The sequence below is a fragment of the Prionailurus bengalensis genome, chromosome C2, assembly GCF_016509475.1.
Source record: "Prionailurus bengalensis isolate Pbe53 chromosome C2, Fcat_Pben_1.1_paternal_pri, whole genome shotgun sequence".
In the NCBI taxonomy this organism is placed as follows: Eukaryota; Metazoa; Chordata; class Mammalia; order Carnivora; family Felidae; genus Prionailurus; species Prionailurus bengalensis.
Window position 1 is genome coordinate 28,604,423 of NC_057350.1, and position 72,089 is coordinate 28,676,511.

The following is a 72,089-nucleotide window of genomic DNA, read 5'->3' on the forward strand; positions in this document are numbered from 1 at the left end:
TTTGAGTTATGATCCATTTCAAGTTCTGATTTTTGTATGTTGTGAAAGATTTACACTTATTTGTCTTTTTATTGTTGTGTATGATTTTTCACCCGTTCCAGCATCATATATTAAAAAGACTATTCTTTCCTCATTGAAACACTATGGCACATTTGTTAAATTCAAATGACTATGAATGTGAGAGTTTATTCTGGGTTCTATCCTATTTCATTATCTGTATGTCTATCTTTATGCCAATATCACACTGTGTTGGTTATTACAGCTTTATAGTAAGTTTTAAAGTTAGGTAGTATAAGTCCTAAAGCTTTAGTCTTCTTTTTCAAAATTGTTTTGGATATTCTCAATCCTTTATACTTTCATATGTGTATCAGAATCAATTTCTACAAAAAAGAAAGCATGGTAGAAATTGATAGACTTATTTTTTTATTTTAATTCCAGTATAGTTAACATACAGTGTTATATTCGTTTTAAGTGTACAATGTAGTGATTCAACAATTCTGTATATAACCCCATGTTTATCACAAGTGTGCTCCTTCATCCCCATCACCTATTTTCACACCCCTCCCCCCCATTGACCTCCGCTCTGGTAACCATCAATTTGTTCTCAATAGTTAAGAGTTTGTTTCTTCGTTTGTTTCTCTCTCTTTCTCTCTCACTCTCTCTCCCTCCCTTCCCCTCTTTCTTTTTATCCCCTTGCTCATTTGTTTTGTTTCTTAAATTCCACATGAGTGAAATCATATGATATTTGTCTTTCTCTGACCAGCTGATCTTACTTAGCATTATACTCTCTGGCTCCATCCATGTCATTGCAAATGGCAAGATTTCACTCTTTTTTTTTTTTACAGTCAAATAATATTCCATTGTATATAGACAACACATCTTTTTTAATCCATTCATCTATTGATGGACATTGGGCTGCTTCCATAATTTGATGATTTTAAACAATGCTGCTGTAAACATAGGGGTGCATGTATCCCTTTAATTAGTACTTTTGTATTTTGGAGGTAAAACCCAGTAGCATGATTATTGGGTTGTAGGATAGTTCTATTTTTAACTTTTTGAGGAACATCCATACTGTATTCCAGCGTGGCTGCACCAGTTTGATTCTCACCAGCAGTGAAAGAGGGTTCCTTTTTCTCCATATCCTCCCCAACACTTGTTGTTTTCTTGTTTTTTGGGGTTTTTTTTTATGTTTTTTATTTACTTACTGAGAGAAAGAGAGAGAGCATGAGGAGAGAGGGGGCAGTGAGAGAGAGGGGGACAGATGATCTAAAGTGGGCTCTGAGCTGATAGCAGCAAGCCCAGTGTGGGGCTTGAACCCACAAACACGAGGTCGTGACCTAAGCCAAAGTCGGCCACTTAACCAACTGAATCACACAGGCACCCATCTTGTGTTTTTGATTTTAGCCATTCTTAGAGGTGTGAGGGGATATCTTATTGTGGTTTTGACTCGCATTTCCCTGATGATGAGTGATGTTGAGCATCTTTTCATGTGTCTGTTGGCCAGCTGCATGTCTTGTTTGGGAAAATGTCTGTTCATTTCTTCTGCCTATTTTTTAATTGGATTATTCATTTTGGGGGGGGGTTGATTTGTAGAATTGCTATCTTAACAACATTGTCTTCTAATCCATGAACATAGAATGTATCTTTGTTTATTTAGATCTTTAATTTCTCTTAACGTTTTCTAGTTTTTCAGTGCACAGGTGTTGCACTTCTTTTGTTAAATTTCTCCTAAGTCTCTTTTTGCACTTTTTGCTGCTATTGTGAGTGGAACTTTAAAAATTTAATTTTTGGATTTATTTTTAGTATATAGAAATGTGATTAATTCTTACATTTGGATCTCATACCCTACAACCTTTCTACATATTCTTAGTAGTTTTTTTTTTTTTTTTTGTAGATTTCTTATCTACATACAAGGTAATGTTGCCTGCAAATAGAGAGTTTTAACTTTTTCTTTTCCTGTCTATGTGTCTTTAAATTTCTGGCCTGATTGCAATGAGTAAAGTCTCAGAGTGGTATCTAGAGCAAATGTCTTACCTCTTTACCAGCGTGATAGGGCAAAGCATTCAGTCTTTCACCATTAATTATGGTGTTAGTTGTAGATATTTGTCTCAAAAAGGAAGGGTTGTTTTCACACTGAAACAATCAATTAATTGTTTGTTTCACACTGAAACAATCAATTAATATAGCTTAATATAACGTAGTAATCCATTAATGATAGAATAAAGGATAAGAACCCCATTAAGCATCTCAGTAGATGCAGATAAAAGAAAACAAGGAAACAGAAAACAAAATAAAGAGTTTAAACAAAGTAAGAGGTAGAGAGGAAGCTACTTTCCATAAAGTGATAAGGAGAAGCTTCTCTGAGGAAATGACATTTAAACTGATATCTAAACAACCTGAAGGTCCTAATCATGCAAATAACACAGTGAAGAGTAGTTTCGCACTTGGAATCTTGTTCCCTTTGTAATTCCAACACCTAGCACAGTCCCTAGCCCCTAGAATTTGTTCAACTTGACAGATAGTTTAGAACCTTGCTTTCTTAGCATCACATACATTCCTTTTACCATCTTTATCATTAAATATTATTTGAAATAATATATTTTGATGATTGCATAATATTCTACAGAAATACTTCTTTTCTACAATTCTAACGAAGTTATTTAAATGTTTTCTTATTCATAGAAATGCTTCCTATCTTCATAGTTCAAAACACCTGGCACATTCAGTTTCACTGACTTGGACTTAAGACTGAATTACTCATCTATTGATATAAGACAGTTTTAATCTGTGAGAGGTGTTTCTTTTATATTTTGCTAATTTTTATTTAAATACTTAATAATCTTTCACGTGATCCTGTTAGCTCAAAGGGGTTAAAACAATGCTTTAATAGAGACCAGCCATTAAACATTAATACAAACTATTCTAGAATGTGGCACCGTATCAGACACAGATTGTGAGCTCTGGACATTTTTTAGTCTTTACATGGAAAATGTAGTCATGAACTTCATATACCATTCTCCAGTGTTTTTGCCCTACTTTAATTGAAACCATTGTAGGTGGGTTACACCAGAGAAGAGTCAGATTTATGTTCCAGAGAACTGCCAAGGCCCCATCTTGGTTCCAAGTAAAATATACCAGAGTTTGAATTCCACTTTAAGCTTTTACTGGTTTTATGATTTGGGGTAACTTAAACTTAGTTTCCTCATCTATAAAGTGGGGTTGATAACAGTTCTCTCATAAGGTTGTTTTAAAGATGGTGTATAGAGAGAGGTTAGTGGAGTCCTGATACACAATAAGTGTCCAGAAAACAAGAGCTTTTTAGTCTTTCGTAGTCATGGGGTGATGGTTGGAGTAGTAACTACAAGGGTTTCTTATGCTTCAAGACCTCATCAGCAGATGCTGACCAGCTTCTTCATAATGTGCCTCTGAAGATGTTTACTGATACTTTTGTGAGGAGTTGGTCATTTTCTTCACTGAATATAATATACTTGTGGTTGTTCGGAGACTATTTCTTGTCTGCACATGTACCAAAAGAGATTTGGCCCAAAAGGTAGTATTTTAAAGTACCGTTAAGTTAGATCTTTTGACATCAAACTTGTAAGTCACTATTTGCAGCATTCATAAATGTAGTTATGGGTTCTACTTTTTTTTTTTTTTTCCCAAGAAGGAAAGAAATGCAACTGAAAACTGAGTAATCAAATTCTTGAATTTCAGTGCTTTAGTAGGTAATGTTGACCAGGGACAAGATGAGGTTGCCTGGGTATAGCTTCTGAGGTTGGGCCTGGGAATTTAGGACGTCCCTAAGGCCCCTAGCATATTCAAATGAGAATACTAATATAGTAGCAAATATGGGTATTTTTAAATTCACGTGTAAATCACTGCCTTCTAGTTATACATAATCAGAAGTGATTGTCCCCTATTCCTCTTAGAATTCGTACCAGAATTGATAGTTAAGACTCCATTTAAATCCAAGATCTGTCATATTGGGACATGACATTTACCTAGTCTTGCTCATTGTCTGTTTCCCCTTCTATAAAATGGGATAATGCCTTCTCTGCTTGTTTCACTGAGTTATGAAGATCAAATGAGGTCATGCCCATAAAAGTGCTTTATAACTGGTAAATCACTTGGCTACTAATTATTACTCCAGTTCATCCTGTCAGACCTGCCCTTTTCTCACTACTGTTGGCTAGGTCACTGGTGGAGGTGACGTGATAGCTCAAAACTCTGTAATGTACACCCCCTCTGAGGAGTATTTTACTTGTACAAGTTTTACTTGTACTAGGGAGTGGACACTTGTAGACTGCTGCTGTTTTCATCCTTGAATTTGTTTTATTGATTACCAAAGTAATACATATTTATTATAAAGAAACTAGGAAATATAAATCAGCAAAAAAGGAAGAATAAAGATTATCTCTAAATGAAATAATTGCTGCATTTATTTTCATATACTTTTGAAGCACATTCAGTTTACTGAACATAATGCTGTGTTTCCCATTTTTATCACTTACTATGTAATGAGTTATATATGATGATATACTATAATTTTTTATGTAGTATTTTAGTGTATACATAGTATCTCACCATGTAATATACGAAAATTTCCCAGACTTTTTATTTGGAGATTCAATGGCTGTTTTCAATGGTTTCTACTATTATAAATAACGTATATTATGACATCCTTATGGCTAAATACTTGTATATATCCTCATTAGGATAAATCCTTGACTTGGAATTGCTACATCAAGGAGCATACAACATTTTAAGAAATTTAATTTTTTATAGCTTTATTGAGTTATAATTGACATCCAATAAACTGCATGTATTTAAGGTTTACAGTTTGATCAATTTTGACATATGTACATACGCATGATACCGTCTCTCCACAATTAAGGTAGTGTCCTTTTGTAATCCCTCCTTCGTGTACCTTCCCACCCGTGTATCCCCAGGCAACCACTGAAATGTTTTCTCTCCCTCTTGATTGCTTTGCATTTTCTACAGTTTTATGCAAATGAAATTATACCCTATGTTTTCCTTTTTGTCTGACTTCTTGCACTCAACATGATTATTTTGAAACTCATCCATGCTGTTGCTTATATCAACAGTGCATCCTTTTTTGTTGCTGAGTAGTAAATGTTTCATTGTATAGGCATACCGTAATTTATTTACCTACTGATAGGCATTTGAGTTGTTTCCAACAACTTTATTTAAAATAAAGTTGCTTTGAAGATTGGGGCACAAGTCTGTCTATGAACATAAGTCATTTGATATCTATTACAAATTTTGTGCTAGGAAGGTTACATAAATAGTATTTTGTAACAGAAAAAGCTTAATATGAGAAAAAACTATATATATTTTTTCTTTTTATTTTTCTGTTTTGAAAATACACCTTTGGAAGGATTTAGAATTTTTAGTTGTAACTTAATTGAATTGATTTGACTGAAATTTAAAATTAACAGAGGTTATAAGTATATCCGAAACAATTATAAACCTTTTCACAGTTTGTTTTCTTGAAGCATCTACTTTTATCAAATGTATTGTCTAGAAAGCAAAGATCTGTTGCTCTCCTTTAATGAATGATTCATATTTCATAAAACCATATTTCTCTCTTAAATGCCTATTTCTACATGGAACTTGAACAAGAAAAGATACTGGGAAAAGTTTACAGAACTTCACACAAGATATTCCAGAATCTGGTTTGGAATAGATGCAAAACTATCTTTTTCCTTTTCCTCAGATGCACATGAGACTGAAGGAGGAACAGGGAATCTGAAGACTCCAGATGACAGGAGAGCTACTTTTCAACAGCCTTCTCGATTTCCTTTCTCAGAAAGTAGATACAAACCTTGTTGGAGACAGATGGTGAGAATATTTTTCCTGCATTCTTAAGGCTTAATCAATGTAATTTTAATATATTTTGGACCATAATTTCTTAGTTATAAATTAGCTCGTAGTCACCAGATTTATATTTTGTGTTATATCTGTGCAAATTATTTCATTAAGCACAGTGTGGTTTAAAACAAAACAGTGAGTAAGATATAGTCTAAGGAGCTTACAGCGAAAGGAGATAAATAAATTTTATCAAGCAGTAGAAAGAAGTTAAATACCCTAAGAAAGACACGAGAGATTCTTCAGAATTCAAAGGTATAGATTACTTCTGGAGAGGGACTGAGAAGCTTGAAATCAGAAATATTAGTTGTGCTGATGATAATTTGTTTTTACCAAAAACCAGAGAAAATGGACAGTTAATATAAAACCCGAAATAGCAATCTGATTTCAGATAAAAAGTTAATTATTGTTTTGAGGAAAAATAGAAGCATGTTTGGTTATTGTGGTTTTATCACAATCTGAGTCAATGATTACTTTTTGAATTATATAAAATGGTTACCTCTTACAAGGCAGATAGTATATTAGCATTTCTGAGATGTGATAAAATAATCTGATTAAGTTACCACAAGTAGGTGGGCAGTATGACAGAAAGAGATGGGCAAGTGGTTAATTCTACTTGGATTAGCACTCCTGTTATCTCGTATAGCTACAGCCTAAATGAATTTGTCATGTCTTAAGCTCTAGCACTTTGCGCTGCTTACGCCTGGACAGAAGCACTTTGAGTAAACTGGGAAAGGACATAGTGATGAATTATTGTGCTCATAATTAGTTGTGAAGAGTTCACTTTCAATTAGCTAGCTGAAAATTCTTGTTAGAAGAAATCAGATAGGAAATCCTAAAATTCACGGTATTTTAATGGACCCTGATGTTTCTAAAGGGGGATGGCAACTTTGAGCCAGATTTTTTCCTTATTTTATGTGTGAGATGGTGGGCACAGTGCTAATACAAATTCCTGTTTCCTGACTATTCTGGGTATATTCAGAAAACCCAGGGATTAAGTTATTTAATTATTCTTCTTATTTTTTTGTTTTAATCATTCTCTTTGTTCTTTTTTGTAATTTAAGTAGGAAAATCTTTAAGCCATTGTATTTGTCAAATAAAAGGACTATACAGTTACTAATAATTTTTTGGTTTGCTAGTCATTCCTCACATATTCTTATATTATTTTTTCCTCTAAATTGAGATTTTAAATCGACCAGAGTTTTATTTGTTAAGTGCTAAGAGTTCTTTCCTTCAGGTATAATTATGTGTTAATGACTGATAGTCCAAAATCTGCTTTTATGATTTGATGAGCATAGTTGTTACTGCGCTCTAATTCTCAACTTTTAATTTTGCTAAAATGAAAATTATAATCATGCATATTCTTGTGACCCACAAGATATAATTAGTTTGTTGTTCTTAATTTGTCAACGCCCTTGTTTTACCAAGTAACCAACAACCACTTATGACAGTTGGATAAATAAATCATAGATAGCCAGCTGGCAAATTTACATAGCCAAAAAGTTGTCCTTGAAAATGATCAAATTTAGATCTTTTCTCCCAGATAGAAAAGACAGATTATTTTGAGTGTGCAATGAATAGTTTGAAAGCATATAAAAATGAGCTATTAGTGATGATCACTTATGTACATTTAAATTTTTTCAAGATTTAAAAATGAATATATGTTCAATATGTGTTTTCTAAAATATGTTTTGTTAAACAATTCTTTGTTTTGAACTAGAGGTCCATGGTCAAATAAATTTGGAGAAGTTGTTATAATATATCTTTTCAGTAGGCATTCTGTTAGTCAGCCATTGGATTCTTAGTTTCCAAAGGAGGATTTTTATATATCTCAGAAGACTAGTATTCGATAGAATACAGTTGAAGAGTGTGAATTAATATATTCCATGAGGTTTTACTATAATCCGTCCATTATATAGCTACCCTTCAGAAACAGGTATGTCATATTTTTAAGTAGAGTAATGTTCTTGTGAATGAGAGGCCAAAGAGGGTGATGAGGAAAAGGGAAAAGAATTTGATTCAATGAATATTGCAAATCATATAAAGTATGAAGTGTTTATAAAGCTCCTCCATGCCTTAGGCCAGATTTCCTTTGCTCACTTGTCAGCTCTGTCTTTTGAAAAAAAAAAAACAAAAACAAAAAACAAAAACTTATCCCATATAAATTACAAAATAAAATCACCTTCTTTAATGTTTTATAGGACTCCATATATTTTCTGTGCTCTTTTTATTTCAGAGTGCAACATTTATTAGCTAATTTTGGTTAAGTGTTGGTAATACAAAAAACAGTGACCATCCCGGGTGGAATTAGATAATTGACCATAAACCAGTTTAGCTTCAAATACTCATTTTCTCACTAAGTGGAGTTTTTATTGTTATATCTTATGATTTCTCCCTGGGAAGAGTTCTTTAATGTATATATTTTTCTTCTAGTTCAATTAAATTGTTGATAACTATTTCAGTAGGTTTTATGTCAGATATAGAAATGTCTGTATGAAGACACAAAAATGGCCAGTGATTCAGCTGTTTCATTGGGTTACCAGGTTGGTAAGTCTAGTTGTCTACATGGAATGCCTTCCCCAAACTTTAAATTTTTTTTTTTAAATTTTTTTTTTCAACGTTTATTTATTTTTGGGACAGAGAGAGACAGAGCATGAATGGGGGAGGGGCAGAGAGAGAGGGAGACACAGAATCGGAAACAGGCTCCAGGCTCTGAGCCATCAGCCCAGAGCCTGACGCGGGGCTCGAACTCACGGACCACGAGATCGTGACCTGGCTGAAGTCGGACGCTTAACCGACTGCGCCACCCAGGCGCCCCCCCCCCCCAAACTTTATAAAACATGCCTCATAGTAAGGTTTTTAATTTAAGAAATAACACTTTGAAAAAGTGCTTTAACTCCTACACAAGGTTTTCAGTTGATAACATGGTACTGGTGAAACCAAGATCAATCCAGAATCCAGGGGAGTTATTTTAGTTGGAATTAATTCCCATAAATTAACTTGGCTTTCTCAACTGATGTTTCCTTGGTTTTGTGGACAACCTGGGCAAGAAAATGTGGATGCTGGGCTCAAATGAAGCATTAATTACCAACGTTGCTTCCACTCCCTCTTTAATTTCCTTTCCCACAGCCAGCATTTTGTCTCAGAGTGCATTTCTCATCTGGAGTGTTTGTGCTAGAAGCCTCCTTACTTATGCCTTTGCCTCCACAGCCACTACATTTTCCTAAAACTTCCAGTTCGCTCCTGTTACTAGTCTGATAAAGTAATTCAGCAATCCCAGTAGCATAATGACCATAAGAAAGTAACAGGTCTTCCTTAATCCTAATACACTGTTACAATGGGAAACGTTAGTATAATTAACATTTTGCTGAACTTGGTGTCTTTAAAGAATTGGCTTTTTTTTAAGTCTTTTACTTAATACCTTTAGTAAGCTTTACCTAATACCTTTAGTAAGTTAATGATATTAACGAACATCATTTTGAGAGGAAAATTCTCCACTATACCAAGCCACCATGTCAACTCGGGGTTTTTCTGTCCCATGAAAGGTGGCAAATGAAATAATTAAAATAATTTTAAAATGTGTTGATCAGAGTGTCAATTCACTTTCTCTTCTTATACAGACCCTGGTCGTCTTCACTTAAAATAACTAGTGAACCTGATATTCTCCTTGATTCTCTGCTATGTTTGCCCATCAATCACATGGCCTGTGGTTTGCACATCTGAAATTAGTGTGATTCTAACAGTAGGGTTTATGCCCTTCATCTAGATGACTAGAATTTCCCCATTCTGGATTAGAGATATGCCAGTAATTTTCTTTTTTTTTTTTTTAATTTTTTTTAACGTTTTTTTATTTATTTTTGAGACAGAGAGAGAGCATGAACGGGGAGGGGCAGAGAGACAGGGAGACACAGAATCAGAAGCAGGCTCCAGGCTCTGAGCCATCAGCCCAGAGCCCGACGCGGGGCTCGAACTCACGGGCCGCGAGATCGTGACCTGAGCTGAAGTCAGACGCTTAACCGACTGAGCCACCCAGGCTCCCCTATGCCAGTAATTTTCAAACCCCATTTATTTTCTTTTCTTCATTTACTTGTAGAAAGATTATTGACACTACTGTCCATGCAGGCTCTAGCATGAAGCTTTTCTCTCTAGTTTACTGCTCCTCTGTCCCACCATCTTGCAGCCTGTTCTCCAAGGTTCTCAAAATATCTGTGGTGAAGAACCAGCTTTTGTTTTCACTTCATTTTTTTTTAAACAAATTACTCTCATTGTATTTTTTAAAAGTTTCTCTCTACAACAGGTTGGATATTAAGAAAAAGACATACAAATTATAAATCCAGATTTTTCGTCACTGAATTCAACAGATGACCTCAAATTACTTTATCAAATTCCATAAAACTTCCTAATTACTCCCAGTTTCTGTTATTTGAGTAGATTACTTAACATTTCTAAAACATACTGTGTGCTGTTGGGCTTCCCTGCTGGGACTGATGCTCCTCCCACTGCTTAAAGAGAGCCTTTTAACTTCTGTTCCATTTGGCAAAGCCTTGATTATTGCCAGTCAATTCACATGCCACCTCGATGGTGTGCCTTCACAACTAGCAAACACGTTCCCTGCCTGTCTTCTTCCCAGTAATTTGCCCTTCCATTTTTTTTTTTTTTTAACTGTGTCCATACCTTTTCTGTTACTAGTATCTCACCATGTTGTGGACTATATTTTTTCTGACAGGATGGTGAGCCTACCAAGGGCTAGTTTGTCACTTAGTTATCCTTCTGTCTTCAGTTCTCAATGCATAGCAGCCTCTTTATAAATATCTGTGGATTTGTTACTTCTTGCATGGTAAATTCAGAAGAGGAGTGACTGCACAAAAATAGTAGATATCTCTTACCCTCTTTAGTCTACTAATTTTCTTTTTTAAAAGATCGTTTTTTTGTTTTTTGTTTTCTTCCCCCATCTGGGTCTTTGAGACATGTCTGCACAGAGAACAGTATTTATCTGGCATTGTTAAAAGTATAAATTGTTGAAAATTAGAAAGTAGAGATATTATTTGAAGATTGAAACCAAGATTGTGAAGTTCTTGACTCTATGTCAGTAGACTAGCAGCAGTTCTCGAACTTTTCAGTCTCAGGACCCCTTTAGGCTTTTAAATTATTGAAGACCCAAAAGAGCTTTTCTTTATGAGGGCCATATCAACCAATATTTGCCATATTAGAAATTAAAACTGAGAGGGGCACCTGAATAACTCACCAGGTTGAGCATCCAACTCTTGATTTCAGCTCAGGTCGTGATCCCAGGGTCATATAGGCCTCCACGCTAAGCATGGAGCCCGCTTGAGATTCTCTCCCTCTAAAGAGAGCTCACGTATTCTCTCTCTCAAATTAAAAAAAAAAAAAAAAATTTTTTTAAAGACATTAAAACTGACAAAATATTTAAAACTCAAGAACATACAAGGCTATGTTCCTTTAGTCATTAACACATTATCAGTAACACACATCACTTATTTCTGTGTACATTCATGAGAGAAAGAGACAACAAGCAGGTAACAGGTTGTTATTATGAAAGTAGTTTTGACTTCACGCACCTCCTAAGAGGTGCTTTAAGAATTTTTTCTTTACAGGAATTAACTTGTCTAATTGCCAACAGAGTATTCTCTATTGTTATTTAAATAATGTTGTATCCTACTTTTCGTGTTTGCAGATTAGTAAATTTTTTTTTTAATCTGCAAGGCTTATCATATTACCCATCCTCATATGAATGTCTAGACATAAAATGTGCTGCAAAGTATTACAGGTAGGATGGAGATGCTTACTCAAGGAAAAGTCATTTTATTTGTAGACACTTGGGGAGGTCATCACTAGTTGTGCCCTGTCAGTACCCTGCTTTCAGTTGCTAGACCTTTTTATGACCTGTGGACTTCCAAACACTTCTCCTGTGATGGATTCTTCTTACTTTAGAGGGTTTGGTGATTTGGTCATTTTCTTCATGATTTCACAGAGTAAAGTTTACTTCTTCAGGGAAGTGAGAAATATTCCCTTCAGAATCTTTCTTCTTCTCTCCTTTGTTTGACCTTCCCCTCTACTTGCCTCAACCTGATCCCTGATGCTGGCTTTCCTTTTCTGAGAGTACAGTCTGCTCTCTGGCAGATAGTTTCTTGGCTCTAGTGACTCCTGTTCTTTTTCACTCCCTACCCTCTCACCTTGGCTGATACTCTGTTAAATTCTTTCTGAGGTCTTAGCAGGACAGTCAGTCTCTGGAGTATTTGACGACTCTCTTCAAATTGCACGGGTACTGGGTCTTCCCAGAGAGTTCTGAGATTTCATTGCGTACCTTGTCAGCTGCATGGGGATACCAAGATGGCTGCTGGTTGGGACTTAATTCACTAACAGCTTAATATTCTTTGTACTTGTAGTCTGTTAACTGTGTAATGGTGTCATGGTGTGAACTATAATTTAGGGACTTATCGTTATAAGTGATACACTAGAAGTACAAAGCTGATAGAATGTTGGGGACTTTTTATTTTTTAATTCTGAGTTCTAAACATAGTATACACAGAATAAATGTTTGCTGAGTTAATTTTATTCTCATTAGTGTTGATGGAACTCTTTATAATGTGGGAGCTCCAGCAACCACATTATGGTTTAAGCCAGACATCTGTCTCCTATGGCCAAGGGAAGATACCTTCACACTATTCTGAAAAGTTACATGTTCCTGCCTTAATAGGCAAAAATCCTTACTTGATATTTAATGAAGAGTGTTATTTTAAATGTACAAAATTCAAATCTCCAACAGAATCTGATTCTAACTCGTTGTTAAATACCTCTACAGGAGTTCCTGCTTTTCTTGAAACTTTGTACAAAACATGTCAGCAAGGTGATTTACAAACCTGGGCTTAAGATATGGTTATTATTTTCATAATTTTTTGATTTAATGTGTTTGCTATTAAAAATATCCTATTTTATAGCACTATTTATGTTCTACACATTGCTTTCTAAATATTCAGACCAGCCTTTATCGTTTTTTGGAGTTATCTTTTTCTTCAACATTCTTGCCCCTGTCTCATTTGGACCATGTTTTCTGTGCTAGTTCATCTCAGTTTCTCCCCTCCAAGCCGTCAACAACTCTACAACTTTTGTTTTTGTTTTTGACATGCGTTTAATCAGACTATTGCCTGTAACCCTTCCACTGCCCACCAGATAAAGGCCAGCTCCTTGTCATGGCCTTGATTCAAAGTCCTTGGTCCCAATTGCGTTTTCATCCTAATCTCTAGTCACATTGGACCACCCCCCCGCCTTCCTGTCTCACACTCAACTCTTCCCTGCCTTTGAGTGCTATTTCTGTAACGTAGAGTGGTGCCATTCTCTTCTCCCTGGCCAGCCCTTCCTTGTTTTTTAACCATCACTGACCACCACCTAGGGCACATGTACCTGTGAACTGAAAACCTAGTTACTGCTCACTCTGTGTCCCTAGAGTCCTTTTTTTTTTTTTTTTTAACAGCCTTCAGCCACAGCATTCAGAACAGTATATGCTCTTGTCTCCTTTTGCACAGGGACTAAAGAAATGCACACGTATGGTTCACTCTCATATATTGTCTGCTTACTAGGTGTTACTGTACCCTTTTCCTGTCCCATTCAGAAAAGTGTGTCTGAATTCAAGTAAGTGAAAGTGTGGTTGTTACTCAGCATAATCTTGGATTTACTTAGCCTATTTTTTTTTAAAGGACCTAATTTGCAACCTACCAAACCTTAATAAACTCTGTACCTTTTACTAAATATTCTCTCCCACTAGTTACGTCATACCTTTTATCTGATGATGACAAATTAACATGTTCTAGATGGAAAGGCACTTAAAATGCAGTATCCTAAAGACAGTGATATGGCTATTTGTTCCTTCGACTACTTCTTGGCAGCATAGCTACTTAATAAACTTTGAAAACATTGCCAGGGAAGACTCGCACCCAGTTCTTGGTTTGTGCATTGGAGATACTACAGCACAGTAACAACGCTTCACACTGATTTTTTTTCCTAACAAGGCTGACATTGCTTTGTTCATTTTATGTTCCTTTTCACTATTCTGATTTTTCCCCCTCTTAGCAGTGTATCCATCATGTTAGATATAAGAACTTTGTAAACCTATGATGTCATTTTGTTGACCTGTTGTCATTTTAGTAAGCTTTTGTAACATGCATGAAGTTTGTGACTTAACCAGCTACGGCTTAGTCCTTAAAAAAAAAAAAAAAAGAATTCTAGAGATTAATGTGGATGGAAATGTTTCCTTATTCTTAACCTCTCACTGTGCTACAAATCGAAAAGATAGCAAATAGAGCTTTAAGTTTTACATTCACTACATTAAAATATGGTCAAGAAAAAAAAAAATTGACCCAAATTCTTTAATCAGTGTCACGGGAGGTTTGATTTTGAGAACTAATAGCTGCCCCATCCTTTGTGATTGCTTGCTTACGTAATTTGTTATGAAAGAATGCTTCTAGGTAAACTGTCTCTCCAGAAAGCCTGTGATTTGTTCTGTTCTGCTTAGGAAGGGTTAAGAGGAGACAACATCCTGTCAAAGACCTTGTTTTTAATTTTGCCTCTCACACTGGCACAGATCCTGCTAAGAGCAGCCCAGATTAGTTCGGAAAACCTTTGAAGAGATTTAAGATGTCCTTCAGCTAGTTTGAAGGTTTTTGTCTTGCAAATCCAGTACAAGGGCGCCTGCAGGCATCTCGACCCTTGCTGTGCTGCTGATGCAGCTCAAGGTCACACTAACCCGCCCTGTGACATTCAACAACAACAAAAAAATTATGCGGTGAAACTGCTTCAGCGTTTAGCCAACCAACAACTTCCTTTAGTGAGGAACTGAGGAAGAAGTCTTTTTTTTCCCCTCTTTTTCTTTTTTTGGGGGGAGACTCTGTGAATTTTTTGCTGTAGGAAATAATCCCGGATTTATGGTGTGTGTGATGACAAGGTCATTTCTTAATTAGAACACATGTAAAGAACAAAGCTAAATGGCTTCAAAACAGCTTTGTAGTTGATGGAGAGGATTTAAATTATTTAAAGAGATAGTCACCCATGTATGATGGAAGCTGAATTCTAAAGGCATTAACTCCTTCTTTCCGGTCTACTTGCCATTTCTTTCTTTGAATTCTTACGTCTGACTTTAGAAGGTTGAATTCTAAACGAAAGAAAATTTATAAATGCCCATTTTTTCACAGTGTGAAACATAATTTATGAATCAAACTCTTGGATAAACTTTTAATGGAGAAGTTTTCTTCCCACGACAATTCTCTCCTAGAAACTTCATCAAATGACTTGATTTAGGAGCTAGGAATTATGAACTTTTCCCTCTGGCAACTGTGATTTATTTCTAATGTGTTGGAGGGGGATGAGTGAAGTGCTTTTTATTGCCTCCCCTTGTCTTCCTCACTCTTACCCATTTGTGATGTAGAATTCTAGTTGAGCAATTTATCCCTGCTTCTTTACAAATTACAGCACCTATCATTCAGGTTTCTCAACTTTCAAAGAATCAGCGTGGGAAGATACATGCTTTTTTCCAAGGAAAATAAGGAGCATTAGTTTAAAATGGACTTTAAGAAAGTTGTTTCTGAACATACGTAACTTTTTCAGGGCACGAGGAAACCGTGTCCATAAACGTTAAGCCATGTTGGATTCCCTCTCCTTTGTGGGCCATGTTTGCCCATTTTTGTTCCTTTTCTGATGCCTCCCAGTGCTAACTACCAAAGACATCCGTTGGATACAGTCCAAGTGGATTGGCTTTCTATGCTTGAGACTCAATGCGTATCACCTCTGCAGGAGCAAAATAATCTGAGTAGTTTAATGTAGTTGTTTTTTTAAAAATATATATCATATAGAGAAGCATGCATTGCAGTTATTTCTTTATACACAGAATCACACTGTGCAGAGAAATTTAACATCAACATAATGATACCAGCCTAACAGTTTTCCCAGAATTCATACCCAGTTGCTTTCGGAGAGGTATTTCCCAGTAAGTGTGATTAAAGTAGCATCGGGGCAAGTACTTTATGAAGATGGATAATATTTGAGGTGTGATTATTTGAACTGGTATTTTCGATTCCATGGGCCACACTTAAATGTAAGTGTGAGGGGATAGCATGATAGATTGTATAAGAGCAATTTAGAGTTAACTAGACTTACTGTTCTGAAGGATTTTCTTCTGGTCAAGAAATAGTTTATTTGGGTCTTCCCAGAAAAGTAAAAATGTATGTATACTATTAGGTAATGAGCATTTTAAAGGATTTGAGGCTTATAAAAAAGAAAACGCCAGAGGGAAAATCTACATGCAAGAAAATGCTTAGCGTGACTCTGTACATCCCTGCCCTTGCCTGGGGTCTGGTATGCCCTTATGTCATGTATGACCCAGGCTCACCTGCTAGTAATTTCTAATTCACTGTCCTAATTCATCGATTTGTTATCACTAATTGTTCTTCATTTACTTCTGTGTAGTTTCCAGTACCTAAAGGGTTGAAAGGTTGCTGTAATTGGCACCCGCAGCTGCTCTTTCTTTTGACAGGGGATAATTTTGCAGCCTATGCTTTGTGTGACAGCTGCCTAATTGGGCATTCTCCCCTTGTAGCAAGCCTGCCTCCTCCAGCCTCCCTGCTGACAAATGGTGGTGGATTATAGATGAGGACACGCTGACCCATTCGACCTTGCTGAGACAGCGGGGAGGGGCCTCCTGCTACTTGAGGGAAGCTTTAGGTCATTTAGAGGACAAGGTCATGAGCCAGGTGGGGAAATGACATGATATCACATGACAGTAGCCTGATGACACGGTCAGTGTGTCAAGGACAAATGCATCAGTATCGATTAAACATTATTGCAATACTTCATTGAAGGCCCCAGTATTTCCTAATTGTTCCTGCTGCATTTTTTTTTTTTGAAGAAAAGGGAAGAGTGCAGAATAAGACACATGTTTTTTTATCAGTGTTAAAGCATTTGCGTACATGAAAATAGAGCTGGTTTAGGAAGCCTCCTTTTAAGTTTCTTTGATTATGTAGAGTGTTTTGTTCTTAATTGTTTCTTAGTTTGCAGACCCTTGACTATCAGTACTTTTTAGAGTTATTTGAAAATTAAGGCAAGCAAATGAAAATGAGGTAATATGTGTTGTTAAAACATATTTAACAACTTCTGTCATCACCCTACTCAATGATTGGCATACCTTTTAACATTTTGGATAAAAGAAGAAGAAGCCAAGTGAAAATCCTTCATAGAGAGGAACCTCAGCATTGTGGATTTATGAGATCAAAATTACCACTATGCTACCATAATTATAAAGTGTTTAAGATGTTTTTTTAAGTAACATTTTAAGACCTGGAAATATTTTTTAAATAGGTTGGGGTTATACCTAGTATAAAAACTTTAAGATAAATGAAAATCTTCCAGACATCTTTTCATTATTGGTAATGTGCATCCTTTTCTTGAAGAAGTGGACTTGAGCTATTTTATTACCTTTTTAAGTTTAAAATTTAAAGAATCTTTGCTGTGTCTGTTAACCCTATGTTAATACCTGAAAGTATAAGTCTATGTACACTGTATTGGATAGTCCAATTTAGAAAAATGCCATGTTTAAAAAACTGAATACTGTCATGCAGAGAATACTTATCATGATCCTCATCTCTGGAAAATCATAATTATTGTTGGGTACTGTTGGATCTAAGCCCCCAGTCCAACAGGAGGTGATTTTATGCTCTGAAATTTAAAAAAAAAAAAGAAAGAAACTATTAGTGGTAAAGTGTGATGAATTAGTTCACCGAAGTAGACACATCTGTATTTTTGTGGCATGTGCATGGTGTGTGTGTGTGTGTGTGTGTGTGTGTGTGTGTGTGTGCGTGCATGCGTGTGTGTGTTTAATTTTGACCGTGCTGTGCATGTGTTAGCTGCTCTCAAGCCCTGACTCAAGCTTGGTGGAGGTTTAATCCTGTGCCCTTGTACACGTAGACTTGATTAGTAGTTGTGGTTATCTCAGCAGAAGACATACCGCCCTCCTCCTAGTATTGGTCGGGACCTGGGCATTGGGGAGTCAAGGCAAAGGAGAAAGAAAAGAGATTTTACATTAGTATTCTATGAAAGCCTTACTGTCTGCAGAACAAATTGATTGCTCCGGTGTACCTGTGCTTGGCACCACTGCTGTGAAAGAAAGGTAGGGTTGTAATCTGTTTTATTGTATTACATATTGTGACACTCCAGGAATATTTAACATGCGCTCTTTCTATGGCACGTGCTTGAAGTCTAAGTAAAGAAAAAGGAAATAAATGAATGGAAAGTATGCAAGAGCAGTGGGCTACAGCTTTGTTTACTTCAATCCATGAGAGTTCATTCGAATAAGATAATTTTGCTGAAAGCGTCACCGGGAACATAACCTGATTGATAACGAAACCCTGTAAAGTGTTCTGAGGCACTAATCTGCTTCACTGCTTGAAACGTGTCAGACGGAGATGAAATTCAAGCTAATATTGTGAGGATTTTAAGCACAAAATGAGTGGGAGAAGTCATGGAGGACCTAGTTGGTTTAGGAAATGATTTTTAATTATGTTTCAGGGTATTACATTGTTAAAGGTCCTACCTAATGTGGTACAGAGAATGAGAAAAAGAGATTTTCAATTAAAAAAAAAAGAAAGAAAAGAAAAAGAGGTAGCCACTATACTACATTAAACTATATTAAGGAAATTAAGAAATGTGTTATTTAGTTTATTCTTTTACTAGTTTTATTCATTTGCATAAACACTGTACTGTTTGATTCTGTTTTGGGAAATTGAAACAGTTTTTTCTAGTTTTTTTTTTTTTTTTGGTTTGTTTTTATTTCTGGGAATGTTTTTCAGAGAGAGACTTAACAGTATAAAATTCAGGATTGCTCAGTATGATTAAATAAATGTTTTAATATTTCACAAAACGGTTGAAATATCTGTGATGGGGATTTGACCCCTTGCCATTTTCAGGCATTCTTGAAATGTTGTAGCTGCACTTTTGAGGTTACACATAAATCTGTACTGTGAAAGGGAGGGGAGATATTCCTCTTGTCCAAGCCCCTTGCCACATTGAACTGCAGGTGCCCTTTGCCTCCTCTGTCCCCATCCTGATCCTTTGATTATAATCGGAACACTTGATTTAGGAAAAAGAGGAAGCAGAATAGCTCACTGATGGAATTAAAGTTGTTTTCCATTGTTTACTTTAACAATGAAATTAGTATATAGCTTTACAGGTTTTACATTACATTTCGCTTCTGTAAATATGTGAGTAATTGTTGTGTATATACTAACTTTATCTCACAAAAACATCCTGATACAGAAGATCAGTGTAATCAGAGGTCATGGACATTGGTTTAGACTTGCTCCCTGATACTTTTATAGAAAATGAGTGAATGGAGAAACATGTATTTTAAGCATTTGTTAAATAACAAATACAAATGTACCAATTCCTGATATGATTAAAATTTAAGGTTATATTATCTATAAAGGGAAGGGATGTTTTCGGAGAACTTTTAAACTTGATGGCAAAATGAAGACTATTAGGTAGGTTTTCAGTTGAATGTAAGTCATCAAAATGATTAGTACTGTACTCTTATACACTAAGTTTTTGTGTTTTTTTCTTATTGAAAAAATGTAAATTGAGATAATGTAAAGGAAAAATAAACCATAGAACTAAGAGCCAGAATATTTTCATTTCTAGAATAAAACATATTTTGAACTTCTTCTACTTTTAATTTTAGTTTTTAGTTTTGTAATTGCTTTTCAAACTGAAAATTTTGGACTCTTTTACCTTTTTAAAAGAACTGAATGATATGCATATATATAATCTTCAGCCAACTCAGAATGGGAACACAGAGGAGAGAATACCAAGTAAAAGAAATTGATATTTATGTTTTCTTGTTGTTGTCTTTTTTTTTTTTTTTTTTTTTGTGGAGAGGGAGGTTGCTTTTTGTTTACCAAAGTACCCACAATTCTTACTGTACCTGGCACATAATAACTGCTCAGTAAATATTTCTTGGTCAAATGAATAAACAGCACTCAACCAACACCCCTTGCCCCCCATACACACACACTTGTTTTTTTCCTCTGGTCTATTTACAGTTTCAGTTTTTGCTGTGCTGATGGTAGTGAGTTTTTAGCGTCAGCTTCTCTTCTGAAAATACTCTGTGTGTTGAAGGAATAGAGATTTATAGCTTTAGAACCAACCTAGGGACCATGTTTATAGAATTGTTTTACAATTAGAGTAATTCACTGTGCCTCACATCGTTCTTCCTCTGAACATTAGATGAGCACGTACGAGTATATGAGTTCCTCACTTCAGATCGACTCGTCTTTTTTCCTCCTATACTGGTCTATGATAAGACATTTTCTAAAGCTATGAAATCTGTTTCTTATTTAGATTCTTTTTGCGAATCTAGGCACATTATGCTTATCAAGCAACACCAACACGTTACATTGAACATCCAAGAAAACTGCATGTTCACTTTAGTCTTCACTTTAGTCAGAGATACCTAAGCACACTAAATATATGGCAAAAACAATGTTTAGCATGTTATCATGACTATTAACTTAGGCCATGAAATGAAAGTCATTCATGAGGACAACTTGAAATATGTGGGTGACAATTCTCTAAGCTCAGTTAATGAGCAAAAGTTTTTATTTGGTGTCCAGCATTAGCTAGGCTGGGACCAGAGTTTTGCATGGTAGCAACCTCAGAAAGCAGTTAATATAGAGTATGTTTAACAAATGAGAAATCTTATAGCCACAGTAAAATTTAATTCATTCCCAAATAGGATGTATGTTAAAGCAAACTGATGTTACATCATTTTATATACACACAATTATGGATTGGTCCCCATGAATGTGGACCCAGTATATTTTTATACTGGAAAGAATGACAAAATACTAAGTATCACTAAGAAAGATATTAAAAACTAAAGAAAAATCTTTATATAAAATTGTAGTGTTTGTATTAGTGTAAATATGTGAATGGTGCAATCACAAATAAACGCATTATGGTCTGTTGATATTTAATATTTTATGGCAGTGTTTTCTTTTTTTTTTTTTTAATTTTTTTTTTAACGTTTATTTATTTTTGAGACAGAGAGAGACAGAGCATGAATGGGGGAGGGTCAGAGAGAGGGAGACACAGAATCTGAAACAGGCTCCAGGCTCCGAGCTGTCAGCACAGAGCCCAACGTGGGGCTCGAACTCACGGACCGTGAGATCATGACCTGAGCCGAAGTCGGCTGCTTAACCGACTGAGGTACCCAGGCACCCCGGCAGTGTTTTCTTTAATAATGTAGTAATTGCTGAGCAGAGAAAGAGGACAGCTAGCATAGACTCTTATTGGGAAGGAACCTCCAAGAGGGGATACTAGCCAGGCATGGCCTCTTTGAAGCATAATTAAATGCTGAATTGCCAAATTCGAGAAATATTCTGATTCAGATTGTCTTCAGAAAGATTAGACTCCTGGGGATGGAGTTGGGGTTTGTGGATGGGTCCCAGCATGTCAGATGGGTATCCAAGTTAAAGATGGTCTGTCCAAAAATCAGTGCCTGACAAGAGTAGACTTGCCTTCATATAGCTGGGCTGAGATTCATAACCTAATTTTGTTTTTAGCTGAGAAATGAATAGGGAACTAGAGAACTGACAGAAAACCAAATTGACCACCCATGGAGGCAATGGGGAACCTAGTCAGCATTGGAGGTGTGGTTTGGGGACTTGGCCATCTCAGGCTCAAAATTCAACTCTATATGAAGCTTATAAGTCATAGGAGTTGACTATGGAGCCTTTCCTCCACATTAGTGGGGGAAAGAATTCCATATGTATCTCTTTGATTCAACAGTTGGGCAGAGCTGTTTATAGGCAAACTATTTAACATCTTTAAACCTCAGTTTACCCATCTTCAAAATGGGATTATTATATATCTGCCTTTTGAGCTTATTATGAAGATTAAATGAAAAGACACATGAATGGTGCTTGGACCTTATACATATTTGATAGTTTTAGTGAGGGGGGGGTGGCGGGGGGCTGGTGGTTTGTGTGTCTCAGTGTAAGACAGCCAAGCCCTGTGTAGATGTATTCTTTATGCTACTAATGATAACAGAGGACTTGACTAGTTAACCATAATATGATGCAGTAGAACTGGGTATTTCAAAATGAATCATATAGTCTTTACATCTTTTATATTCAATATGGTAAAGCTGTTTATAAACTCTTATTCCTATTTTTTACCTATCAATTTAGTTTCAGATTTCAACATTAAAAAAAGTCTGTAATTTTAATAATATGATTCCTTGTCAAAAGTACATACTTGATCAGTTATCTGAGTTTTATTTGTATTGACTGTGTTAAAATATGTATAAAAACTGTGCATGATTTCAGTGACCACCTTTCCATGTAAGAGTGTAAAACGCCTAAGTAGATCATGGCTCTCACTTTAGAATCTAGAAGTTTACCTTTCTTCAAATGCCACTCGTAGTTTCTAGACTCTTCTTTTCTCCCTTAAGTTGTAGAAATTACTTAGCAATTACAGACTTTTGTAGATCTTTAGGAGACTGGGATGATCTAAGTTTAGAAATGTGAATGCCAAATAAATAGCAATTAATACAATACTTTCTCTGGAAGGCACAGAAAAGAGGATATTAGAAATACTTTATGATTGATCTGAGTTTAAAGGTAAACTTTTTCGTTGGGTAGTACTTGTAATTTTAAATGAAGTGATTATTTCTTTTGATCTTTATAAAAGCTCATTACTTAAAAATCAAAGGATTTCTTAAAGCATCTTTAGTTGGCTTACATGATAAATTTAAATGATTATATATATATATATATATATATTTCTTATACTGTAAGTTGCTTTTCAGTATAAAAATTATGTGGTCAGAGAGAAATATGTATAGATACCCACTTACTCAGCAAAAATTTAGCGTCTCAGACGTACCTGTGGCAAACAGAATAAAAGTAATCCTGGTCCTTGTGGAGCAATAATTACAGCATAGTACTAGAAGACAGGCGTTAAGTACTTTAAAAGCAAGGAAAAGCAAGTAAGCAAAAGTATAAAACTACAGAATGAGAGAACTCCTAAGACAACTGTGGTTTCCTGGGTGCTTTGCTAGGGAATAAAGCCATTGGGAAAGGCTTGTGGGAAAGGAGGTGGACATATAGGCTAAGCTGGGGAAGGAGGCAAAGAAGCAAAGGAAGAGGCTTTCAGGAAGAGGGAACCACACATGCAGAGGCTAGAAGGCCAGTAAGAATTGTCTGTTCTGGCACCGAAGGACGTTTGCATAGCTTGAGTGATGCTGTCCAGTATAGCAGCCATGAGCCATACGTGGTTTGTCTGAATTGAGATGTCCTCTCAGTGTAAAATACACTCTACAGAAGGCCTGACCTGATGAAAAGAATGTAAAATATCTTAAGAATTTTATATATCACAATGTTTTGGATATATCGGGTTAAATAAAGCCTGTTCAAATTAGTTTTACCTTTTTTAGCTTTTAAAAAATATGGCTACTAGAAAATTTTAAATTACATTTCTGATGCTCATTATATTTCTGTTGGACAGCACCTTAGTAGGATGTAATGAGCAAGGGACTCAATGACTGGAGATGAGTTTGGGTAGATTCACTAGAGCCAGTTTACAAGGCCTTGCGGACCCGTAGAGGGGAATTCAGACTTTATTCAAAGTGAAATAGGAAACCATTATGGGTTTTTAGCCAAAGGGATTTACCTTTTACAAAGAGCATTGACTACAATGTGGAGAATGTGTTGGAGGGGGGCCAATTAGGAAGCTAGTACAGTAGTACACACATAACACACAGCTAAACTGGTTATCCCAACAGCTGTCAGATAATGTTATATAAAAAATAATCTCTGTAATCATCAATGAGTTTCTCAGTGTTATTTGATAGAATTTCTTAAGCTGTGGATGCAGACATTGGTTTAGGTTTACATGTATAAGAATTTTCTTTCCTCCATGTTCATGGAATATTAAAATTCTCACAAATTTAAATATCGACCAGCCTCGGAGAACACTGTTCATGGAAATAGCAATACCTGAAAAGCATGTAAAAGGTTTTTAAGAGTTTTGACAAGCCTGAAATATCTCTTAATACTTTGGGGTTCAAGTACTTATTTGATTATTTGATGGAGGCTATTGACATCATGGGTCTCTCAGGCAGGCACAGCCACCTGTCCGGGAGCCTTGGATCTCAAATTTAAGAAATGTCATCATACCCAACTATTTTCTTGGTAATCTCCCATCTCTTGTCCCAACTATTTCATCCTCCCAACTATTCTCTTGGTAGAGTTTATTCTCCCTCTTTTGTACGTGAAGAAACTTGAGACTTAAAGTAATTAAGCAAGCTGCCAAGGTTATAGGGTAGTAAGTGACAAACCTTAAGCTGAAACTCAGATCTTTCAGATATGTGTTGTGATTTCCTCTTATCTAAATTGTTCCTTTTATGTAATGTGTGTGTGTATTTGTGCACATGAATGTGAATTAGATTTGTCATTAGTTTTATTTGGCTCAGAAGCTATATTTGTAGTACCACTATTTAATTATATAAAATTGGAATGATTCATAACGTTGGCTTTTCACTATTGCTTGTACTATTCTGTGGTGGTACAGGTTTTGGGTTATTTTTCATAGTATTGGAAAAATGAAGAACATATAGTCTAATTTTGTTTTTTTTTTAATTGTTTTTGGTTTTTTGCTTTGCTTTAGAGGGAAAGATAGAGTTTATTTACTATAGAATCTGCTTCCACTTATGAGTACTTAGAGGATACCAGCCACAATTCTATGTACTTTGCATGTTTTATTTCATTAAATCCTTTTTACAGCCTTATTAGATAGTAACATCATTTCTAGAATCACAGAAAAGTTAATATCTGACTTAAGATTTAAAGCCCAAATCCTCAGCTTCAGTATGTTATCCACTTTTTAGGTATATTTGAAACAATTATCTTCTCAGGATCCATTATAGAGCACTTACACTGTCGATAGTATTTTTCACTGCAAAAAGCAAAGGTTGTTTAAACATTAAGTTTTTAAAAATCACATTTCCTTAGCAAAATTAAAATTGGTCCAAGTTTTATCACTGACAAGGCTGATACTTTTCAGTAAACTAATAGTTTTATTTCCTTTTGTTAAATGAAAACAAGAGACGAAAAATCAGGTAGCACTTAAGTTCCCACTGTAACAGCATAAAAATCTAGCATTTTGCTTGTAATGGATGATCTTATAAATAATTGGATAGTGGAATCAATAGGCCCAATACTGTGGCTAAGCAATGTCCTATAACTTAACGTACCAAGTCCTAGTAGAATACATCTTATATGGTTTTACTTTAGATTTCAGATTCTATTTGTTAGATATTCTGTTAGTTAGGTATGTGGTATTATATAAAAGGTTGTTTAAAATACTTGAGTATCTGGGGCGCCTGGGTGGCTCAGTCGATTAAGTGCCTGACTTTGGCTCAGGTCATGATCTCACGGTTCATGGTTCGAGCCCCACTGTAGGGCTCTGTGCTGACAGCTGAGAGCCTGGACCCTGCTTTTGCTTCTGTGTCTACCTCTCTCCCTGCCCCTCGCTTACTCGCTCATGTGCGCGCGCATGCTCGCTCGCTCTCTCAAAAATAAACATTAAAAAAACTTAATAAAATACTTTACTATCCAAAACATTTGCAATATAGTACTACCTACTGTAGTTTCCATTATACTATTTGATTTTGGAAAGCATAGGTTTTGCCTGATTAACATAAAATTATATTAAAACAATTATGTAAATTATCATCAATATCTATTAGAGATGTAAGCAGCGCAGAGAAGGGGAGAGTACATTACCATTTCTTAAGGACTTGCTGTGTTGGGTGTTTTATATCCGTTATTTAAGTCTTCACAACTGTCTCTGTAGATAAGTTGATATCGTGCGTATTAAACTGAGGCTCAGACAGATTTACCCAGAGTTGCAGAGCTAGTGGATGAGCCCCAGTGCTACTGCGTTTGAAGTTCACAGTATGTTTTATAAATGAAAACTGGAAGGAGTTTTTGATTCTACAAATTGTTTGAAGGTGTAAAAGAAGCTCTTTCCAAAGGGAGCTGTGGAAAATCTGACTTTTAGATTTTCTTCATTTTAAATTATTGACATGGAAAGCTGGTGAGATTAGAGTGATGTCTAGTCCTGCAACTAGCCAGTGCAGTAAAACAGTTTATGGAGTCTAGTTTCTTAGTCACTGATGGTTTGCTGTTACTGGTCTCGAGTTTTGTTGGTTACTTCCAATCCTCTCTTGTCCCCAGGCCCATCCCTTGATAAAACAAAAGTAGAAATACTTAACATTGCAAAATGCAAAGATTATCTTCTGCAACTGTAGAAGTGTTTTTCTTGTTGGCTTTTTTTTTTTTAGTAACTAAAAACTGGATATTGAACAGATTTTAAGGAGGTTGAATCATTTTTATTCCTTCTCAGTCGTAAATAATTGTATTAAGAGCATTTGGCTAGTATCAACTACCTGCTGACCACTTTTCTTGATTATGTAGTTATAAGTAGAAACTCAGGGCACATTCTTATTTAGTTTTGTTCCAGTGTGCAGATTTTAATGTATAATTTTATTCTTTCATTTTGTGGGTACCTAGCCCTTTTAATTCTGAACATGTGTTCCGACCCGTTTTACTTCACAGTATTTATGCTATTAAATAATATGTTTAGAACAAAAGTATTGCTAAATCTGGGGACTGTCTTTAGTACACTGTAGATGTTTTTAGATATGGAAGGAGTTTCTCCCCCTCTTTGTGCCACTTTTCTTGAGAGTACTCCAATAGCATACATATCTTTTGAAAGGGTGAGGGGATACCGTAATCGGTAAGTCAATTTTGGTAACTATAGCAAACCCATGTTTGCGGTTAGACTTTTTTAGGGGTGGGGTGGATTCTAAGTTTTTCATTTGAAAAGTTTGAATGGTATTCTCTTGTGTAAATCGATACAGAAACTTATCAACCATTTCTATGAGTGTATCATAAACCACAAAACTCACTGAAGCTGAATTTGTAAGTTAAATTGTTTAAGTGTTTTCCTTGCCTCTGGGACTTATTTCAAACATAGACTGAGTTTCTTTAGGTACTATAGGGTATTCAGAATAGAGGAGAAAACATTGGTCAGAGAAACAGAGAGAGTATGGGAGAGGAGAAACATTTCTTAAAGGAAAAGCCACCTTTTAATCCTGGATGAGGTTTCTTACCATGTCAAAGGTAAATGGACAATATTTATGTAAAGTCTCTCCCACTTTAATGCTGGGAATATTTTTTTTAATTAATTTATTTATTTTGAGAGTGAGAGAGAGAGAGAATGGAAGAGAGGTGGAGAAAGAGGGAGAGAGAATCCCAAGCAGGCTCCACGCTTGGCTTGGAACCCTAGATGAGGCTCAATCTCAGGACCTTGAGATCAACCTGAGCCAGTATCAAGAGTCGGATTTTTTTTTTAATGTTTATTTATTATTGAGAGACAGAGCATGAACAGGGGAGGGGCAGAGAGAGAGGGAGACACAGAATCAGAAGCAGGCTCCACGCTCTGAGCTGTCAGCATAGAGCCCCATGTGGGGCTTGAACTCACAAACCACAAGATCATGACCTGAGTTGAAGTCGGATGCTTAACCGACTGAGCCACCCAGGTGCCCCAAGAGTCGGATGCTTAACCAACTGAGCCATCTAGGTGCCCCAGTACTGGGAATGTTTTGGCAAATCTTTGTCACATGCCTGGGCTCTAGAGTATGTTGTGGGGAAAGTAAATGGAGCAATGGATACCACATTTTCTCTGATTTCTTCCTTCTCCAAGAGGAGTGTATTAATTTTTCATTCTAGTCACTTTTTGAACATTCATTATCATTTATGCAAGTATTTTTATTTCCTTTCGCTGTCCATGATACTTACCTCTAAAGCTCAACTGCAAAAAAATTGGAGTGGCCTTATACAAGTCCCCCTTGTGTGAGTAAGAAGGAAGACGAAGAAGGCATTTTATTCCATCTGGAGTGGGAATACACACTTAACCCCTGAAAGGAGCTTCGGTTCTAAAAGGTGGAGAAGAGAAAGAAAGGCAGAGTGATTAGGCTTAGCTGTACTAAGAACATTCTCAAGAAGGCCTTTAAAATAACTAGAGCCTGGGGAGACGTGATAGAATCTTAAAGAGGATCTTGTTGAGCCTTCTACTTTTAAATGAGTAAAGTGAGGCACAAAGAGATAATATAATAACACAAGGTCACTTTTTTCTTTTTTTTTTTCTTCAGTATCTGTTGTAGCCACAGAGTTCCAGGAGTTCGTCCAGATGGCCAAATTCTGTATCTTCCCTCTGTTGATTCTGCCCAGGAAGAAGCATTATAGGAAGAGGCATTATATATGATATGCAGGAAGGAATTGAGCAAGAACTAGTTGGAGAACTATTGCGGTGGAGCCTTCTGATTGTTTCCTTGTTTATCCCACCATGGAAGAATCATTATTTCTGACCAAATCATTATTCCTTTGGTCAATTATTGTCAAAACATTTTGGGCCAAGGCTGATCTAGGATCAGGAGCCACCAAAGTTTACTTAAGAATTGGAGACAGGTGGAAATCCAATAGTTGACAGCAGCAAATGAAACAAGAGAAGCATTTAGAGCCCTTAGGTACAACCTGACCTTGCATGAGACAGGGTAACCCTGTTTCCCACTCAACTTCACTAATGAAGTTTTGCTGCAGGCACTGTAACAGTGTGATGCTGCTCACTGTTCAATGTCATGCCTATTTTCTATTAGAAATAGGGTCCAGGCGCCTGGGTGACTCAGTCGGTTGAGCGTCCGACTTCAGCCCGGGTCATGGTCTTGCAGTTCGTGAGTTTGAGCCCCATGTTGGGCTCTGTGCTAACAAACAGCCTAGAGCCTGGAGCCTGCTTCAGAGTCTGTATCTCTCTCCCGCTCCCCTGCTCATGCTTTGACTCTCTCTGTCTCTCAAAAATAAATAAATGTTAAAAAAAAAAAATTAAAGAAATAGGGGCATGTTTTTCTAGAGATGGTAGAGGTTAGCTGAATCAAGATCTCTCAAGAGCCCTCTGAGCAAGAACCATCTGGTCTTTATTTGCTTGCAAACTTCAGCATAACCCATCTACCTATCCTTATTGCTTGGTTCTACTTTAAGAATTCACTTTCCACATGCTCTCACACATATAGCTTGAATACAAGTGTCTCCCTTAAGATTTTATCACCTCTTATCTGATTCCTAATGTAGCTCCATGGCATGGATGCGTACCTTTCAAATTAAGAGAAAGTAACTGGATTGTATATTGGATAGACTTTCCCTCTAAGCTTGCCTTTCTTTCTGACATTGAGTCTCAAGGCGTTAAACCCTGCTCAAGGCTCATGATGTAGGGGTTGGGCAACACTGGTCTGAACCACAGTTAGACATTAATACCTGCATTATTAAGTATTAATAACCCGCCCTCTCCCACTCTTAGAGACAATTCCCAGCATAGAGAATGTGGCTTTCCCATCAATACCAGGACCCTTTCTAGTTCTGAATACCAGCAGTATTCATGAGTAAAACAGGCAGGATTAATTTAAGACTGGAGAATTAAAAAAGAAGAGTAAACACCTTGAGAGCGGAGGAAGGGTGGAAGGATTCAGGAAGAAAGAAGGAATGTGAGGGGAAAAATACATGCTTAAGAGCTGGAGCAACTCTTGACTGTTGCCTTAGGCTTGTGGTGCTAGAGTCATGATCTGAACCCACTTGATGGATATGAGTCTGACTCTAAGATCTTAGGGACTGCTCTTGAATTCAGAAGTCCAGATTTGTGGACTTTGTGCAAAATTACAAAGTAGAAGAACTCAGGAGCATGGGCAAGGAAATAGGCCACCTGTACTCTTTCATGGTTCCTTCTTTTCTTGATTGAGAGCAAGACCAATATTCTGTTTTACTTTTCATGTGAAAAGAACAATGAGTCTTTATTTCTTTTCTAGTGCCAATGGTTTAAACGAATTGCTCTCATTTTGAGTATGAGAAATCATTTTTAACATCAGAAAATTTCAATCCCCTTCACCGCCCCCCCCCCACACACACACACATAATATATATGTTCATGTAAATTCAGTAACTTCAAAGTCAGTTAAGTTGCTTGGCTAATAGGAAAATAAAGATTTATCTACTTTTAGATTTAATAGAGTAGAGGGAAAATGATAAAGCAAATTAAACTGTAAAGTTCTTCAACATCAGTAAGTTTCACACAGCTGCAGGGATAACTTGACGAAAGGACATGTTCAGCCAGATGGCCTGTGCTGGCCTCCTTCCCATTCCTGCAAAAGATACGTTATTCACTCCCAGGGTAGCTCAGGGAAAGAGCTGATTATGGAATTAAAACAACCAATGTCCAATTAACCCCTGTTTTGGTCAATGTTTCCTACACAGTTTGGATAATTGGCATACTTTAGTTCCGTCAAGGGAGGCAGCTGGTTTATTGGTTAGTTCAAGCTCATGGGAATAAGAAATTTGAAATTCTCTTATCAGCTCTGCCCCTACAAACTTTAAGTATGACCTTGGACAACTTATTTACCTCTTTGTGTCATTAAATCTCCCCATTTGAAAATTGGAGATCCATGTTTCTCCAAGACCATACACGAAGCAGAGGCACGGTAGGAAAAGTAAGGGCGAGTATTAATATTTGCAGATGTCTTTAAGACTGTAGATACAAAGGTTAAGTTTGTGTCCTATAATATTACTATAATATCTTAAGGATGCTGTGATTGCACAGAACAGAAGGCCACTGAACAGCGCTCAAGCACGGGGCATTCATTCATTATAGAGACATGCCAGAGGCTCCACAGGAACCTAGTGACGAGTGCATTGCCCCTTGTTGAAACTGGAAAACCATTCAGCAGCTTGTGTCTCTTCTCTCTTCTTTTTGCTTTCCTCATCTTTGCTTCTCTGAATGTGCCTACTTCATTCTTTCCTTTCAACATACTAAGTCCTTGGTATTCTAATCTCTGCATTGTGGCCTCATTAAAGCAACCCAAAGTGAAGGTTTTCCATCTCCTTGAATTTTAGATCCCAGAAGAAGAAAGGAATTGATGCCGTGTAGTTGGGTTCCTGACGTTCCCACACTTCCCTGTGGCTAGTGGACTGGGAACAGATTCTTTAAGAAAAACGGTCTCGGAAAGAAAGAAATGATAGGCATCTTTTGTACCTAAAATTACTCTTTGGTTTATGGGAACATGTCTTATAAAATTATAAAAGTAAAGAATTAATTAGCTAGGTATTTAAAATATTTTATGGATACAAAGTTGTGGTGTTTTGTATTGTTTTGTTTTGGTTTGGTTTTTTTTCTGGGATATTTGGAGTATATGTTAAAGCATTCAACAGATAATTTTGAGTGCCTCTAATCTATCAGGTCTGGGATTATAAATGCAAAAGACAGCCCCAGTTCTCAAGAAGCTTTGTGTGTAGTGACCGGCAAATGAAGATTTTTTTTTTCTTTTTACAAAAGTCTGTTGCTATGGCCATGGCTAGTAGAATAGTTAACATTAATCGAGTGCTTAGAAAATGCCAGATGTTCTACTAAATGTTTTACATACATATTTCATTTAAGGCAATAACTTTATGAGGTAGACACTATGATTTCTATTTTACAGCTAAAGGTACTGAGCCCCAGGATGGATAGGTAACTGACCAAAGTCACTTACTGATGAATTACAGAGTCAGGAATCCACAGACTGTTCTCTGAACCACTGTGTTTGGTGGTCTTTCAAATAAAAACAAAGAGACCTAGGACAACTGAGATAAGATTTTGAAGTGGAAAAAAAAAAAAAAAAAAAACAAAGTTCTAAGAGTGCTATAAGAGCATTTGTCTTACCAGATGTTTCCAAATTCACTTTTGTTCTATACTCTGTGGCAGCTTAACATACTACTAGGCAAGGCTAGAGCTGAGAAGACCCTGCTTGGGTTTGGATAAGCTACTTAATTTGCAGTTTAAACAATCATTCAATTACTCTTAGCTTGAGTACCTTTTTTGTTAAAATGTGAATGAGGATAATATAATATTAACCAACCCCATGAGGAAAAACAAAGAAAATACATCTTGGTATTTCATTTAAGGAGGAGGTATGGTTTAGAGCACTGGGGGAAAAGCAGGGCCTTCGTAGTTACAGCAAACTCTGTAGGAGTCAATAGTTTGTGGCAATACGCTGCTTTGGCCAGTCAGGAATTTGTGAAGAATTACATCTTTGCAGCACCCACCACAGACTGGAGCCCTGGAACATTCATCTTCTCTTGTTTGCCCTTTGCTAGCCCCCTGTCAACGATGGAATTTAACTATCTTATCTAGACCTTAACAAGGTGATAGACTTAGTCAGTGGAATATGGCGGCTATCTTCTAGTGTTTGAAGGATAATTGAAGGATTAGCCTGGTTTTCTGAGGCCTCTAAAAGACCAGCCATCAGACTGAAAGGAGATAGATTATAGCCCAGTGCAAGGAAGAATTTTATGGGAGTGCAGTTGTGCAAATGTGGAAGGAGTTCTCTAAATAATGGATAACCTTTACTGAGTGCCTGCTTTGTACCCAGGCACTGTGCTAAGCACTATATGAACGTTGTCACATTTATCTGTCACAGAGGCTCTGTGACAAAGGTACTGGTTTTTATACATTTGTATATAAAACTTTCAAGAGTAGTTAACTTACTTGCTCAAGGTCAAACAGTTTACCAACTATTTGGTAAGAACAGTTGGAAGAGTTAGAAATTGAACCCAGAGCTCTCTGATTCCAAAAGATACTGTGTTGGATGACAATCCATGGTCACTAGAGGTCTTCAGGAAAAAAACAAAAACAAAAGAACAAAAAGAACTAGACAATCAGAGTTAGCAAAAAGGTTATAAAGGGGTTTAAGCATTCTGTGGGAACGATTGGTTAGGCAAATGACCTTTCGCCTCTCTTTTAAACTTTAAATTCTATGATCCAGTTGTGTTTATAGAAACAATTTGCAAGACATACTGTTAGGAAAATGATGGCCGATGGTAGAATCATTGTAAGAAAATAGCTTTCTCTTTCTAACCATTAGCTCCTCTGCCAATTTTATACAAGTTCTATAAATTTGTTTTCCTATGATGTTTGTCACTTTAGCTTTAAAAAGAAGTGATTGGTCTAGGTGAATAAAGTCAGGAAAAAAAAATCATAATAAATGTCAAGGAAATTTGATGAGAAAGTTCAGTATCTTTAAAAGAAATGACCAAATAGTTTTTGATTTGTTTTGTTTTTAATTAAAGAGTACTTACTGTACGTTTTAGAAAACTCAGATTTTCAAAATCTTACCCATCTACATCAAAGTTAGATATTTTTTTAGACGTACATGACTTCTTCACTTCCTCAGACCCGGGAAACATTATTTCGGTTTGATACCATGCCACGTGGCAAGAAGAGACCTAAAGCTTACCCCTTCAGCATGGCTCAGAGGAGCGAATGTCATAATTTTATATTGCCACTAACAGAAACATTGCAGGTAGGGTGAAGGGTAGAAAAGGCAGAGCAGGGACACCTGAGTGCCTCAGTTGGTTAAGCATCCGACTCTTGGTTTTGGCTCAGCTCACGATCTCATGGTTCGTGAATTCAAGCCTCACATGGGACTCTGTGCTGACATTGCAGAGCCTGCTTGGGATTCTCCCCCCCCCCCCATTCTCTGTCCCCCCTTCTCCTCACTCTCTATCCCTTTCTCTCTCAAAATAAATAAATAAACATTTAAAAAAAGAAAGAAAAGGCATAGCAATGACACACTGACTCTTCTTGCATCAGTGTTCAAGACCTGCTTGGATAATATTTGTTTTTATTGACTTGGTTTGTAGTTTTTCATGTTCAAGTCCTTAAACAACTATTTGATTATGTTTATATACTCTCATTGAGTCCCTTCATGGTAGGATATTGTTTTTATTTAGCCAGGCACAGTGAAAACTCACACTTAAAGCATTTTAAGCTCACATGAAAAAGATTATCCTGAGAATAGTTTTCACCAATTTGATTTAATCTTTATCACATAATTTAAAGGGTTCAAGTTCTTTACTATATGGTGATATATGCTGCAGTGATTGGTTTTTAAAATGGGTATAGGGAAACAGTTTCTCAATTGTGGTCGATACAGTACAAAGTTATCTCACAAAGCTTTTCTTTCCCCATTTTACCATAAGTATTTTTTAGGATGAATTTGATTTGTCTAGTTTGGGGGAATAAATCTTTCAGTGTATTAACTTCATTGCTTAACACATGCCCATCATATGCAAATTTAACAAAGTAATGTTTTAATGTTAAATAGATTTGATTCAGTTTTCTATAGGGTGAGTAGTTTGAGAAAGAAAAATGATAAAAAGTTATATGATACCAGTATTCTGAAACATTTATCCATTCTAGATATAGTCTGTGGGCATATTAGTTCTTATAAACCTTGACTGGGAAGACACTAATTAAAGGAAATTCAATGACTATGATCATTTTTTTTTTTTATGTCAACAGATGTTGAAAATGATCTTATGAAAACTAAAATCTTCTAGATATATATATATATATATATATATATATATATCTCTAAAATGTTTAAATGTGTTTTTCTTTAAAAAAAAAATTTTTTTTTAACGTTTATTTATTATTGAGAGACAGAGATAGAGCATGAGCAGGGGAGGGGCAGAGAGAGAGAGAGGGAGACACAGAATCTGAAGCAGGCTCCAGGCTCCAGGCTCCAAGCTGTCAGCACAGAGCCTGACGCGGGGCTCGAACTCACAAACCGCAAGATCATGACCTGAGCCGAAGTCGGTCATTTAACCAACTGAGCCACCCAGGCGCCCCTAAATGTTGTGTTTTTCTAACAGAATGCTAGTCACACTGTCTTCCAAACAGAGAAAAATATTTTATTGCTCTTTAATTTTATGATTTTGTTAGTTTATATTCAGGGTGGGGGGCACAAAAAAGAGATAAATTGAATTTGAAACTAAACATTATAAAGAGCTTTATCATATCATGTTAAATCTTAAGATACCCTAGAATTTATGGTAGCTCACCCCTCATTTTACAGACTCAGTCTCTAAGAGGTTGACTTTTTTGCATGTTCCATTGGGAATGCTACCTCTGCCAGGTACTGAGATGTAAGGATGACGAAGACATAGTCCTTGCCTATCCGGAACTTACCCTCTCTTTGAGGGCCAGGCATAAACCAAAATACAACATTATGATGAGATGATTGGAAGATCTACTGAGTACTGTGGAGCTCCAGAGATGAAAACTATCGTCAGCCTGTGGAGGTGAGGGAAGGTGTCCAAGGAAGGGGTGAGTCCTCAGCTGAGGCTTACAGGATAAAAGACATGCCTTAATCCTTTAGCTTGGTTGTAGGCAGTTGGGGCTTATTTTATGATTGAGAAATGCATTATATGATGATGCATTTTTCAGTCTGATATATTTCACCAAATAATGATTATAGGGACTGTGTTGGGGAAAGGGCACTGAGCAGAATGTTCTTTACTTTTTGTACATTATTGCTCCCACTCTTATGTCTTTTTCAAGTGTAATGGCAAGAATTTAAATGTAAAACAGATTATTCATTTTATAGAAATGCTATCATCAAAAGCGCAATAAGGACCAAAACAACAAAGCAAAATAGAAACAGTAGGAAATGTTTATATAAGGATTTCAGTAATTGATGTTAGAATTGAACGAACTACTAAGCATAGAAGTGATGGATATAGTATATATGTGCCTTTCCACATAAATGCTATTCTATCAAAAAAAAAAAAAAGATGTATATGATAGATTGAGGGTCTCATAAAGCCAGAGTGTGTAATTATTTTTTATTAAGTAATGCTAATGGAAGACAGTAGTGGTTACTTTTAATGATCTTAATTGCTCAAGTGAAAGTTGTTCTGAAATGTTTCTGTCCAGTGAGTGAGGTCAGAAAAGCCCTGACTTCTGTTACTGCTGCTCTTCTTGTTTCTTTGCCAGCTCATAGGAGCCTCTGCTAAAGCATCCTTACTACCCCCACCCCCACCTCGGTCTATGTCTGTGTCTGACTGTCAGGTGCCCTGGCAAGGAAGGGCCACATGCAGGCTGTCCCTGCTGCATGGACTGAACACACCAGAGACTTGGACAGCAGCAATGCTGGGGCTCAAATTGGCAGCTACTGCCTATAGTTACTGAGAATATTCCTACAAACATTTGCTTATGTGTATGGATGAGCAAAAGAAAGGTCAGAGGAAAGTATGGGTGGCAATTTCTTCAATAAAAATGAAACCACTTAAAATGAATAGCCTGTTGATGGATGGTATGCCAGTAGCTTTATCTTCCTAGTTGAAGAACGTATTTTAATGTTACCCTTTAATATTTAAAGGCATAGAAATTCTCCAGGTACGTTATACATGTTCTTGTTTTTGTTTATTAATCCCCTGGGGTGGGACCCTGTCAGGTTTATTGACTTCTTCTCTTTACAGATATTGTCATTATGTCTGTCTTCCCAGGGATTGTGTCTGTAGTGATGTTTCTCTGCCTCAAGCTGACTAAAACCTTCAATCTGGAAAGCTTTGTATTCTGGGCCAATACAAGCAAGAATGATGTCATGATGTTTTCCATTTCTGGAAAATCAAGTCAGAGTTCATGGACCATTCAAAGCAAAGTAACACTTTTACCAGGCAGTACACAAAGGAGAATGTTAATTGATTAACTGATTAATTGATTAAAAAGCGATTCCTGCAAATAGACTTTAATAGTGTATTTTGTAAGGAATTCTGTTAGTTTTAAAATAAAATAAATTGTCAATAGATTTTCTGATCAACTTTTGATATACAAATTAGTGTCCACTACTAGTAATTTTTCTATACCCACAGTTTTTTTCTCCTGGTAAAGGATGGTCCACTTTTTGTGGCATTTAATTTGATACATATTTCTTTTTTTTTACTTTGTTACCTAGAAACCCCAGTCTTCCTAATATAGTACAATTCTTGTGCTTTCATTTAAACCTATTTAATTCTCAAAATAATTTGCAAAATGAAAATCTGGTCACTGAGAACATTTGCATGTACATATATCTTGATTGGCAAATTATATAAAGCCGTAACAGGTGATATTTGATTTTACAAGGAAGGGTTTTCTATTATAAATTTACCCCAACAGCATGATGTATCCTTAAAAATGATGATTTCTTCACCAGAACACTTTCAGTAAGAACATTTATCACAGAATTTTTGGTTCATAAATATAATTTAAAATCAATTCAATATCTTATTTGAACAGCTAAAACAAAAGCATGGTTTTGTTAGATAATTGCCCTGTTCAATAATATAATTTCATTAAGAATCACTTTTGTTGCTGTTGTTGATGACAAAACTTTCTTCTTCTGTGTATAATTTAGAAACTGTCATGGAAAGCTATGGTTATATTATAAAATTTTCCTGGTTGAACCAATTTTTAGCCGTTAAATCTGTGTATTTGGGAAGAAGTGGCCCAAGATATTCAGGAATACGCAATTAATTTCCATTTCAGCTGGTACAAAGACATGGAGGTGTGGGGGAACATGGGATGATTCGGGAACCTGCAAGTGAAATTAATTTCAAATTGTCACATTGCAAAGATCAGTAGTAGCAAATTAATATGAAAGCATACATATACATACACACACATAAAAACTTATGATTCTGAATTACACATACACAAGTTTCTTCTCTTGTTCTGTGATCAATGCAACATTTTAGCAGAATATGCTTTATAACAAAAGGTACATGAAGATCTTGTCTTCAAAGATGGGAAACATTTTTAAAACAGAGTGTACCCTATGAGTAAATGCAGACTATCTGGTAAGTGTACTAAAAACTCCAGGAGCTTTGATCAATTGCCAGCTGTTATATCCGTTCTGTTGGTAATCTTTCTTACTGATCTGTGACCTTGACCTTGTGCTTGTATCTGTATGTCAGATCTATTTTAGGGATGGGGAGACCATAGTTGAATTTAATAGAATTTATACTCCAATCTCAAAGAATGTCCCAGTATGTATGTATGGTATGTATGTATGTATGTATGTATGTATGTATGTATGTATGTTTATAAACTATACTATAAACACTCAATTCCAGAAGAAAGCACCATTTTCCATTATATTTTATATTTTGATAGAGTTTGGAAAATATGCTTTTGAAAACTGATAGAAAGAACCAGTTATTTTGAACAGCTATTGAAAAAGGTTAGGAGAACCTATACTCTCTGTTTTATACTTAAACCACCCTTTTTTTTTTCACTTTTACGTGCTACCAAAATAATTTGTTAGTGATTATTTTGTGTTTCTTCAAAGAAGCTGTTTGTTATTCAAGAATAGTAGGAGGCAATGAGAGACATTAATATTAATGCTAAATAAATAATTATGTATTTATCATATAATGTTTATCTTCTGGGTTTTTAACAGTTGTAGTTAGAATTAATTTTCGTTAATGATATTCTAGTTTTCCGTGTTTTCAAGAAAATGCAACACAGTATCCAGGAAAATATTACATTTTTGGAATAGAAATTGTTTGGCAGTTAAGCTCTTTCTCTAGCTCCTGTGATTCGTGGGCCTTTTTTTTTTTTTGCTTCAAATCTTAATTTTGATTTAAGATTAATTTTTTTAATGAATTGTAAAGGCAGAGTGAAATAGTGGCTTTTATAGAATTTGCTTCATAAACATAAGCCTTCTCATAATTGAGAACAATGAAGCTCTTTCTTTTGCTATATCAGTTATAGGAGATATTTGTTTCTGTCACCAGGACAATAATTGTCCTCTCTCTCATATGCTTTTATCTGCCACCGAGGATCCTGAATCTTTATTATTGCATTTTATTCAGTATGTAGTCATTGTGAGATCAGCAAAAGCTCCAGTTTGGACATAAGCTCATTTTTAGCTTTGAAGTAAACATCTGTTTGAAATTCTGTGGCCCCCTTAAAGAAAGTAATGAAGATAAATAATTTGGGGCGATTGGATGGGGAGGTTGTATAGCTATTACAAAATCATTTCCTTCCCCCAGAATTCACTGAAAAGACTATGACACATACTGGTCAGGACTGTTTCCACAACTTTATGATAGCATTATCAACTTTCTGGTTAACATGCTTGTCCTTTTTATCAGCTACAATTTGATAAATTACTTGGAGTCATAGAAATAAAATTTTAGGGTTGAAGAGGTCCTCACATACACATGTCTTTATATTGAACACTTGAGTCAGGCAAGCATTGGCGTGTCCTAGGTGAGTCTCATTTAATAGAGAATGTGAATGACACAATTTTACTCCTATGGAAGCAGCTGACAGCAAGTTAAAGCTGATAGACCTCGAAGTCAGGAGCAAATTTGGCCTTGGGCAAAAATATGTAAGTCCCTCAGGTTGCAATGGAGAGCAATCTGGGCCGCTGTTTTACTCACACAGTGTCACTGGCTTCTGTTACCAACCTTTGAAGACTATTTACTATTTAAATTGAGAACCCCTGGGAGAGGGCAAGAAGCTCTTCTGTTCTATAATGTTGAGGCCCTCAGTTGAGCAAAATGTTTTCAGATAAGTTTATTTTCTTGGCACCCATCAAATTGTACAACCACACATCCGTCTTTGCACAAAGATAATACTACAAAGAAAGTTACTGTCTCAGAATTCAAATTATATCAAAGGACATTAATATCTATTCCTTTTTTCTCAACAGATTAGAAATATATTCTAATAAATTTCAGTCATCCTTTCTTATCATGTCCTTATTATTCCCAGCTTGAAATGACAACAATTGAATGTGGGTTTTTTTTCCTTAAATTTTTTTCAAAAACCAACTTTTCTTTTTTCCCTTTTCTGTCATTTATTCTGCTTCTGTTGTAGTGGTGATCAGTCTTTTAGACTGAGTTACTGAAACTAAATCTAAATTTAATTACTAGTTTCCATTTATATATAAGACAGTTTTATTTATTTATTTTTTAATTTTTTTTAATGTTTATTTTAGAGAGAGAGACAGAGTGTGATCAAGGGAGGGGCAGAGAGAGAGGGAGACACAACTCAAAGCAGGCTCCAGGCTCCGAGCGGTCAGTACAGAGCCCGACGCAGTGCTCAAATTCACCAACGCGAGTGAGATAATGACCTGAGCCGAAGTTGGGCGCTTTAACTGACTGAGACACCCAGATGCCCCTATATGTAAGACAATTGTAAAGTGGAATAAAGCAATAGTTGTGATAATTAAAAGAATAGCAGATGATATTTATAATTTTTTTAGACACAATAACTCCATTTTTCAAATGTTTACAAATACTTAGAATTCTTTGTTTTTCCAGCTTGAGAAGTAGTTGACATATGTCACTGTAATTTTACAGCACAGTGATTGGATTTTCATATATTGTGAAATGAATACTACCATACATTTAGCTGGCTTCCATCTTCTCATATAAATACAATTTTTAAAAAAAGGAAAAAAACCTCATTATGAGAATTCTTAGGATTTACTCTCTTAACAACTTTCCTATATATCATACAGCAGTGCTAGCTCTAGTCATCATGCTGTGTGTTACATCCCAAGGACTTATTTATCTTATAACAGGAAGTCTGTATCTTTTGACCACCTTCCTCCCATCTCTCCTCCCCCCAACTCTCTGCCTCTGGTAATGATAAGCGATAAGTGTGATCTCTTTGAGTTGGCTATTTTGTTTTGTTTTTGCTTTGGATTTTCCATATAAGTGTTACCATATATGGTATCTGCCTTTCTCTGTCTGACTTATTATTTCACTGAGGATAATGCCTCAAAGGCCATCTATGTTGTTACAAATGGTAAGATTTCCTTGTTTTTTAATGGCTGAATGATATGCCATCATGTGTATTTGTGTGTGTGTGTGTGTGTGTGTGTGTGTGTGTGTGTGTATTTCACAGCTACTTTGTTCATTCATCCATCCATGGACACTTAGCTTATTTCCATGTCTTGGCTTTTGTTAATAATACTGCTAGGAATAAGGGGATGCAGATATATTTTCAAATTAGTATTTTCATTGGCTTTGGATATATTCTCAGCAGTACAATTGCCAAATCGTATGATTGGTCTATTTTTAATTTTTAAGGATCCTCCATACTGTTTTCCATAGTGGCTGTACCAGTTTAAATCCCACCAAAAGTGCACAAGGACTTTTTTTCTCTGCATCGACATTAGCATTTGCTATGTCTTGTCCTTTGATGGTGGTCATTCTAACAGGCATGAGGTGATAGCCCATTGTAATTTTAATTTGCATTTCCCTAATGACTACTGATACTGAGCATATTTTCACATACCTGTTGGCTCTCTGTATATCTTCTTTGGAGAAATGTCACTTCAGGTCCTTTGCCCTTTTTAAAAATGATTTATTTGCCGTTTTTGCTATTAAGTTGTATGAGTTCTTTATATTTTTTGGTTATTAACCCTTATCAGATATATGACTTGTAAATATCTTTTCCCATTCCATCAGTTGTCTTTTCACTCTGTCCATGATTTATTTTGCTGTGCAGAAGCTTTTTAGTTTGATGTAGTATACTTATTTTTTATTTTATTGTTTGTGCTTTATTTTATTGCTAGGTGTTGTATCGTAAAACTCATTACCAAGACCCACATCAGGGAGCTTTATTCCTATGCTTTCTTCTAGGAATTTCATGATTTCAGATCATATATTTAAGTCTTTAATACATTTTGAGTTAATTTTGGGGAGTGGTAAAATATATGAGTCCAGGTTTATTCTTTTACATGTTATCCAATTATCCCCATACCATTAATTGAAAAGGCTGTCTTTTCTCCATTCAGTATTTTTGGCTCCGTTGTCAAAATATTAGTTGATCGTATATGCTTGAGTTTATTTTGGGGTTCTTTCTTCTGTCCCATTGGCCTGTTTGTTTTTATGCTAATACAAGCTATTTTGATGAGTGTAGCTTTATAGTATAGGTTGAAATCAAAAAGTGTGATGCCTCCTGCTTTATTCTACTTTCCTAGGATATATATATCTATAGATATAGATAGATAGATAAGATAGATAGATATCTATATCTATATCTATATATATTTTACTATTTGGTATCTTTTGTGGTTTCATATAAATTTTAAGAGTGTTTTTTATTCTTCTATGAAAAAATTCCATTGGAATCTTGATAGGAATGGCATTAAGTTGATGGCTTTTGGTAGCATTGACATTTTAGCAGTATTAATTGTTCCAGTCCGTGAACACAGGATACCTTTCCATTTATTTGTGTTTTCTTCCTTTTCTTTCATGAGTGTCTTGTAGTTTTCAGAGGAGAGATCATTCACTTCTTTAGTTAAATTTATTTCTAACTATTTTGTGACATTATAAATAGGATCGATTTCTTTTTCAGAAAATTCATTGCTAGTGTATAGAAATGCTGCTGATTTTTGTCGGTTAATTTTGTATCTTGCAATTTTTACTGAACTTATTGATTACATCTAACAGTTTTTTGCTTGGTTGAATCTTTAGGATTTTCTATGTATAAAATCATTATAAATAGAGAAAGTTTTTACTTCTTCCTTTCTAATTCTGACACCTTTTATTTCTTTTTCTTGCCTAATTGCTCTACCTAGGACTAATACCATTTTAATAGGCGTGGTGAGATTGGACATCCTTGCCTTGCTCCTGATCTCAAAGCAAAAACTTTTAACTTTTCACCATTGAGTGTGCTGTTAGCTGTGGGTTTGTCATATAATGGCCTTTACTATGTTGAGATGTTTCTTCTATGCCTATTTTTAATGAGTAGATGTTGAATTTTGTCAAATGCTTTTTCTGCATCCAGTGAGATGGTCATGATAATTTCATTCCATTAATGTGATGTATCACATTGATTGATTTTCTGGTGTTGAACCACCCATGCATCTCTGGGATTAGTCCCATTTGGTCATGGTGAATGATTGTTTTAATATGCTGCCGAATTTGGTTTACTAGTATCTTACTGAAAATTTTTGTATCTATACTCATCATATGTAATTCATCATTGTAGTTTTTTGTTTGTTTGTTTGTCTGGTAGTGACCTTTTTCTGGTTTTGGTATCAGGGTAATGCTGACCTCATAAAATGAGTTTGGCAGTGTTCCCTCATCTTTGACTTTTTGGAAGGGTTTGATAAGGATTGGTGTTAATTTTTCAAATGTTCCGTGAAATTCTGGTCCTGGGCTTTTCTTCATTGGGAGATATTTTAGCACCAGTTTGATCGCCGTACTAGTAATTGGTCTATTCAGATTTTCTATTTTTTTCCTGATTCAGTCTTTGGAAGTTGTATGTTTCTAGGAATATTTACATTTCGTATAGGTTGTCAAGTTTGTTGGGAGTATAGTTGTTCATAGTAACCTCTTATGATCGTTTTCATTTCTGTGGTGTCGGTATTGGTAGTATTTCCTTTTTCAGTTACAGTTTTGTTGACTTGGTTAAAAAATAACTTTCAATTTATAATAGGGGATTCACTGTAATCTTGACTTTTTAAAGAAGCCCCAGAACCCTTATCTGAAATGTTACTTTTTCTTTCTTGTTCTGTGAAATTAAGTGTTGAGTGCTATGTATTACAACTTTTCATAGGCCACTGGTTTGGAAAGCCTAATCTTACACATTTGGATAAAATGTTTGGTGTTACATCCTCCTGATAAATTTTTCTTGGATTTTGTTTCCTTTCAACTTTTAAAACTTTTTTTCAAGGCCTCACTTTAGAGAACACCAAGAATTTTCTGAATTATTTACCTCAGTTTGTATTGTTTTAATAAAAGGTTCAATAATTAGGACTTTGGAATCTTCTTAAAACTTCGATATTTTTCTTCTAGTCCTTAGTGAAACATCTTAATATTTTTCTTAGCCTTTTGTATAAAAAGCATCCCTAAAATAATCTACAGTGGAATTTAGGTAGTGTTATCCAATAGGAGTTATTCTTGAATGTCACAACTAAGTAGACTTTCAGTTAACTTTACATTTTGAGGAACCAGAGCCAAAAATTGAAATGCTTATTAAAGTGGCATTGGAGAAATACGTTTAAATTCAGCAAACTGGTATTACTTGCTAATGCAAAATAAATTAGAAGAGATTTCACAGAAACAATTGGAAGTCATGAAGTGTTCACTAGACATAATTTAACCACCATACAAAGTAACTTCATGGATGTTTAGTCATTGAAATGTGTTTTTAATGGAGAGTTTAATGACAAGTAAGATACTGTATCCTTTCCTTAAAAACAGCTGGAGGAAGACCTTTCTCATTATTTATGTGTTGTCAACCAAAAGTAGTCCCACATATAAGAATTCTATTACATTCATCCTTCATTTTTCCAAATAAAATTTTATTTTGCCATTTTCAAAAGTGGTTAAAAATTCAGATTTTCCCTTTGCTTAATAAGCCATTTCCAAATAGAAAGTACAAAACACATTTCAATGAAATTAGTTTAACTTCCTCAAAGATCAATATAATACCCATTTGGGAATGGTTAATGTGCAAATTATTTACACCTATCTTATTGATTAAAACTCTAAATAAAAAAAATTAGACTTCAACATAATTTCATATTTTTCAGGTACTTAAAAATGTAGCTTTTAAAAAATACTCTCTGGGGCGCCTGGGTGGCGCAGTCGGTTAAGCGTCCGACTTCAGCCAGGTCACGCTCTCGCGGTCCGTGAGTTCGAGCCCCGCGTCGGGCTCTGGGCTGATGGCTCGGAGCCTGGAGCCTGTTTCCGATTCTGTGTCTCCGTCTCTCTCTGCCCCTCCCCCATTCATGCTCTGTCTCTCTCTGTCCCAAAAATAAATAAAAACATTGAGAAAAAAAAAATTTTTTTAAATAAATAAATAAATAAATAATACTCTCTGAATTCAAGCATTTTACTAGATATTTAAATAAACTAGTCTGTGTGTTGAAGCTTGAATCTTTCTCCAAATCTGTGCATATGGTCAAGATTCCATGGAATTCTTTCACAGTTTAGTTTGATTTTGTTTTTTTAAATCTAGCAATTTTTTTTAACTGTAGGCTAGTTAGAGCAGTGAAAAGTCAATTTTATGAAATTTAAAAGGTTTTTATTCTTATAAACAATTTTAAATTAATAAAAAGAAGATTCAGTTTATAATTTTAACATTGTGAAGTAGTTGTACATGAATTTTATTAAATTGCCATGAAATACATTAATCCTTGATATACTCTCAGGCAGCATTCTTTGAAACATGTAATGTTAGTTTTTTAGTTGTTTTTTTTTTAATGTTTTATTTATTTTTTTGAGAGAAAGAAATAGCAAGCAGGGAGGGGCAGAGAGAGAGAGGGAGATAGAATCAGCAGGCTCCACGGTGTCAGCGCAGAGCCTATCATGGGACTCGAACCCACAAACCATGAGATTATTACCTGAGCTGAAATCAAGAGTCAGATGCTTAACCCACTGAGCCACCCAGGCACCACAAATCTGGTTTTAGATTTTGAAGCTTTTTTTTTTTTTTTAATATTTCTAAGTAGTAGCAAGGATTATATGACTTTTATTCATTCTTAAAGTTTTAATGAATGTATTTTTAATAGGAAAGAACAGTGTTATGTTGCTGTTACTATATATGTCTAATAGAACCTTTTATAAATCAAAGATACATTATTGGAACTTTAGTGATCTTAATTTTCCTATATCTATGTATATTTTTCCATTTTCTGATCTTGAGAATTGATTCATTATTTCCAGTTGTGCCAAATAAAGACTAAATAATAAGCCAAGGGAAAATAATAGAAGTGCCTAGAAGGATGATGCAATAATGAAATAAGTCATCACCGTATCATCTTCAGTTTCCTTATTGCATAGCCCATTAATTCTGTATCATTTCTCATGAATGTTTAAAAAGAAAAAGTCTGGAGACACTGTCTTTGTAGTCTTCTTCTTCTGTTTTAAGTTTTTAGGAAACACAATAGAGAATTCAGTATTTTGCCTTCCCATCTATAATGTGAAAGAGAAGAAAGTTGGCATAGGAAGATGCTTCAATTAGATGAATCAGAGGATGGCTGCAAAGAGAATGATAGTTGTACTCTAGACATGAATGATGATGGTGACATTGAGTGCACAGGCAACATCACTGACTGTTGTCTTCAGAAGACAACATCCTAAATAAATTTTCTCAGACTCAAGAATCGATGAGTGAACAATATATATACTTTAACAGTATGGTTCTCATTTTCCCAGGTTTATTGAGATATAATTGACATATAACATTGTGAAGGTTTAAGGTGTACAACATGATGATTTGATATGCACATATATTGCAAAATGATTATCATAGTAAAGTTAGTTAATACATCAATACATCTGTCACCTCACATTGTTCCCATAGCAGTATATTTCTAAAGACAAAAAGGAAATAGGGTACTTCCGTCTAGTCAGCTATTCAATAAGAAGGACTTCGTCACTCACTATTTCGTGACAAGAACCTCAACTGCCCTGTTTTGCTCAAAGGATGCATGGCAGTACTCTTTCTTTTCTTATCGTGTTGGCACACCAAAATTTATTTGAAATGGTTCATGAGTGGACAATTATTGAAGGCTGGTATGTAAGAAAAGAGATTAGAAGAAAATAGATGACGTGGAAATGAGATAATCCATTGATGAATCGTTGTAATTGGCGTTAGAAAATCTAAAAATAAAATACATATTTTGCAGTTTATGGAACAAGGAAGATGTCTGTCCTCTCTTCAGCATAATTATGAGCTACCGAAGTTTTCCAAAGTAACACATTTTGATTTATACAGGTACAGAGAGCAGACCCAGAAGTGATAACGCCCGCCTCTTAGACATGTATTTGAAATCTGGAATTGATGTTTACAAGATATTTCCAAGTTCATGCATGACAGTTAACAAGCTGTCAGTTGCCCATATGGATATGTTGTCTTTCAAAACCAGGAAGATACGGAATTAAGAATGGGTTGGCTATGTGTAAATTCTTATTTAAAATTATAATGGATTTGTTTTTTATTATTTCTTCGTTCTTACTTTGTTATTTATAAATTGACTTAAATATTAATAAAATGTAATGATTTCTCCTGCTTCAGTTATTGAAAGGAAAGAAAAGGAAGTTTTCTGAAGAGATTTGGCTCACTGGATTCCTTGAAGAGTTTTTAATAGCAGAGTCTGAGTGAATTCAGGCTTTAAGTAGTCTCAGAGTTCCTAATTTCTTCAGCATTTCATTTTTTGCTAGAATGATGGTAGGTGTTGTGGCTGAGTGCCGCCTGAACCAGTGTCATAGGAAATACAATCTTTCATTTACAGAGTCATCTTATTAAAAAGCAGGTTTCTCTAAGAAGTTCTTTCCTCACCGTTTCATGTAATGGTGCTATTTGTAGAATTTCTTTCCAAAGAAATTAATGAAAAACAACCACATTGACTTAGAATTTTCTGGAAGAAGTCAATTATCTTCCCTTCAAATCTATTCCAAATTCATTTCCTGCCCATTTTTCAACAGGATACTGTGATAGCCTATTGTATACACATAGTTATACACCTTAGAGTAACCACATTTTCTAAACTAAAAGTAGGTACAAATACCTTAACACATTTTTCTAAATTATGATTTTTATTTTAAAATCTTACAAAATTGTTTCAAATCACATACGATATTTTAATTCATTTATACTCAGTAATAGCAAAGCCACACAAAAAGAGATAGCATGCGTGGGGAGAAAAGTACTTTATATTAGGGACATCCTAGGAACTTGGGAGTTACAGGTTCACCCACAACCTATGTTCTGCATGTGCTCAGAATGGACCTCACATTAAAATTTCTACATAAAGCAAACGAGTAAAGATTTCAAAACAAACATTAAACCTCGGATACACTTGATGAGCATCTAGAGAATCCATCTCTTCTGTTTTTAATAAGTCATGGTAAAAATTATGGGTGAATAAGTTTGTGATTACACTTAAATGTTTATGAATATGACTAAGACTGTCATAGTTTGCATAGGCCCACAAAATACTTGTATTTGTTAGTGCTTCCATTTCTTTGAAAACAGAAATTCTACAGATCACTTGTGGAATGTGTGATTTTCAAGGATGATGTCAGAAGTGCGTCTCTCTTCAGTCCTCACCTCCACATCCAGCTCATCAGAGGGGTTCATGTCATGTTTGTCTCTTTTCTTGTTTTCTCCTGGACTGCTGCTTTTGTTCCTTCATAAGCTCCCAGGCACGTCAGAGAGCAAATTCTGGCTCCCTTACTATAAAAGAGACTTAGCATTCATATTACTTTGCAGAAAGTGCTCATGAAAATTCAGAAACTTTGTGCTCTTCGGAAGACAGTCCTATAACACCTAAGTGCTTTCTCTAAATGATTTGATCATTTTAACAATATGGATTAATTTATAGGCTTTCCAGTGGAGATTTCGGATCTAATAGGAATGGCAAAATATATTACTAAAGAAGTGACTGTAATGCATACATATGTATGTGTATTATGTTTATGTACACACACACATATATACAGAAACTTACACATATTTGATTCTTTTGCTTATAGGTATCATAGCATAATTCTAGCTCTGTCCCTTCCTAACTTTTTTATGTATTTATTTATTTTTTAGAGCACTGATATTTGCATTGAATTGGAAGCAAGATGAAGAAGGAGCAGTGCATTCACTAAGGAGTCTGTCTGCTTGCTTCTGTAGACCTACGTATTGAGGAATTCTGCTTCTTCTTGCTTAGGAGTTGATCTGCTCTGTGGTCCTACTGCTTTGGAGTTTGCCTGCTTTTTTTGTCATTGCCAGAAGAAATCCTGGTTGGAGTGCAACAGTGCATCTCTGTCTAATTACCATGGAAGGTGATAAACTGACGCCCACTTATTAAAGTTACATCTCACTCCCCCACAGAAAACCATTCTTCAGTGTGACTAGAAACCAAGCCCTTGTGAACACTTCTATTGAACATGACTCATGGAGAAGAGCTTGGCTCTGATGTGCACCAGGATTCTATTGTTTTAACTTACCTAGAAGGATTACTAATGCATCAGGCAGCAGAGGGATCAGGGACTGCCGTTGACAAAAAGTCTGCTGGGCATAATGAAGACGATCAGAACTTTAACATTTCTGGCAGTGCATTTCCCACCTGTCAAAGTAATGGGCCCGTTCTCAATACACATTCACATCAGGGATCTGGCATGTTGCATCTCAAAAAAGCCAGGCTCTTGCAGTCTTCTGAGGACTGGAACGCAGCGAAGCGGAAGAGGCTGTCTGATTCCATCGTAAATTTAAACGTAAAGAAGGAAGCTTTGCTAGCTGGCATGGTTGACAATGTGCCTAAAGGCAAACAAGATAGCACATTACTGGCCTCTTTGCTTCAGTCATTCAGCTCTAGGCTGCAGACTGTTGCTCTGTCGCAACAAATTAGGCAGAGCCTCAAGGAGCAAGGATATGCCCTCAGTCATGACTCCTTAAAAGTGGAAAAAGATTTAAGGTGCTACGGTGTTGCGTCAAGTCACTTAAAAACTTTGTTGAAGAAAAGTAAAGCTAAAGATCAAAAGCCTGATACCAGTCTTCCTGACGTAACTAAGAACCTCATCAGAGATCGGTTCCCAGAGTCACCGCATCGTGTTGGACAAAGTGGGACAAAGGTCATGAGCGAACCCTTGTCGTGTGCTGCAAGATTGCAGGCGGTTGCAAGCATGGTGGAAAAAAGGGCTAGTCCTGCCACTTCCCCCAAACCTAGTGTTGCTTGCAGCCAGTTAGCATTACTCCTTTCGAGTGAAGCCCATTTGCAGCAGTATTCTCGAGAACATGCTTTAAAAACACAAAACGCCAGTCAGGCGGCGAGTGAGAGACTTGCTGCGATGGCCAGATTGCAGGAAAACGGCCAGAAGGATGTTGGCAGTTTCCAGCTCTCAAAAGGAATGTCAAGCCATCTCAATGGTCAGGCAAGAACATCATCAAGCAAACTAATGGCTAGCAAGAATACCACGTTTCAGAATCCGGTGGGTGTTCCCTCTTCCCCCAAAAATTCAGGCTATAAGAACTCACTGGAAAGAAACAGTATAAAACAAGCTGCTAGTAATAGTTTGCTTTTACATCTTCTTAAAAGCCAGACCATACCAAAGCCAATGAACGGACATAATCATAGTGAGAGAGGAAGCATTTTTGAGGATAGCAGTACACCTACAACCATTGATGAGTACTCAGATAACAATCCTAGTTTTACAGATGATAGCAGTGGCGATGAAAGTTCTTATTCCAACTGTGTTCCCATAGACTTGTCCTGCAAACATCGAATTGAGAAACCAGAACCCGACCAGCCTGTTTCTCTAGATAATTTAACTCAGTCCTTGCTAAACACTTGGGATCCCAAAGTCCCCAGTGTCGATCTCAAAGAAGATCAAGATACCTCAAAGAATTCCAAGCTAAATTCGCACCAGAAAGTAACACTTCTTCAATTGCTCCTCGGCCATAAGAATGAAGAAAGCGTCGAAAGAAACAGCAGTCCTCAGGAAGTACACAGTGACGTGACAAAGTTCGGTTCACAGAATTACACGAGGACTTCTGTAATAGAAAGCCCCAGTACAAACAGGACTACCCCAGTGAGCACTCCTCCATTACTGGGATCCTCAAAAGCAGAGTCTCCCATCAACCTTTCCCAACACTCTCTGGTCATCAAATGGAACTCCCCACCATATGCCTGCAGCTCTCAACCTGAAAAGCCAGCAAATACTGCATCTAACCACTTGATGGACCTTACAAAAAGCAAAGAATCGCAAGGAGAGAAACCAGTCCAAAATGAAGGTGCACAAAACTCTGCAACTTTCAGTGCCAGTAAACTGTTACAAAATTTAGCTCAGTGTGGAATGCAGTCTTCCGCAGCAGGAGAAGAGCAGAGACCTAGTAAGCAGCTGCTAAGTGTAAACACAGATAAACCTGTAGGCATGGTTGACAGATTAAATAGTCCTCTGCTCTCAAATAAAACAAATGCGGTTGAAGAAAATAAGGCATTTAGCAGTCCAGCAACAGGTCCCGAATCAGGACTTTCTGGTTCTGAAATAGAAAATCTGCTTGAAAGGCGCACTGTCCTCCAGTTGCTCCTGGGAAACCCCAACAAAGGGAAGAGTGAAAAGAAAGAGAAAATTCCTTTAAGAGATGAAAGCACTCAGGAACACACAGATAGAGCTTTAAATGAACAAATACTGATGGTAAAAATAAAATCTGAGCCTTGCGATGACTTACATATTCATAATACAAATGTGCACTTGAGCCACGACGCCAAGGGTGCCCCGTTCTTAGGTATGGCTCCTCCCGTGCAGAGAAGCACAGCTGCCTTACCAGTGCCCGAGGACTTTAAATCGGAGCCCGTTTCACCTCAGGATTTTTCTTTCTCAAAGAATGGTCTGTTAAGTCGATTGCTAAGACAGAATCAAGAGAGTTACCTGGCAGATGATCTGGACAATAGTCACAGAAATAGTGAACTGACACTTCTAGAATCAAAGAATCTTTGCATGGTTCCTAAGAAAAGGAAGCTGTACACGGAGCCTTTAGAAAATCCGTTTAAAAAGATGAAAAATAACATAGTCGATGCTGCAAACAGTCACAGTGCTTCAGAAGTGTTGTATGGGTCCTTGCTTAACCAGCAAGAGCTGAAATTTAACAAAAGTGATCTTGAATTTAAATATCCTGCCAGCCATGGTTCAGCCAGCGATGGTGAACATAGGAGTTGGGCCAGAGAGAGCAAAAGCTTCAATGTTCTGAAACAGCTGCTTCTCTCAGAAAACTGTGTAAGAGATTTGTCCCAGCACAGGAGTAACTCTGTTGTCGAGAGTAAAAAGAAAGGACACAAAAATACTGTGACCAACAGCAAGCCTGAATTCAGCATTTCTTCTTTAAATGGACTGATGTACAGCTCCCCTCAGCCGAGCAGTTGCATGGATAGCAGGACATTTCCATACCCAGGGGGAGTAAAAACTCCCATGAGCCCTTCTTTTCCCGAGCACATGGGCTGTGCAGGGTCTAGACCAGAATCTGGGCTTTCGAATGGGTGTTCCATGACCAGTGAGAAGGGACCCATTAAGTGGGTTATCACAGATGCAGATAAGAATGAGTATGAAAAAGACTGTCCCAGACTGACCAAAACTAACCCAATACTGTATTACATGCTTCAGAAGGGAGGCAGTTCTGTTACCAGTCGAGAAACACAGGACAAGGACATTTGGAGGGAGCCCTCATCTGCTGAAAGCGTCTCACAGGTTACAATCAAAGAAGAGTTACTTCCTGCTGCAGAAACTAAAGCTTCTTTTTTTAATCTCAGAAGCCCTTACAATAGCCATATGGGAAGTAATGCCTCTCGCCCACACAGCGCAAATGGAGAAGTTTATGGACTTCTGGGAAACGTGCTAACAATAAAAAAAGAATCAGAATAAAATGTACCTGCCATCCAGCTTTGGATCTTTTTAAAACTAATTAGTATGAACTTGAGATCTGTATAAATAAGAGCATGATTTGAGAAAAGCATGGTATAATTGAAACTTTTTTCATTTTGAAAAGTATTGGTTACTGGTGATGTTTAAATATGCATACTACTTTTTGCTTTACGTTAGATGTCATGAGGAAACTACTGAACTAGCAATTGGTTGTTTAACACTCTGTATGCATCAGACAACAACTGTGAGTAGCCTATGAATGAAATTCTTTTATAATCACAAATAATAGGCATAAATGAAAATGTAAATCTCCATCCATAGTGGATTAATGCATTTTACTGCCTTTATTAGGGTACTTTATTTTGCTTTGCAGAAGTCAGTCTACATAACACATGTGTTTTTAAGTCCAAATTGTTAAATAACTCTTTAAATGTTAATTATTGAATAAAAAAACCTAATTCACTTCTCATTATCCGATTCAAAAATAAAATAGAAAAAATATGCTTACATTTTTCACTTTTGCTAAAAAAAAAAATTATTTTTAACTCTTGGAAGGGGTTTTGTGGTTCCCAATGTGTCTACCCCACCCCAGTCCTTTTCAATACCTAATTCTTTAAACCTTGTACTACTTAGTAAAAATTGATTACAACTGATGGAAGTTTGATAGATCCTTAAAAACAAAAAAAAAGGCAGATTTCCATTTTTGTATTTTAACTACTTTACTAAATTAATATTCCTCCTTTTACAGAATTAGGAAGTTAACATTTATCTTCAGGTGGTTTCCTGAATAGTTGAATATTTAAGAAGTTGTTTTTAACAGAAGCAAAATGGCTTTTCTTTGGACAATTTTCACCATCTCTTGTAAAACTTACTTCTCACCATTTCTGTGGTACCTGTGAGTCTTATGACCAGGGTTTCTTAAAAGCTGGACTCAGACCACCTGCATTCGAATCATCTGGAGCACTTGTTTTAAAATGCAGATTCCTAGATGGCATCTCAGATCTACAGAACAGCAATCTGTGCTAAGTGGACCTGGGAATCTCCCATCTGCATCTTAACACACTCCCCAGATGTTTCTTCTGCATGTTGAAGTTTGAGAACCATTGCTTATGACTTTTCTCAGAACACAGGATTGTAAAAAAAACAAAAAACCAAAAAAAAAAAAAAAACAAAACCCTATTTGATGCCTATATTTTCCCCAGTACAGTTATACATCAACCCAAAATTTGCAATATTGTAGTTCATATATAACCGCTATGTCTTTGGAAATCGGGTTCAGAATACTTTTTATGACAAAAAAAAATTGGGTGGAGGGGACAACTTTCATATCTGGCTCAACATCTCAGGAAAATCTGTGATTATTTATGTGTTCTAATGAGTAACATCTACTTAATTAGCCTTAGGGATGGAATAACAGGGCCACTTACCAAACTCAGGTGATTCCAGGATGGTTTGGACACTTCTCCTGAATACATCCTTAATTTCTATTAAAATCATTGTCCTAAGAACATTGCTGACAAAGGTGAAAATACTTACTTCAAACCCACGAATGGCACTAAACTCAGATTGACTAACAGAAAAGTAGAAAAGGCATGGCGTGACAGGAGTTGTACACAACCACTCCATTGGATCTATTATTTTAAAATAGTAATTAAAAGTAAACACGGGTGTTATCTTGGAAGAACTTACTATTGAGCCACATGGGGTTTTGATCTTGAAATGAATCCATACGTTTAAGTGCAGTTTTTACAGTCCACCATTCATTCACCAGATATTTTTGTTTTTAAAAGTGAACCAGGTTTGCAACTGACCTATCAAAAAATCGTTACATAATCAACTATTAATTAGAAGGATATCTATTTGAAGTTGTTCTACTTGAAGTTGTTTCTAAGATTTTTATATTAAAAATGGGCGTTATTTCCTAATATGATCCAAAACCCTAAGTGATTATTTTTTCTCAAAATGATTTGTAAATAGTTACTGGATATATTATAAAACAGTAGTCAAGAGTGAATATTATGCTACATCATGGAGAGATGAAGGCATATGCTTATTCTGAAATGGAAATTCCACTGGCCAGTGAATATATTCTACTCCATCCCATATTTACTCTGTGACAATCTTGTGACAATATAAATGAGCTTTTAAGCAAGTCATTTTTTTCCTGCCATTATGAAAAGTCTGGAGCCTTAGAGGTAGGTTAGAAAAATTGTTGGTATTCCCTTTTGATTAGGGGAAAAGAGGCTTTTACAAAGGAGTGAAATTTAGGTCAAGGAAAAGGACATCAAGGGCCAGCATTGCTACATTTTTGTTTGTTTCTTTGGTTGGTTGGTTTTGTTATCATTATTAACAATTAAAGGGATGAGGGTATATAATACGTAGATAAACATGACCACAAGAATGATGTTCTGATGTACTGGAGAATGTCCCCAATTTGAGTTTAGGGTGATTTTAAAGAAGAGTGGTGAGAAAGGGCATACATCCATATCCACTTTGTTTATGCATATGTAGATACAAGGATGCACATACACACGTTTTCAAGGACTATTTTAGATATCTAGACAATTTCTTCTTGATGAAGTCATTTGTGAAAGGGTACTACAGCTCTCATTGGCATCAGTAAGGTAGCATTACCTGTTTATTCTCTGGTACATCTTACAGAAGAGTAAACTGGTGAGAATATATATTTTATATATATATATATATAATATGTATATATATATATTGACTTGTTACATGAAGATGTTAAAATCAGTTTTTAAAGGTGATGTAAATAGTGATTTCCTTAATGAAAAATACATATTTTGTATTGTTCTAATGCAACAGAAAAGCCTTTTAATCTCTTTGGTTTCTGTATATTCCATGTATAAGTGTAAATATAATCAGACAGGCTTAAAAATTGTGCATGTGTGTATACAGTTGCAAGTCTGGACAAATGTATAGAATAAACCCTTTATTTAAGTTGTGATTACTTGCTGCATGAAAAGTGCATGGGGGACCCTGTGCGTCTGTGCATTTGGCAAAATGTCTTAACAAGTCAGATCAGATGTCCGTCCCAACAGGACAGTATTCCATTTCCGGACATGACTTCTGTGGTTTAAGCTTTGTGAAAGAATGTGCTTTGAATCCAAGGGTCTTAAAACTTTTTAAAATCAAGTCAACCACTTTTCAACATAAAGAGTTCAGACAACTACTTTCATGACTTTTTTAATCCCATTGAAAATGTAACATTATACCAAGAGTGTTCCAGTATACTGGAATACAGGCACATTACCATTCATGATATGAATTCTGGGGTTTACACAACCAATTTTGATGCAATCTGCTTAGTAATATAATTTGTCATTTTTATTAGAAATTTAATTTCTTCATGTGATGTCATGAAACTGTACATACTGCAGTGTGAATTTTTTGTTTTGTTTTTTAATCTTTTAGTGTTTACTTCCTGCAGTGAATTTGAATAAATGAGAAAAAATGCATTGTCTTTGGTTTGAAATGACTGTTATTTTGTGGGCTTTCTCTGGTTTTTAGGTTTTCCATAAATATAAAAGTCTCTGGTTATGAAAATAGCAAGTCTTCAAGGATGCTTTGCCCTTCTTAGAAAAATTAAGGCGGTGTGGGGGAGGGGTGCGGCGAAGAAGAAGGTGGCCAGCAACTTAGTGTATCTAGAAGCAGAACAATTAAAGCATCTCTCAGAAAGATAGTCAGCCTACCTGTCCTCAATTCTGTTATTTGGTGTATAACTGAATGATCACTGTAGATTTTAAAAGGGAGAACGAATTTGTACAATGTTAAAAAATAAAGACTTGATGAATATTTGTTTTAAATTAAGATTTTATTAGAAGGTTTTTATCCAGTTTTCAATGAGTGTTATGTTTATTTTAAAATTAAAATGGTCTTCCATCACATTCCAAAAATGAATGTATATGTGTGTACACATGCATCTATCTATCTATCTATATCTATATCTATATCTATATCTATATCTATATCTATATATATATAATATAGGTATAGGTAATGAGCAATTGACAATGATAAGTGAAATACATATGTAATAAATAATAGAGACCATTTTTTTTTACAGAAAAAAACAATTTTTGTGAACTGACAGCCTGGGAACTTTTATTTTACAAATATGTTATTAATGATAATTTAGGAAGAAGGCATTTTCCCAAAATGAGTTTATATTTTCTGTCACTAAAATAAGTCTATTACAATAGTGAAAATTTTGCAGGTACTCTCCTAACAGGTTTATAAACCTTGTCTAAAACATAACCGAGTAGCAGAAATACATTCAACTCTTCTACATTATTAAAATACTGAAAAAGTTAACACTTTGCTATAACATACAGACACCATCTTTAGAGTCAGAGATGTGCAACCATGTTTTGTTTGATCTATTGATTTATATTGTGAAAATACATAACAGGTGCACAGAGTAATTGCCTAGTAAGGGATTTTTTTTTAAGTTTACCTATTTATTTATTTACGTAGTCTCTAAGCCCAATGTGAGGCTTGAACCTATGACCCCGAGATCAAGAGTTGCATATTCTTCTGACTGAGCCAGCCAGGCACCCCAAGGGATTTTTAGGAAGAGAACCAGTTACGTCTTAACTACAAGATAGTGCCAGTGATTTAAATGTGGAGAGTCTTTAATAATCAAAGTTTTTTCTACTACTGATCACTAAACTGTGACCTATTTGGTTATAAAAATGGGTTGTTTTTTTTTTTAATTTTTTTCAACGTTTTTTATTTATTTTTGGGACAGAGAGAGACAGAGCATGAACGGGGGAGGGGCAGAGAGAGAGGGAGACACAGAATCAGAAACAGGCTCCAGGCTCCGAGCCATCAGCCCAGAGCCTGACGCGGGGCTCGAACTCACGGACCACGAGATCGTGACCTGGCTGAAGTCGGACGCTTAACCGACTGCGCCACCCAGGCGCCCCTAAAAATGGGTTTTAAATATTTGTTATTAAGCATGTCACTTTTTGTTTATTCCATGAAACTTAGAGGAGTATCTGACACTGACACCTTGTAGGGTTGGTGGAGGAATCTATTGGTATTATTTAGCATTATCTTCTTTCTACATTTCTCTAAATGGTCCAGGACTATTTACAACATTTTAAAGATGCCATGTTATGGGTAAGTTTTGAAAAACCAGAATTAATGTACTCTTTTGAGTTGTAGTGGAATAATTGGAAATAAAATTCAAATCTTATAAATGTCAGCCCTGGGGAAATGCTGCTGCACATAAGATGTTGTCTTTGAGTCGCTAACAGGAAATATAAAAAACCCGAATTTTAAAATAGTGTACTTCTGCAGTCAGTCAGAGGAAGAGGATTTTTGAGCCATTCCAAGCAGTCTTTTTATAGCATTTTGTTGACACAAATACTTAGACAAATTCTGTCCTCCAATCTTTGCTTTTACCAAGCTTCATTGGTAGGTGCTCTAAACTTTGAGAAAAATTCATGTGGACTGTGTTTTACTCATTTTTGCTGATAGAGCATTCACCTGTGGAATCACTTCTGGAAAGGAAGTGGCGTAACACGTGTGGATGTCATAGCCTATAGTTTTGAAAACCACCAACAGGACCACAAAGGAGAGCCGAAGTGCCAGTCCACCGTATGAGATTGAATTTTCCCTTAGCTAATTAATATGAAATGGTAATATAAAGATAAAATAGTAAGATGACTTTCTTATAATTAGAAAACCACCCCTTTCTCCTGCGACTGAATGGGTTGCCTGTGGCAGCCATTATAGCTCATCTTTTCATAAGCAAGCTGCAAATCCTTGTAAGACTGTTTGCACCCCATTGGATGTGCCAGCTAGCCTTGCTACATCTAGTAGTGTGCTCTCTGACTTCTGGCTCTGCCTGCATTTTCACACTTTTAGCTCATTGTCCTACCACCTAACACCTTCCTGCCCACCATCACCAAACATTCCAATGTCCATACCTTCCCAAGAATAATTCACTATTTCCTGAGCACATCTGCCTTCTTGGCATCAATGCCTTCAATCATATAACATTGTCTGCCTAAAATACTTCCTTCCTTTCCCTCTCGTTCCCAATCCCAGCCTTGTAAACTTATATTTGTCTTTAAAACATAATAAATAATTACCTGCTGAAGGAAGCTCTTCTTCTGTGATTCCTTTAGGGCAGAGTGTTCAGCCCTCCATAATCCCATAATGCTTTGTGTAGACCTCTTTTATTGCACTCATTAGAGTAGTTAACCACTTACCTTGTATTCCTTCTAAAGTCAAGAAGTGTGTCTTCTAAATTTTACATTCAGTGGCAAGTCCAAATCCTAATAGATGGCAGTTACTCAATAAATTCTTCCCAGTCGGAAAATGAACAGAAGGTGATCTCTTCATACACAAAAAACAAAAGGTTTCCTCCCTTCACTGGTCTGGGACATGAACAAAGTCATTTACGTGGTAGGAACACGTCCATTTCCCTGAAGAACTGGCCAGCCTCATCTAGCCCTAGAGCTAGTGATCTCTGTGGTCCAACCCAGGCATCCTCCCTTCTCCCTTCTCTAATCTACAGAAATTTGTTCTGCTATGAAATTCCTGATAAGAGAAGCTGGTCCTTGAAAGGAGAATGGAAACTTTGGGGGTTTTGCCAGTAAAAGTCTAATTACCTGTTGTACCATATTTTCCTACAAATAGCCGTGAGCATCTTAGAAGTCTTGCCATTTAGCAAAGAAACTATCAACTCTTCAAACACCATGGTGCTGAGATAGGCCTTGGGCAAGAATTCATGGCCTCTCCTGAGAATCATGAACATGTTTATGTTCCAGAGGGCTACCTTTGTCTGAACTATCCAAAACCAAACTCAGGCAGAACATGCTGTCTTGATAAGTGTGGCACAAGTAACTCCTTGATGATAAGACCTTCAACCAGGGTAGGAGCTGGAATTAACATTAAGCTATTTTAGATTCTAGAGGAAATCTGGGTCCGTGTGGTATAGAAATGCAAAAAAACCAGTGCCACATATGAACTAGTGCACTAGAATGAATATTCATTCATCAGAGGACTTTGATGGCGCTTAGCTATAAGACCAAATGGCCAGGTTCTAAGAGTTATTAGAAAAGTAAAACATTCAGTAGTTAGGTGCTGAGTAAAGATGTGTTAAATTGATGTAAAAGCAGAAGCTCATTTCATATGTGTGGAATTGGGCAGAAAGATGTAATTTCCTTACTGTCTTACATAAAATTAATGTAATAAACATTTTAATTTTTAATTATCGCATTTTATTCAGAAAAACTACACTTCCTGTCCCCGGCCCCAAGAGAAGAAATAAGGTCTTAGTTGAAATCGTGCTTTGTTACATGTCCAAATGGCCTTAAGGAAAAGCAAACTAGTATTAAAGATGAAGTGAGCACACTAAAGTTATAGTCCAGGACTCTCTTTTGCTCCAAGTTGTAAATGATAGTAGTCTGAGGAAGGTTCTGAGAAGCCAAGGGTCTTGGAATAGTCAAAGTGCAACTTTCTAAAATAATGACCTTGATGCCAGTAGGTGAGTGGGATCCTAAGGTACTTAGAAGCTGCTTCTGATCATCACCAAGCAAACTCACTCAAGCAGGATTACAGGCCAGAGCGTCCTATGTATCAGATTGCTTTCTCAATCTCTCTCTCGTCACCCTCTGTTTAAAATATAATAGATTTATGGAGATATAATTCCCCCCATGTAAAGTATATAACTCAATGATTTCAATGATTTTTAGTATATTCATGGAGTCACTATAATCTCGAGGAATATTTTCCTCACTCCCAAAAGAAATTGCACTTTTTCCTATTGTCTTTGATAACCACTAATCTAGTTTCTGTCTCTGTAGATTCATATAGTCTGGGCATTTCATATAAATGGAATCATATATGATCTTTCGTGAATGGCTTCTTTCACTTAGCTTAGTATTTCCAAGGTTTATCCATGTTGTAGTATGTATCAGCACTTAGATATTTTTTTATTGCTGAATAATTTCCCATGGTATGCATGCCACACTTTACTTAGCAAGTTACCAGTTAATGGATATTTGAGTTATTTTCATTTTTAGCTTTTATGAATAACCGTGCTATGCTCTTTGTTGGTTTAGTCACTCTTCAGAAAGAAAACGCAAAACTAACAAAAATTTGGTTTCGATATTGCCACACATGCACTCGGACAGTATAAAGTTTATTGACTGTAAATGTGTGGGTTGATTTCTGGACTCTCAATTCTATTCCGTTGATTTGTATGATTATTCTATGCCAGTACCGCACCATCTTGATTACTGTAGCTTTGTAGTCATTTTTGAAACCAGAAAGTGTGAGTTCTCCAAATTTGTTCTTCTTTTTTCAAGATTGTTTTGGCTATAGTTGGTTTCGTAAATTTATATATTCAAATTTTACAATAAGACTATCAATTTCTGCAAAAATGACTGGTGGGATTTTGATGGGGATTGTACTGAATGTATAGATCAGTTTTGGGAGTATTGTTATTTTAACAAGATCAATCCATCCAATCCATGAACATGGAATGTTTTCATATATTGCTCGGCTTTAATTTCTTTCAACACAGGCACCCTAGGATGATGGCTGTAGCAGGCTCTCTCTTTGACTGTCTTTTTCCCTGATCTGTTAAGCTGTCTATTTCTTTTGGTGTCACACCCAGCTGTTAGGCTCCACTAATTGCCTGATCCTTGCTCTATTGTTTTTGACAATGCCCTGAGGCATAAATAGCTCCATTGTCTGATCTAATTAAATTTGGGTCCTTTTGCAAGAGTAGTTTTTGAGGCCAGTCTTTGAGATTTGTTCTGTTCCCAGGAGGGCTCTTCTACAGTCTCTTTCCCTGATTCTCTCTGGTAAATAGCTGGCCTATGGTTTAGCTTCCTGTTCTCATGGAGCTACTAGCCACCCATCAATTGCTTACCACCAAAATCCTCATTATTTTCAAGAGCACATTAGGCTTGAACTTCCTCAACTCTATTCTAAATGGAGACTTTCAGAACTCTCTGTCCTTATGGCTTGCCTCCTCCCCTAGGCAAAATTTCTGAGCCATTGTTCCATTGCTAGAGCAGAGGTAGTGGCTTGCTTCTCTCAGTTAACACTCCAGATTTATAAGCAAGGTGCTGGGTAGAGATGATAGCTTCTAGTCTTCTCAGTTCGCCATTTCTGGTGAGAAACCTCTAACCCTATGATCAATCCAGAATTGGGGCAACCAAAGCCAACCATTCCTGGCCTGCCACACTGAGGGCAGACTGGCTGCCCTTAGAGTGGAATCTGGGTAGAGGAAGACAGCCCTTGCCTTTTGGTATTCACCTGAAATTTAGCTGTTGAAACACAGAGCTTTGCAGAATACGAGAAATGCTGGTGGCCTGGCCCTTCCAAGGAAGTAAACCTTTAACTAGGAGCTGGGGAGAGGGATCCTCATCTTCTCAGCCACACCCACCTTGAGTGGAGTTTCCATTAAACTGTGGCAGAGGAAAAGGAGCAGGCCATAGCTCAAATGTCATAGACTCTCACTGTTCTTACCAAGATTTAACAGAGATTTTCCTGCATAAATGTCTTCTTCATTTGCTCTATGCCCTTAGGAAAATTTTCAGAGTAATTAAAAAAAATGTCTTTGGTGATGTTGTTTTGCTGGGGAGTGGGTTTGTAGAGCTCCTTATGCTTCCATTTTCAAAGTGGATCCTTCCTACATACCTTATATCTAATGACTAAATTCTAATGACTAAATAAATGCATTCAAAGCCATGGTCACCTGCTTGAGCAACATTGTGCTGCAGCATTATTTCTATCCATAAGATGGCACATTTCTGGCACATACTGTTTTGAAAGACTCTTTTTTCCTCACTCTCATTAACCATAGTTTGCCTAAATCTATTCATATTTCATTAAGAATCACTTTTTTTTTTCATATCCCACCAGGATAACTTTTAGTTTCATCACTTCTTGCCCATCAAATGTTCCACAGTTAAACCCACCAGACCAACCTCAATGCGACAACAACCTGCCATCACTTACATATTCAATTTGTAATAGTTCAAATGGCTCTTTGGAATTTAAATCAGTAAAATTATTCTTAACTTTTTTTTTCTTTTTTTACTTAGTTTTTTTGAGCAGCTTCAGGTTTACAGAATTGAGCAGAAAGTACAGACATTTCCCCATACCACCATACCACCACTCCCTTACTCAGTTTCCCTTATTATTAACACCTTGCATTAGTTAGTGTGGCACATTTTTACAACTGATGAGATAATATTGATACATTATTAACTAAAGTTCATAGTTTGCATTGGGGTTCACTCTTTGTATTATACCTTCTGTGTGTTTAATAAATGTACTATGACATGTAGCCACTGTAATATACAGAATAGTTTCACTGCCTTAAAATTTCCCTATACTGTTCACCCCTCTCATCCACCTTTGCTTCCATCCCGACTTCTCCCCAGCCCCTGACAACCAATGATCACTTTATCATCTCCATAATTTTGTCTTCTCCAGAATGTCATAAAATTGGAATCATATAGTATATAGCCTTCTTGGATTGGCTTCTCTCACTTAGCAATATGCATTTAAGTTTCCTTTGTGTCTTTTTGCAGCTTGATAGCTCATTTCTTTTTACTGCTGAATAATATTGCATTGTATGTATGTATCTCCATTTGTTTATCCATTCACTTATTGAAGGGCATCTTGGTTGCTTCCAAAATTTTAACAATTATGAATAAAGCTGCTATAAACACCAATGCGCAGGTTTTTGTGTGCACATAAGTTTTCTTTCTTTTGTTTTTAGTATGTGCTTTCAGAGGTAGAGCTTACCATCTGGTAATTCAAATTTCCTACCATTCTTGTGCTCCCAAAGTGCTTAACCATCAGTTCCAAGTCCACCAATTTCATTGGATGCATCAGTTGGGTAGGCTGAGTTATGTTGCAGTATCACACAACCTAAACTCTGAGTGACTGAAAAACACAAAGGTTTATTTCATATGCTTGCTATATGTCTGACTTGAGTTGGCACAAGCCTCTTTCTGTGGGACCCATGCTGGCGGAGCCTTCACTATCTGAAAAGGTCACTAGCTGCCATGCTAAAGAACAAGGTGAACTGAGTACCGACTTCTAAAAGATCTAACACCTCCCATTACATGAAACAGAAGTTTGGTCAGTTTAACTTCACGGATGTAGGAAATGCATTACATCATGTGCCTAGAAGAAAATGAATATTGATGAGCATTCAGCAATACCAACTTTTATTTTTCAATTTGTGTGAGCATAGAACAATCATCTTTTGATCACTAAACTTAAGGTCACTATATTTTAATGTTTACCTTCCCTCTCCAGACTATAGACAATAGACAAGAAGCTACCACTAACTAGACTTAAGGGATCACACAATATTTACTAACCCAAAAGAAAGGGTTCAGGTGGTATCTGAAGCTTCTATAGGCTGACTGTAAGGAAGACAGCCAGAGCCTGAGCGTGATTGATAGAGTTGGAACTACCAACATCATAAGACTCAAAATGATCGAGGATGAGTTCTTTTCACCAGGGCTCAGCGTAACAACGGAGAAACGATCGCGTGTGGTGTCACATAACTGCATATTCATACACACTTATTGATCTTATTATTTCAGTTTGCTTATATGATTAAAGCTTTTCTTCTCTTTCCAAAATGGGATATTCCATTTGACTCTAAACACATCTTGAAGCAAATATTAATTCAAAAGACAGTTTGGGTTTAGGCCATCACAAATTCCTTTAATTGTTCTTGAATCCTTAAGTTAAATACATGACTTGTTTGTTTGTTTACAAGATTTGCTGACAATTTCTTACTTACCAGCACCCACCTCATGGAAATCCTTTATTTATGAAAAGCTCCTAGAACTGGATACTCCTTTACCAGTCCATCCCCAGAAACTTCTCTTCCTTACAGAAGCTCCTTGTGATTAAATTTAGGATTTGGAGATGAAAAGATTATCACAAATTATCCAGATGCATATTAAATATAATCACAAGAGTTCCTTTTTTTAAAAAGTATTTATTTATCTATTTATTTATTTATTTAGAGCAAACTTGAATGGGGGAGGGGGGAAAGAGAGGGGAGAGAAAGAATCCCAAGCAGGCTCCAAGTTGGAAGCACAGAGCCCAATGTGGGGCTCAAAACCACAAACCATGAGTTCGTGACCTGAGCTGAAGTGGACGCTTAACCAACTGAGCCACCCAAGAGTTCTTATAGGTGAGAAGCAGAGGGGACATTCGACACAGCCAGAAGAAGAGAAGGCAATGTGACTGTGGAGGCAGAGACCGGCATGTTGCAGCCACAGACCAACGTCTGCCAGCAGCTACCAGGAGCTGGAAGAAACAAGGAATAGATTCTTCCCTAGAACCTCTGAAGGGATGGTGGCCCTGCTAACACCTAAATTTTGGCCCAGGAAAACTGATTTTGAACTTCTGATCTCCAGAACAGTACGAGAATAAGTTACTGTTGTTTGAAGTCACCAAGTTTGTGGTGATTGGTAACAACAGCCCTAGAAGATTTGTATATCGCCTGCTGCTGCAGAGGAAATAAATGACATTACAAAGAAATCCATTTTAATGTTCCCCAAATATCTTCCCAGGGTAGGTGCAGGCTCCAGTAAACATGCAGAAAATACATTAGAGATCTTTGTCTTTTTTTATGTGTTAAGTATCAAGTATTTATTGTCCTGTGGAGGGTAATAAAGCAAAGATAAGATTCTCGTGTTTGAGGTATATATATTCTAAGTTGGACACACACACACACACACACACTCACCTGGAGCAGAGTACAGAGCCCTGTGTTTTCTCAAAGTCCACCTTGAGGGACACACTTTGAAATATATCAGAATTCAGAGCACATAAACATGAAAGTGTAGTTTGAATCCTCCCCCTTTGGAGATATAATTGCAGTCGTGGAAAGGAAAACAACAAGGAGTCACAGATAATAGGGCCCCAAAGATCTCAAAGAAATAGGTTAATCTCACTGTGGATCCTAACATGTCATAAAACATCAGTGTGCACTAGCTTCTCTTTCCCTTCCTTGGTTAAAAATGTCCCTTTATTGTCAAGGTCTAAAAAAAGGCAAGACATAACAAATGAATCCGCAGTGATGTTTGAAAAATATGCCCTGACACATTTGGAACATACCCACTGCTCAAAATCTGCCGGCTAAGAGAAGCTGATTAGAACCCCTGATGGCCCGTGGGGAGCCCCGTCCAGGTGCCTGCTACCTGCTGCTGTCCACCCTGCCTTGGGCCAGCATGGAGCCAGAGTAGCCAGTTGCCTCTCATCTTTATGTAAACACCAGACCAGGAGGCAGCCACTGCTTTTGATATAAACATGAAGGGAAGGTTGTGCTAGCTGGGGAATCGATGAGGCCCTTCTCTTCCTCTTCCTTGGCATTAGACTTCAGTTGGGCCTCTCCAGTGATGAAAACATCATCTTTTTCCTTACGAAGGGCCTTGACTTCAGTAGTTTTTGTGTATCTCTTCATTTGAAATCAGAAAAGATTCTTTCTACACATTCTCCCTGACAGCTCAGAAACAAGAGAGACTTAAAATGATCATCTCTGTTGGTACGTGGATTTGAAACTGAAAGGACAATTCTAAAATTGGCCAGAAGCCTCGTAGGCCATCCCCACGTGGTGGATTTTAAACGTATTTACCATCCACATTTCCTTCCTGAGGGTGGGAAAAAACCTGCCAGATTTCATTCAGCATGTATCATTTTTTATACTACAATATATTCTGAAATAAATCATTAATGTGATTATGAATAATAAAAGTTTTCTAGGAATGAAATGAGTCAAAATGGAACATTTGATGCTGTAAGCCATAGACAAAGCAGCCATGATCCACGGCGTAGAGAAATTCTTATTAGGGGAAAAATGGTTCATACGTATATTTATTCACTTAACAAAACATTTATTAGTGCCCACTCTCTAACATCACTGTGTAAGCTGCTAGAAAAGCAATGAGGAATGAGAGATCTTGTGTCTGCTCTTAAGGAATTTAAAGTCTAATTATTTTGAACACTAACAGGAGAGAGACACTGCAGTTACCACTTGGATAGAAAAACATCTAACTCAAACTTGACTGGTCATCAGGATTTGCAGAGGAAATAATATTTCCCTTGGAGCTTAGACGATGGAAACATCACGAGCAGTGGCTTGGAGGTAGGAGATAACTTGAAATATATTAAAATACTAAAATAGGATCACAGTAGCTGAGAGATGAAACTCTAAAGGGACAATGGGACCCCTTCATATGGATCTTGTAAATAAAGACACTGGAGGTTATTAAATGATCTTAAGCAGGTTAATGACGTGATCCAATTTGCCCTTAAGAGCTCTGTGTCTACAAGGTACAAGATGGCTGTCAGAGCTATTTCAGGGAGAGGTGATAGAGACCTAGATAATGGTGGGGATAGTGAGGAAGCAGCTAAGTGGCTGCTCCAACAGATTCTTAGGAGAGGTATTTGTCAGCCTTGGTGATTGAGTAGGCGTGGTGTGAGAGGGGAGAAGGCTAAACCGAGGACGACTCCTAGATTTCCAGACTTCACCAAGCAGCAGGTGAAGTTCATGGGCTCAGTTTTGGACAAATGCATCAGATATCTAAGCTATGTTTGAGGAAAGATGTTCAGCGGAGAGTCAGACAAACGAATTCCTTCAGCAGCGAGATTCAGGCTGTAGGTATAGATTTCAGAGTTGTCAGCGTGCAGTTGGTAACTGAAGCTACTGGAGCCGAAGAGGGTGCTCAGGGAAACTTGTACATTAAAACAAGACGAACACCTGGGACAGAAGCTGAGAAATATGATGTTTTCACCAACGAGAAGAAGAGAATCCTGCAAAAGAAACTACTAGGTAGGAGAAAAACTGGGAGAGGCCGAAAGAGAAGAGCATTTGAAGAAAGATGTCACGGTCACAAATGCTGAACGTCGCCTTGATCGGTACCCAGTGTATTTAATACCGGGGCAGAGTCCCTGTTTCATATGGTGAAATAAGTTTTAGTCATCATCGTGTAAGATCATAATCATCTGTATTTTATTGATTTGCTCTTTAAAATGAGCACAGTTTTAAAAGAATAAATTGTAATTTATAGGTACTATTCAAACTCAGTAAACTATTTCATAAAATTTGTACGTACCAAGCAAATAGCACCTCAAAGTTCACACTCTGCTGCTGTTTTCAATTTTATTTTATTTTAAAGATTTCCCTTTTTTTTTTTCTTTTTCAACGTTTATTTATTTTTGGGACAGAGAGAGAGACAGAGCACGAACAGGGGAGGGGCAGAGAGGGAGACACAGAATCGGAAACAGGCTCCAGGCTCTGAGCCATCAGCCCAGAGCCCGACGCGGGGCTCGAACTCATGGACCGCGAGATCGTGACCTGGCTGAAGTCGGACGCTTAACCAACTGCGCCACCCAGGCGCCCCAAGATTTCCTTTTTTTTAAAGTTACCTCTACACCCTTACTGCACCCCCCACCCCCAACGTGGGGCTTGAATTCACAATACCAAGATCCAGAGTGCATGTTCTACCGACTTAGCCAGCCAGGTACACCCCTATTTTAAATACAAATAAAAACTCCTAAGATGTGTTGACATTAAATGCCAGAATTAAAATAACTCAATTTCTGTGTCTTTGTTTTTACAATCTCTGTGTTGTGATGGCTTATTTTGAAGCTACTGATTAAACATGGGAATATGTATACCGTATGGTTGGAGACACAAACCATGCCCAAAGCAAGCCTGAATGGTTTGGAATCATTATGGATTTACTCTTGAAATAAATATATGTAGCTGAGTCCCTATGTGTCTGAGCTGAACTGGATAACTGCAGACTCATGAAATAAACTTTCACGTAGAATATGATATTTGTTAAAAGATAATTAATAAAAGGGTGCTTATTTTAATTTTGCATAATATGCATTTGTACAGACAATATGCCCATCATAATATACATGTATAGTGGCTCAGTAGGTTAAGCTTCTGACTCTTGATTTCTGTTCAGGTCTTGATTTCACAGTTCGTGGAATGGAGCCCTACACTGGGCTCCACGCTGACAATGCAGAACCTGCTTGGGATTCATGCTCTCCCACTCTTCTGCCCCTGCCCTTCTCACATGTGTTGAGTACTCTCTCTCAAAATAAAAAACAAATTTTAAAAATATAATATGTATGTATAGTAATAACATATGTTATTAAAATAAAGTAGCAACCATAGCAATTACATAGATCTTGGATCAACAAAAGAATTTTGGGAAAGAGTATTTTATACTTACGTTGTTTGAATTGCTCATGCATTGTGATAATAAAAAATGACAAACTTTTAAGTTTTTACTCTTTTTAAATTCCTTATAGAAAATGTACCCCTTTATCGCCTATACCCAAGATGGTCTCTATTCTCACTGCCCAGCCTTTGGTACATCACTGGCCTAGATGATAAGAAAAATGAGACCAGAAAATTACACATGTATTCAGTCGTAAGAAGGTCATCAGTGACCTTGGCAAACAGTGTCAGAGGAGCAGTGGGAGGGAAGCCATTTTACACTGGGCTGAGAAAACACTAGGTGGAGAAGCAGTAAGTGATTTACCTTACTGGTCTATTTCCTTCAACTTCCTGGTCACTTTTTATCTTTTCCCTTTCATCCCTGCCTGTGTGTCCTACTAACCTGGCAGATAGAAATTTACCAGCCTTCCCTGAGCATAGCAAGACCTGCGCTAACTTGCCCTTACATTTACCATTCCTCCTGCTTGGAATGCCTTTTCCTCCTGGTGAATTCCTTCCTTTCTCAACGTCAGTGATCCAGTGGAGCCTTCTCAAGTCCCCTAGGCAAAATTTCAGTCTGCACCACCATCTCTGTTCCCATGTACGCACTACCTAGTGTGTAAAATGTTTTGTCTTTCACATCTCTAACAGTTAACATCATGCCTGCCTGTTTCACCCATAAGGTTTGTTGGGTGGATAAGTGAGGAAAGGAAGAGTAAGTAAGAAATTAAATGAGTGAACAAGTGAATGTGGAAATACAATTGAAGACCCGAACCCTTTAGCTGTACACGTGTAGACCATGTGCAGGCCAAATGGGCAGGGGGCGAGGTGATGATGAGCCACCATTACAGGTGAAGTTGGTCATTGGCAGATGATTAGCTCAGTCTGACAATTGTCGTCATAGTTAGTCATGCTTACGTACGTACATACACATACTTAGTCAACATGTGGTCCTCGCTCAGACCCTGCAGCCCTTCCCTCTACTGGCGTTTCTCTGGCCCTTCTACTGCTGTGATTCTCTGGCACCGTAACCCAGAGAAACTTTTTAATTCTCCAGGGGAAAGGAAGTAAGCGGGACTTCTGCAAGAGCAGTTTTGTCAGCTCAACCTTAAAGATCAGTTGAGCAAAGCAGGAGTCATTGTTGCCTTAATGTGTCTGACTTGCGCAGGAAAGGCTCTGCCGGGTTTTCAAAATGAATGATTCAGGTGCATCTAAGTATTTACCTTTGTTTGGGAAAGATTGAGATTTCAGAAAGTAATCTGATAGGTACCTTTCCCCCAATGCGTTAGCCTCTCTTTTCCTGTGCTTTGTTAAGTGTTCAGTGACATGAAACCAGGTGGCACTTGACACTCGAAATAACTATAAGCGGGCCATTGTTGGCTCCAAAGTCAACCGTGTTTGCCTGATGTCAGGAAGGAAAACTGGGTTGTGACTTCATTTCCTAATGCTTCAGACTTAGGGTTTCCCCCTGCCTTCCTCTTACCCCTTTCTTAGTGCTTTTTCTCATTGTTGTTAAGCTTAAAATGGGGCTTTTCGACGTCTTGAGTTCACAATGCGAACTGAGAGAGACTTGATCAGGGAACTGCTTGAGGCTGGTGTCCTGGATGTAAAATTGGGCTCTTTATTCTGAATATTTGTTTTCAGAGTGTTCCCATGGGGCTCGCCAGCCTATTTGGGCTGAAACACTCTGTCTCTCACAAAAGCCATTTAAATATTTGCAGTACGTTCTCCTCAGTGAGTTCAATTGAATGAATAGTTGAATAAATAGTAAAAGGATCAATTTCTGTGAAGGAACAGTAACATTCAATAATATCTTTTTAAGTATGGTAACCTTTATGACTTTTAAATATTAGAAAATCTTAACAACGTGTAGCTGGTGAGTGAATGCCCTTTTGATAATTGAACATTTTTCTGGGATATAAGCTCTAGATTTAACACGTGTCCAGTCGACAGTGAAAGCTACACTCAGTTGTGTAAACACTGACCTTTTCTTACCCAATTTTCCCCCTGAGTTTGTTGATACACATCTAAGCACTCTTTACAATGGCCTCTCCAAATCTTGCACAAATTTTTGTTATTTACTAGCAACTCAGCTAGAGTTGGACACAGTAAGACCAGGATGAGAATAATAAGATCTTGTTATTTGTTGATAACAAATGGCTGTTTGGTGATGTTTTTCAAGGGAGGATATTCATGCTAAAATTAAATTCAGGAAATGTAATGATGTAATAGAAAGATCTTGTTGCAGTCCTGTCTTGGCCACGAAAGCTACCATGTGACCTTAGAGAAAATCCATGAACATCTCTGGGCCTCAGTTCCTTCATGATTATAATAAAATCACTGGGTTAGATCACCAGTGTTCAACTATGTTTCTAAAAGCCCCAAAGCCTTTCAGACAATGTTAAGTGAGTACCATATGGTTTGTTTTCTCTGAGATGTGTTTTTTGTTTTGTTTTGTTTTGTTTTTTGCAGCATGTTTCTATAAAAACTGGCATAAAACTTTGCCATAATTTTATCTATTTATTTATAAATATTTATATATTTTTGTTTATAGATTTATATTTTTATATATTATTTATATATGTGTTATCTATATTGTTTATTTTAAATATTTAATTTACTTTTTATTGATTTTTAAATTTTTAATTAGTTTAGTATTTCATACTCGTACAGTAAAACCTTGGTTTGGGAGTATAATTCATTCTGGAAACATGCTTATCATCCAAAGCACTTGTATATCAAAGCGAATTTCCCCATAAGAAAGAATGGAATCTGAGATGATTCATTCCACAACCCAAAGATATTCATATAAAAATGATGGCAATACTGTAAAATGATACAAAATAATGAAAGAAAATACAAAATATAAATAAGCAAATTGACCTGAAGTTACCTTTGAAAACCTTGATGGCTGGTGTAAGGAAGACCAGGGAGAGGAGGGTTATTGTGAATGATGACTTTCAGTATCACTGACAGAACCACTGCTATCTACTGGCTCAATGGAATCTTTTTCTGCGTGGGAGCCATTGTATACACTTGCACAGATATGGACTATAATACAGGATTGAGAAACCCTTGTCATATACTACATTTAATGTAAGTGGCAAGAAGGCGGCAGAGGAAAGGGTCTCTATCTGCAGGCAGCCTGACCAGAATGAAGCAAAGCATCCCTAAGCTTACTCTTGGAGGGAAAAGCAAAGGACTGTCCATAGGTGCTTGGAAGTGACAAAAAATACACAAGTGTCAGTTATGGGCACCTTGCAATGTTCTAAAAAAATCACTGATTTCTGCCAAACACTGCAGCCTGAGGCAGAGCATCTGAGCATGGGAGATGATCACCCACAATCCTGAGAGAGCGAGAGAGAGAGAGAGAGAGAACCACCTTTGGCTCAGTTGTGATCATGTGACAATTTGGCGTCACATACTACTTGTATTGCAAGACATCACTCGTATATCAAATTAAAATTTATTAGAAACGTTTGCTTATCTCGCAAAACACTCGCAGAACAATTTACTCACAATCCAAGGTTTTACTACATTTTATTTATTTAACATGTACACACACACACACACACATATAT

General features: G+C 36.6%; 1 protein-coding gene across 1 annotated transcript; it reads left to right on the plus strand.

Moving 5' to 3' along the window:
* Window positions 1-5,745: 5,745 nt before the first annotated feature.
* NRIP1 (nuclear receptor interacting protein 1) lies at window positions 5,746-55,728 on the plus strand. Its single transcript, XM_043593837.1, has 2 exons — window positions 5,746-5,865; window positions 48,436-55,728. The coding sequence occupies exon 2, from the start codon at window positions 48,777-48,779 to the stop codon at window positions 52,242-52,244; it is 3,468 nt and encodes a 1,155-aa protein (XP_043449772.1). The 5' UTR covers window positions 5,746-5,865; window positions 48,436-48,776; the 3' UTR covers window positions 52,245-55,728.
* Window positions 55,729-72,089: the final 16,361 nt, after the last annotated feature.

Coding starts and splice junctions, on each gene's coding strand:
- NRIP1 (XM_043593837.1), top strand. CDS start 48,777: ATGACTCATGGAGAAGAGCTTGGCTCTGATGTGCACCAGGATTCTATT.